The sequence below is a fragment of the Acipenser ruthenus genome, chromosome 28 (genome assembly GCF_902713425.1).
Source record: "Acipenser ruthenus chromosome 28, fAciRut3.2 maternal haplotype, whole genome shotgun sequence".
NCBI classification, from domain to species: Eukaryota; Metazoa; Chordata; class Actinopteri; order Acipenseriformes; family Acipenseridae; genus Acipenser; species Acipenser ruthenus.
In genome coordinates this window covers 10,390,910-10,462,998 of record NC_081216.1, presented here as the reverse complement: position 1 = coordinate 10,462,998, position 72,089 = coordinate 10,390,910, and the positions used below count along the sequence as shown (strand labels likewise).

At 41.1% G+C, this 72,089-nt stretch overlaps 1 protein-coding gene across 1 annotated transcript; it reads left to right on the top strand.

Annotated features, from left to right (window-relative positions):
- Window positions 1-29,470: 29,470 nt before the first annotated feature.
- Window positions 29,471-53,464, top strand: LOC117434439 (C-type lectin domain family 4 member F-like). Its single transcript, XM_034056984.3, has 7 exons — window positions 29,471-29,691; window positions 33,748-33,864; window positions 35,529-35,558; window positions 36,033-36,224; window positions 36,795-36,946; window positions 40,688-40,803; window positions 47,527-53,464. Exons 1-7 carry the CDS (start codon window positions 29,589-29,591, stop codon window positions 47,714-47,716), a joined length of 900 nt encoding a protein of 299 aa, XP_033912875.1. The 5' UTR covers window positions 29,471-29,588; the 3' UTR covers window positions 47,717-53,464.
- The last annotated feature ends 18,625 nt before the right edge of the window (window positions 53,465-72,089 follow it).

Sequence of the window (72,089 nt, the reverse complement as noted above, 5' to 3'; positions counted from 1 at the left end):
GCTTCCGGAGCCTAGGGAGGAGGTGACAAGCGTACATCTACCACAGCCCGACCACCACCCCTACGGTCCAGTCCGGCGTCGCTGCGTTCAGTCCCTCACCCCTTGCTCCTGGACACCCTGTCGGTTAGCCTGGACCTCCCTTCACTTGACCTGGAGCCCAGGAGTCGGCAGGATCGGGCACAGTTCTCCACCTGGTCCCCTGCTCCGCTCCTCCCGGACATTAAGACGTCGCTGTGCTGCTCCCAGATGTCGCATACGCTCCCCCTGGTCACTAATTCGCTCCCCCTTGCTGACCGGACGTCGCTGCACTGGGTCCCAGCTGCAGACCTCTGCCCGCTACTGCAGCCTCCAGTGCTCCGGTTGTCGTTCCGGTCGCCCCTGACAAACCGGTGGGGTCCCTCGTCGCCGGTGTGCGGTCCCTACCTGGCTGAGCCGGGATGTGGACCGATCCACCCTCGAGTTCGCCCGTGGAAGAGGGCGAAAATTGACTTTTGTGGACTAAAGAGGGTGGGTGGTTGTGTTTTAGGGGAGGAGGTGGCCGTCTCGTGGCCTGTGTCTTGTAAAGACAAGGGGGGGGGGGGATATTTAAGATAGCGGGTTGTGAGAGACAGCAGGGAGGGGGTTAAAACCTCCCTGCGAGAGAAATGCACCTTTTTGTTAATTGTTTCATTTCATTTTGCTTATTGTTGAGTTTAATTGTTTTATTGTTAATTATCATCCGCACCTGGGCGTTATTAAAAATTAGGTCCAGGTGCGGGAGTTTAAAAGGAGAGCAAGCAGTCTGCTCGAGGCTGCTGAGTAGAAGGAGGCAGAAGAGGTGCTCTGTCTCCGAGTAGCCAGAGAAGAAAAGTAAGTACGGTGTCAAATCTGGGGTTTAAGTTTGTGGTTTTTGAAAAGTCAGGAAAACAGCTTAGCTGTCCCGTGTTAGGAAGGGTGTTCCCGTGTGTAAGTTAGTGCTCGTACAGAGCTAGGTGTTTATTTTGTGTATTTGTTTTATTTTTGTCTTTATTAAAAAATTAGCGCAACCGCGCAGGAAAATCCATTTCTGTGTGCTGGGTCGTATTTTTAAAGGGCACGAACCCGAGTGAGTGGCAATCGTGTTACTATATATATATATTGTCACGGATGACCATGACCAAGTTATTATTACTTTGACACTGTTGATCACTCTATTCTACTATCATCTCTTGCTGACCTGGGGATCTCTGGCACTGCTCTGGCCTGGTTCTCCTCCTACCTCTCCAACCGCACTTACCAGGTAACCTGGCGTGGAGCAACCTCCACACCTCACCCTCTCTTAACTGGAGTCCCCCAAGGGTCAGTCTTGGGTCCTCTCCTGTTCTCTCTCTACACCCGCTCCCTGGGCCCCCTCATCGCATCCTATGGTTTCTCATACCATTTCTATGCTGATGATGCTCAGATTTTCCTCTCCTTCCCCACCTCTGACTCCACCATCTCCTCCCGTATCTCTACCTGTCTGTCTGCTATTTCCTCCTGGATGCACTCGCATCACCTCAAACTCAACCTCTCTAAATCTGACCTCCTTTTCTTTCCCTCCTCCTCCCCCTCCTCTGATCTCTCTATCTCTGTTCCTCTGGAATCTACCACACTCTCTCCCTCTTCCTCAGCTAAGAACCTTGGAGTCACCCTGGACCCCTGCCTCTCTTATTCCCAGCACATCTCCACTGTGGCACGCACTTGCCGATTCTTCCTGAGCAACATCCGAAGAATCCGACCCTTCCTCACCAACTATGCTACCCAGCTCCTGGTCCAGGCCCTGGTACTCTCCCGTCTAGACTACTGCAACTCCCTCCTGGCTGGCCTCCCTGCGTCCGCCACCCGTCCGCTCCAGCTCATCCAGAACTCTGCTGCTCGCCTGGTGTTCTCTCTACCTCGCTTCGCCCACGCTACTCCACTACTCCGCTCGCTCCACTGGCTCCCGATCACCGCTCGCATCCAGTTCAAGACTCTTGTACTAGCCTACAGATGCCTTGATCAGACTGCACCCAGCTACCTCCAGACCCTCATCTCTCCCTACACCCCCACTCGACCTCTCCGCTCCGCCTGCACTAGAAGACTGGCTCTACCTCCGCTACGCTCCCCTACCTCCCGAGCCCGCTCCTTCTCCACCCTTGCTCCGCAGTGGTGGAACGACCTTCCTACAGATGTCAGGACTGCCCAGTCCCTGACCACATTCCGGCGCCTCCTTAAGACTCACCTCTTCAAACAGCACCTGTAGAACTGCTCTGTTGTATCCTGGGACACTATCACCCTTCATTTAAATATGCTTTATTTTGCTCTTATCTGCCCCCTATTTTACTGCATTTAATCCTGTACCTCAGAATATTGTAATCTGCCAAGTGTTTAATCTGTAGTATTTTGTACTTAATCATATCCTGATGTAACTATCACTATTTAATCATATCCTGATGTAACTTTCATTATTATCTGCTGTATTATTGAATTGTGGTTTGTCACACTTGAGAATTATTGTATTTCTTGTTCTTATTGTATGACTTATATTGTAACACTTGAATGTATTTGTATTTGCTTGCGATTGTAAGTCGCCCTGGATAAGGGCGTCTGCTAAGAAATAAATAATAATAATAATAATAATAATAATTATGTGCTTTAAGATATTGGAACCCTTTGCATGGTGGGTCTCAGTGGCCCGGGTCCATGGTTCATCGATTGATTCAGATTCAGTCACACTGAGTTTGCCCACTGATGATGAAGAGCAGAACCGATGCTGGGGGCCTGTTGATATGAACAACAGTGAGTTTTGGCCTACTCCAGTATTCTGGATGGAGGGCATACCTCATAAAGTGACCTTATGTGAACAACATGAAATGTATGAAGGAAATATGTACAGATCTAAAACTATTGTGATGGTAAAGAACTAATCCTGACCCGTGAAAAAGAGGGTAATCCCTTTGTTATGTGTGCATGTGACAAGTGCAGAGGTAAATCACCAATGACCAGGTTCAAACCTTGTCCAGCTTGCAGTCACCTAGTCAGACTCTGTCGAATCTTGTTTGAGTATAAAGATTCTGAAGGGATATCTTTCTCTCACTTGAATGTAAATCCAAGGGATGTAAAAAGAGTTGAATGCATGGACTGTGAAGACGGTCACCTAGTAAAATGGGCACATCTGGGCAAATTGGCATGTGAGGAAGGTGTCCCTATTAAGCGTGTACAAGTGTCTTGTAGGTATGAATTCAGGACCATGGCAGCCCACACCTGTGACGCCAGACACAAAGGGCCTGTGGTAGTGTTTGCCGAACCCACTCGAGCTGAACCTGACACAGACTTTGAAACCTGCTGGGCACGTGTGGATCTGCTGGACATGGACTGGATGGTTTAAAGATGACATGTATTGATAAAATGATATGCAATGTAACCAGAAGTAGTTCTTAATAATCTTTAGTCTGTAAGAAATTTTGTGAAAATACTATGTATACTTTCCATGTAAAACTATATAGTAGAGACTAGTACTGCTTGGTACACTAGCTAGCCTCAAGCAGTCTCTTATCAAGATGGGCATGGCTCCCAGAATTGAGTGCCAAATCTCTGTTCACCTTTGCAGTCCATTTATTAAGTGCGTGTCAGGCGCGTCAGGTCCAATTTATTTTCACACGTGCAGTTAATTTTAGACGCGCTTTTTAAAAGTATTATTTTTTCCACAGTCAAACGGGTTTAAAAGGCCCTGCATATCAACAAAGCACTCACTAGGCATCTCCAGCCCTGCCCCACCCTTTTGTTCCCTATAGCTTTCACATATTCTAAGAAATAAATAATAATAATAATAATAATAATAGTGGTACATACCGATCAATCATCTCTTGATCACTCGTTTTATCACCAAACGCCTCAATAATTTGATCCAAGTCGTTATTTTATTACTATAACATCTGTAAAAAGCTCTGCATATGTCTGTGATATTCTCTGAGCGCTGATGCAGTTACAGCCAGCTTGTTTCCTTATGGCCGCCGTTATCTGATGCCAGGGGCAAGTATGACTATTCATGGGATACGCCCTTTTTTTCAGCTTTTTCCAGAGAAAAAATGACTAGAAACCCATTTTTTGTGTCTTTTTGATGATGTTGGACAGGGTTCGACATTGGACCGGATAGGAATAATTGCAATGTCGGAACAGGTCCGACATAGGACCTCAAAGGGTTAACACATTTCAGTTTGATTATAGAATGTTGCTGTACTAAATAGGTTTGTGTTAATATGTTTGCTTTAAATAGTATAAACTGTTGTGATAAAAAAGGGCTAGGGGTTTCTTAAAATAGAAAAGAGAAAAGCTATAAGGACCTGAACGAGTCAGTACACTGCCTTTTTAATGATGAAAAGAATATGGTTAGGAAGTCTTAGTTGATAAAGAATAAAGAATACTTAAACTTAATACTTAAACTAGCTGAAAATAATGCAGAAAATAAGATGTTATATTTGAAATAATAATGAAAAGTAACTTTGAAAGCAAAATATTTTAAAAAGGTGAACTCTATGTAACCTGTATCCCTGAACTTTTTATAAACCTGTCTTTGGAAAGATCATTGCTTGGTACAAAGAGGTATTCTTGGCACGAAAAGCGGGGATCCTCTTATCAATAAACTTATGGCGCCGAGGCCAGAATTAATGAGGAGAAATTCCTTCTCGTCTTAGAAGAAGGGAGGTTAGGATAGAAATGGACCTATTCCAATACATATTAAAAATGATTAGTTGCCTGGCAGAAAGAAGCACGCAAGGTACAGGTGTAGAGATAGGAAATGTTACTAAAAACATTTATCAACACTGAAATTGGCAAAAGAAGAGATGTCTCAAACGAGCTGGTTTCAGCTGGATTGTGTACAACTAAAAAATAAGAGGACAAGTTCAGTTTAAATTGAAGCAAGACCGTTAAAGAAATACTATAGCCTTTTAACAAATGAAAAGTCAGACTCCACTGGTAGTAACCCTATACAAACCATAGGATGGGAACTCTGTATAATACCTGTTAAACTCACACACCTGTAAAAGGAAAAAGGAAACTAATTTGAAAAGATGATATGAGGAAATATATTTTTAGAAACCAGGTTCATATAATCAGTTATAACTATTATAACTATAACTGTTATATTATAATATAACTGTTGGTGTTATATATATTCAAACAACACTCTTTTCTTTGTTATGCACATATAAAAAGTAGTGAGACAAGGTGGCAAGGATCTTGTGAACTCTGCTTCACCTAACTTTTCAGATGAAGGAGGGGGGCAGAAATGAGTGGATGAGATCATGGCCCAGTGTTTTGAACAGGTGTTATACCTTTAAATTGTTGGCATATGACTCCAATTAAATCTGAAAAGTTAGCCAGATTTTTTAGAGATTACTATTTGCCAAAGAGATAAGAGCTGTCTACATAGATTGATGATTGGATTTAATTGGGGCTTCTCATGTATTTCAATGAGGAGAAAATCATATAAAAACCCAAGGCAGATCATACTAACACCACCACTTCTCAGCCTGGCAAGGTTACGTGGTCCTTCCTCTGCAGACCTCCATATAGAGCTAATTGCTGTTTGATCAGAACTTAGAATTATCTGCCTTTTGAAGACAGTTCTTTTCTTTTTGTTCAAACTACACTTCCTTGTGCTGGAAGGTAAGAGTATATTCGATTATTATATCTCACATGTATTGAATGTATTGCTATAAGGTATGGAAACTATGTTTTAGTATTAAGAGGGTGATGTATTGAATGTGCTAAAATATAGCAGTGGGTGCTGTCAGCTTTTCGCTCAGCCAGCCTGAGGGCTGCACATAATACATATAACTGTATTATTGTATTGAAGTATTAATGCTAAGCTTGTAATACCTCTAGACTAGTTGTTATTACCTGATGGGATTCTGGTGATATGCGCAATCTACCAATCCAATATTAAAAGCATTTTAATAAACCTAAGGAGCACTGAAGTCGCTCTGATTCATAAAAACTTCAAAATAAATGAGTGTGTGATTTTCTTGATTAAACAAAGGTTTTATGGACACGCAGCTCGTCCAGTGCATGAACATAAACCACTAGGAGTTTTAAACATCTCTGCCCTCCTCAACGTCTCCCCTGAGTTTAAGAGTGTGTGCAGAGCAGATATATGAATAAAAAGAGTACGTGAAAAGCGGAACCGTGACTCTATATATATATATATATATATATATATATATATATATATATATATATATATATATATATATATACAGCTTTGGAAAAAATTAAGAAACCAGTTTCTCTGGTTTTACTATTTATAGGTATGTGTTTGGGTAAAATGAACATTTTTGTTTTATTCTATAAACTACTGACAACATTTCTCCCAAATTCCAAATAAAAATATTGTCATTTAGAGCATTTATTTGCAGAAAATGACAACTGGTCAAAAACGATGCAGTGTTGTCAGACCTCGAATAATGCAAAGAAAATAAGTTCATATTCATTTTTAAACAACACAATACTAATGTTTTAACTTAGGAAGAGTTCAAGCCAAGTACAAGGTTGTCCTGGAAGAAAACTTGCTTCCTTCTGCTCTGACAGTGTTCCCCAACTCTGAGGATTGGTTTTTCCAGCAGGACAATGCTCCATGCCACATAGCCAGGTCAATCAAGGTGTGGATGGAGGACCACCAGATCAAGACCCTGTCATGGCCAGCCCAATCTCCAGACCTGAACCCCATTGAAAACCTCTGGAATGTGATCAAGAGGAAGATGGATGGTCACAAGCCATCAAACAAAGCCGAGCTGCTTGAATTTTTGCGCCAGGAGTGGCATAAAGTCACCCAACATCAATGTGAAAGACTGGTGGAGAGCATGCCAAGACGCATGAAAGCTGTGCTTGAAAATCAGGGTTATTCCACCAAATATTGATTTCTGAACTCTTCCTAAGTTAAAACATTAGTATTGTGTTGTTTAAAAATGAATATGAACTTATTTTCTTTGCATTATTCGAGGTCTGACAACACTGCATCTTTTTTTGTTATTTTGACCAGTTGTCATTTTCTGCAAATAAATGCTCTAAATGACAATATTTTTATTTGGAATTTGGGAGAAATGTTGTCAGTAGTTTATAGAATAAAACAAAAATGTTCATTTTACCCAAACACATACCTATAAATAGTAAAACCAGAGAAACTGATAATTTTGCAGTGGTCTCTTAATTTTTTCCAGAGCTGTATATATATATATATATATATATATATATATATATATATATATATATATATATATATATATATATATATATAATGCATGTTCTATAATATGTTACATGTAACTAAAAGTGTTCTCTTGTTTTCTCATGTGTTCCAGATATTGGCGACAGGGTATTCCCTCTACTATCGACGTCAGGCAGTGTGCAGGTATGAGACCCCAGTCGAGTTACCTGAACTGGGACACGTCAGCCTGCACTGCCTACAGCAGAAGAATCTGTGAATCCGCAGTTATGAATCTGATTAACAAAGCAAACAACGATGACAACGTTGCACGTGTTTAGAGTAGTGCTGGTGAAAGAATTCAAATATCTGAGCAAAACGCAACATGAAATAGATTCAGAGGCAAATATGACCCTGTTAGCATCATGCAAAATAATCTAGTAGCTTTAGATTCGGTCTTTATTAAATTGAATACAATTCAGAACTTCAAACACTTAAATCTTGACTTTACCCTATCCCCATTAAAAAATAAAACCTACTACAAAAATAATAATAAATACATTTCCCAGTGCTGCTATCATTGATTCATTCTCACTACTTTAAACCCGCTCCAACTACTGAATGACAGCACATTCCTGCATTTCTATTGGAGATTCCGCTTGCGAGATTTAAAACAAGAGTACAATCAGAATGGAGGCTTGTTAGCGAGATTTCAAGCTGTATTACAGTTAAGATTCAGAGGATTTAAAACAGAATTGTGTCAAAATGTACAAAAACCCCAGAAGAATGTGACCGTGACCATAAGGATTTTGTTGTGGAAGACAGCAATGGAAAGAAGGTACAACTATAAGGTTACTACTATACATATTTTGACAGAAAAAAAATGCTCAATTATTTTGGAAAGTAAACGAAAACACTAATTTCATACAGTATATCAAAATCAAAAGCCCCCCAAAAAACATTTACATAAAACTCGAAAATAACTAAAAATAAGCACTGACAAATACAATTAATAGAACCTGAAAAACAGAAGCCCTACTTATAGGTTTTATATTAAATTAATTAAACACTAAATACAAAACAAATATCACTTTCAGTACTTTCAAAAAGTGTTGTTGTTTGTTTGTTAATTTTGTGTTTTGTTGGGAGTCTGATCAACTCCAAATATGTTAGAAGATAATATTGAGGGTCATCAAATGGATGACTGGAGAATATAGAACATAGACTATGTTTTAAAATATGGCAAAAAGGGAATATATATATATATATATATATATATATATATATATATATACATATATATATAGAACAGTAATGTATACGTTCATGTAACAGGTCAGGAGTGTGTATCTTGTAAGTAGGAAAAAGAGCAAGGCACTTTAAGAGTTATTAAGAAGTTGTTTAATAAGGATTGTTTGAGTAATTCTGATTTTGCTCAAGCATGGAGATAAAGTAACATCTTAGAAAAAACTATGTACTAAGAACCAGCATAAATGTATATTATCTTGCCTTGATCATAAGAGGGTTTGATAAGGGAAGAGACCCAGGTTAATTAATGAGTTATTTGTGTTGTGTTGGTGTTTGGATGCAAAGGAATGGCCAACCTTTGGACTAAAACAATAACACAAATATATAAAGTAACGATTAACAGTTTGTTCAGGATTATGTTGGTAAACAAGAGGAACATTTTGTCTTTTTGATAGAGGGTTCACGTGAAAAGAAAGTGGTAGTATTGTTTCGGTACACAGGATTTGTTTGTCTCCCTGGTCACAGATTAGGGGAGAGATAAAACTTGTGTGACCCTATTTGGGCAGACTGAAGAGAGTAAGAATAGATTAAAAAAAAATAGGAAGAGAACAAATGTTTTTGGAAATCAATAAATCTGAAACAAATTAAATTATTGACCTGGAGATATTTTATTAGAAATATTTCCATGAATGAAGGTTAGAATGTTTGTTTGTGTGTGAATTTTATGTTTCAAACACGGGTGAATTTTAGGAATCACCTAGGAACGCGTATTTGAAACCAAGATCACATGAATGGTAGAGTTTGTATTATTGATTTAGTAAAAGGACAGAAGAAAACAAATAAAAGGGTTCTATAAGCATTTTTGACTGTCACACTGTTTTTGCTAATAGTTACGTTGTTATCAGTGGCATAAATACGGCTTTTCTTCAAAGGAGGAGAGTGCACCTTACACTACGAAATTTAAAAGGTGTTCTCGAAGTATAATGAGTTTGCTTTGTCAGTCGATTAAACGTGGTATTGGCATACACAGAAGAGGTGATGATTACTAGGTTAATGCAATATTGAGAATAAAATAGGAGTGCGGGAGCAAGAGATTGACGGTACAGTGTAGGATTGCAGGCTTGATGGATTGTGGTACTAGTATGATAGACAGCCTGTTGGTTAATGTGAATATAGGGTATAAATGATGAAAATGCAATTGAAGGAAATTAAAGTAGTGGCAACATACTGAGAGGATGGAAGGACCGGCTAGTTTTAGCGGTCCAAACATTAAAAAGTAAAAAAAAAATTTAAAAAAAAAAAAATGTCACAGAAGTTAATAAACCCTTGATTAGCACAACTAGAGGAACAGGAGGGTTTGGGTCCACAGATGTTAATGGAGCTAAAGTGTGGGTACAACAGGCGGAAGGACCGCCACAACCGGCGGATGTGATTGCAGTAGGGAAAGATAATACGGTGGCTATAATAAAACCTGGCAAGGAAGGATGGGAACATGTGCCAGCTAAGGGAAAACTAACGAGTTGTGAGTGTGTGTGTTTGTTTGCAGATTCACCATGAAGCACTGGGTATGGCGAACGATGGCAATATTGGCAGTGGTGGGGATGCTGCAGGCCTGGTCTCCAGGACATCAATTAACAAAGCTGGATCGGGTCACGCTGAGCTGGAATAACTACATCAAAACCCGAACCCAAGATAACTTCACCTGCAATGGTAATACAAAGTGTTCATTCGCCAACGTCACTGGGACACTGTGGTGCTGTAAAAATTGCAAAATGTGGGCTATAATACTCGGATGGCCCTGAATAAAGTTGTACAGTGGATGCCCGACAGTGCGCTCATGCATGTGTATCAAGCGTACTGGGACCGAGTAGCATCCGAGATGGTCATGGACATAACTAACATAACTCTACAACAGTGGCAGAACATTACCAAGTGGATGAACTAGACAGAATGTACATTACAAATGTTCTATGTATATCATCAACGCACCAAAGTACAATCATTGATTTTACGACAAAATAATCATGAATATAAAAAATTTTGGAACATTTCAGAGTTATGGGTGAACGTGATAAAAGAATCTACTATGTGTAACAATACTATGTGTATGGGGAGATATGTTATGCATAATGTAACGAGAGTGACACCTATATGTAAATACTATGTGCATCCCATAATTGCTGGGGGAGCCCACTGGTATCTCCAGGTTACAGGCACATGGTTGGATATACGTACTAATCAGACATATGCTTTACTAGATTGTGACAAGACAGACCAAGGCATGGTTTGCTTATTAAGGACAGGACGTACTAACCCATGTTTCACAGACGGACAGGGGTTGTGTGAATGGAGACATGAGCCGTTGAGGGAAATTTTGCACGAAGTTGGCCCTCATAAATTATGTATAAGTACGGTGCATGCCCATCCACAACTTACTTATGTGCCTTATTCTGGGTGTTTATCAGACATATATCTTTGGCATTGGGGAAATGATACTTACTTGTTAACCAATCATTCTCAGCAAGAGCTTCTCACCAGGATCCAGTGGGAGGTTCTCCATTCAGGAATTCACATTTCCCTGCAAAAACATCAAGAATTGCTGAATCAACCGTCTGAATTAGTTGACTTAGCAAAACAACATCAACACAATGCTACTGTATTAAAAATTAAAACGATAATGGCACAAAATACAATCTTAGGGTTAGGGAAAGTTATTGAACGTAATGCACAAGACGCGTGGTGGTCTATATTTGAGGGATGGTCACCAAAGGCTAAAGGAATATTAGATATAGTAATCCACCCCATCTTAATATTATTGGGGATTGTATTTCTTTTATGTGTATGGCAAATATGTTTATGTATCTATCTTCGCAGAATTACACAGCGAACAATGTATTTGGCAGTGCACAGATGAATCTCGACCGAAGGACCGAATTAAATAAAAAAAAATGTTCTAGAAAGTTCTAGAAATGCGTTCGAGTCCATCTGTGCCCTTGCCCTGTAATAACCTGTACTGCTTATACAACTTGTTTTTGTACTGCCTATCTAACTTGTTTTTGTACTGCATATCTAACTTGTTTTTGTACTGCTTATCTAACTTGTTTTTCTCAGAATGTTATGGGAAAGGGATGGCTCACAGAAATGATAAATAGGGCGAGTCTCGAGAGAGTGATCTGGCCAATTACTCTCTCGCACGCGGAAGCCTAACTTGGTAAGCTATAAAAGGATGGGTTCCTCCCCTACTCTGATGAGAGTCAGCCGTGAGGATTTGCGCAGTCCTGCTCGGTATTTTTGGAGACAGCTGCTTTCTCTTACCAGGGTCGAGGGGCTCTCCCGATCTGCTTGGAAGGGTAAGAATTAGTTCAGTTGCGTCTCATGGGTTGTATTGATCTGTGATTAATATAACCTTTGTATGTAACACTGTAGGTTTGTGCGGATGGCTGTCTCTTCAATGAGACACAACTAAGGAGCAGTTTTGGGTTGTGTCCTGTTGGGGATATTGTTATTTGCATCATAACATCGGTGTATGTAATTGTGTGTGTGTGAAATAATAAAGGACCTTTTGAAATTACTCTGTGAAGTAATTGTCTTATTTACCTCCACATCAACTTCCTTCTAAATTTAAAGTAATTAAATTTCACACAACAGTTAGTCCAAGACTAGTGCTCATCGGGGTCTGTGAAACCAGCCATGAGTGAGAGTCAATGCAATGTGTCTGCATAATGAAAGTTGTGTGTTTTGTCTGATCTTGTATCATATTCCTTCAAATTTAAGACACACTTTTTTAACCATTTTTTTGCTTCTCAAAAATAGCCTGCGTCTTAAAATTGAGTACAGTGTAGTGATGCGTGTATTAAAATTGCCAACAAAAGACTTGACTACCCCAGTACACAAACAGCAATGTGACTGACTGCCGAGAAAAGACGAACAAAGACATCAGTGCCCGAAAATACACAAGCAGCAACGTGACTTACTGCCGAGAAAAGACGAACCCAAACATTTCTGCCCAATCTCAAATCATCCATGACATACAGGCAGCCATTTTCAAAGAAGCATAATTAGCTTCCTGAGGAATTAAAAGAGAAGCAATTTCATCATTTATAAAAAACAGTACCAGCTTGGACAGATTGGAAATACTGATCAGACCCCCATATTTTTCGACATGCCAAGAAATACCACAGTTCACAAATTGGGAGAAAACATTGCAGCTACACGCCGCTGTATCACTCCAACATTATTATTTACAGGTGTTTGCCATAAGGCTCTGGACATTGTTAATTAAATCAATAAACACCCTTGCACCTGGAAATCATTGTCTGTCTGTTTTATATTCGCTCTGCAATGCACTCACCTGTATTCACTCACCACTTTGCCACACGTGGTTGTCAGAAGAGGGATGGACTACGCAGCACTGTCGGCGCTGCTGGAGCAGCTGGACAGCAGACGCGCTGCTGAGGAGAGACAGAGAGAGGAGAGGTACGCGGCGCTAATGGAGAGGGTCGGACTGGGGGCACAGACAGCAATGGTACCCGTCATGACGGCCCCAAAGGCGAGGACTCACAAAATGACAGTGGAGGATGACCCAGAAGCCTACTTGGTGGCATTTGAGCAGTTGGCTAACACCGCGTCATGGCCCCGAGAGTTCTGGGCAAGCCAATTGGGACCCTGCCTGATTCGGGAAGCACAGGCAGCTTACCAGGCTATGTCGGATGATGACGCCACTCAATATGACCTGGTGAAGCTAGCCATCCTCCGCTGTCTGAATATCACGGAGGAAACCCACCGAGTGAGGCTCAGGGAGTGCGCAGATGGGTGAGGCCATTGTCGAGCAGTTTTGCCATGTGGTCGGCACCGAGACCCAGCCGTGGATACGGTGCCACAACCCCAACACCCTGGACCAGGCAGTAAAACTTGCAGACGACTTCGAGGACTCCCTGGTGTCAGCCCAGTCCGGGCTACTCACACCGCGGAGCATCCAAGCATCACCCCCTCTCTCTGCAACTCCACCCCCACCACCGGGACCGGCTCAACGACCTTCTAGACCGCCGGCCCCAATGGGCAACCTTGCCTCCCCTCCATGGAGACCAAGGTTGGCCTCCAGCTGGGGAAGAGGTGCTGCCCCTGCCCCGTTGCCATACCAGCAGCGGGACAGATATCTAACCTCTGTGCCCTCCTTTCCCCCTACCTGTCTTAGGTGCCACCAGCCGGGTCATCAGGCCAAGTCATGTCCATCTGCGATGGAGTGTGACGTGGCCGCATGCAGTCTGGCATCAGAAGCGGGTAAGCGAGGGAAAAATGGTCGGGAGGAGCTTTGTATTGTTAATGCAATTTTGGGAAATGTGAAAACCCATGCATTAGTGGACACAGGGTGTGGTCAGACCTTAATTAGAACGTCTCTCTTGGGCAGTGTGTTGTGGCAGCCACAAGGTCAGGTGGCAATCTCCTGTATCCATGGAGACACGGCAACATACCCCACAGTCAAAGTATATTTATCGGTCGGTCCGATAAAACGTCACCTGATAGTGGGGGTGGCGGAAAGGTTATTATTCTGGGTCGAGACTGACCAAATTATAGAAAATTGGTGAAATTAATGGCAGTCCCGACCGCACACGTAAACGTGGCAGAGAAAGACGAAAGGGAAATGATTGGTAATGTGTTTCCCTTTCAAACTGAAATGTTTTCTCCCCTGTTCCGCCCAAGAAAAACAAATAAAGAGAGAAGGATGCGGAAATGGGAGGGAGCATTAATGAGACAAGGCTGGGGGCTGGTGGGAGCCTGCTACAATGGTAACAAATGCCAGTCAAAGGGGGTCGGAACGTAGTGTGACCGCGAGGGCGAGGTTACTGGGCCATCAAGGGCAGAGGTTACTCCCGCCCCTCTCAATATACCAGACATGTGGCACTCAAGTGCGGATATAGTGTGGGGCCAAAAGAAAGACCCCTCACTAGTGCACACTTGGGGACAGGTCCGTTCTATTAAAGGTAAGGATGTTGAAGGCGCTGGGGCACTAGTATTTCCACATTTCATTATCAAGGGACAATTACTGTATAGGGTAAACCTTGCCACGGGCACAGGACAGCCTGTAACACAATTATTGGTTCCCCCGTCTTGTCAACTGAAGGTCATGAGGCTGGCGCATGATATCCCTTTTGCGGGGCACCTCGGAGCTGACAAGACAAGGGAGCGAATATTGGCTCGATTTTATTGGGTAGGACTTCATAAAGATGTGTTGAAATATGTAGCCACATGCCCAGACTGCCAGCGAGTAACGCCAGGTCGAGTGCGCCCCGCCCCTTTGGTTCAACTGCCGATTATTTCCACCCCCTTTGAACGCATTACAATGGACATAGTCGGCCCTTTGCTAGTGCAGATTATGGCTATCCCCAAGGAGATCTTGACTGATCATGGGACTAACTTCCTGTCTAATACGTTACAGCAAGTATACAAAATATAAAAAATAAGTTCCATCAGGACGTCTGTTTATCATCCACAGACGGACGGTTTGGTGGAACGGTTTAATCAGACCTTGAAGGCGATGCTGAGACGATTCTAACCTTTCGACCTGGAGACAAGAATCAAAACTATGTGCTAAATGGCAGGGGCCATATGAAGTGATTCGGGCTATAGGAAAGGTGAATTATGAAATTAGACAGCCCGATCACCGTAATGAAAAATAAATTTATCATATAAATGTATTAAAGCCCTGGCAGGCAAGGGAGGCCTTATTTGCCCCAGGCAATATAGAGGATGATTTGAGGCCCGAGCTAGAGACCTCTAGCACAAAGGACATTTCGATGGGGGAACAGTTACTTCCTGATCAGCAACAGGAGCTGCGTATGTTAATTGAGGAATTCAACAATATTTTTTCTGACGTGCCCGGCAGAACTAACCTTGTTGAATATGCCATTTTCTCTCCCCCAGGTGTCACAGTGCAAGAGAGACCTTATCGGATTCCAAAAAGTCGACGAGGTGGCGTTCGCAAAGAGGTATGGGACATGCTCGAACTTGGGGTGATTGAGCCTTCCAGGAGTGAGTGGTGCAGTCCAATTGTGATAGTGGCCAAAAAGGATGGCACCAACCACCTCTGCGTTGATTTCTGCAAGGTAAACGCTATTGCCAAGTTTGATGCATATCCCATGCCTCGGGTCGACGAGCTTCTAGATAGACTGGGAACGGCAAGGTTTATTTCCACTCGGTATCTGACTAAGGGATATTGGCAGATCCCTTTAACTCGTAGTTCTAGAGAGAAAACCACATTTTCAACACCAGAAGGGCTGTTTCATTTCATAACCATGCCGTTTTGGCTACATGGTGCGCCCGCTGCCTTCCAGAGACTGATGGACCAGGTTTTACATCCACATCGTGAATATGTGGCAGCGTATATTGATGATGTGGTGATTTACAGCTCCACCTGGCGAGAGCATTTGGCTAGGATCACAGCCGTCCTTCAGTCTCTAAGGGAAGTCGGGCTGACAGCTAACTTGCGAAAATGTGCGTTTGCTAAAAAAGAGACACAATACTTGGGATTTATAATGGGGAATGGCAGGGTGAAACCCGTTGTCACCAAGGTCCAGGCCTTGGTGGACACGGCAATCCCCAAAACCAAGGCTCAGGTGAGGTCTCTACTGGGGTTAGCCGGTTATTTCCGCCACTTTATCCCCGAGTATGCCACAGTTGTTAATCCCTTAGTTGACCTCACCAGGAAGAGCGCACCAAATTCAATTAAGTGGTCAGAAGAATGTCAGGGGGCATTTGATATTGTTAAGCAGAGACTTTGCCAGGCCCCCGATCTCATCACTCCAGACTTCACCAAGAGATTCATCCTCCACACCGATGCGTCGGATGTCGGTTTGGGTGCAGTCCTGTCCCAAATGGTAGATGGAGTTGAACATCCCATTCTGTATATAAGTAAAAAGATGCTCCCTCGGGAGCGCAACTACTCCGTTGTCGAAAAAGAGTGTTTGGCCATCAAATGGGCTACTCACTCTTTGAGATACTACCTGCTGGGGCACTCATTTAATCTCATCACTGACCACGCCCCACTCAAGTGGTTAAGCACAATGAAGGACAGCAATGCCCGGAAAACTCGGTGGTATCTGGCATTGCAGCCCTTCATGTACCACATGGTACAATGTGCGGGGAAAGACCAGCAAAATGCGGATTATTTTTCCCGGGAGGGGAGAGTAATGGGAAAGGTAAATTTAGCCAACTGTTCCTTCGGTTCCACTCTGAGCGGTGGGATATGTGACAGAGATCGAATGGTGCTTGGTGTTAGATCTCCCTCTCGACCTGTGAGGGGACTGTGTAACGGGAACAGAGTACCCTTAACTAAATGGCACGACAATTTATTCCGTAGGGTAGGTGGAAGTTGGTCATTTCGGAAAGGGGCGCAGCTACGGTATCCAAACTCAATGACCCAGACGGTAAATGGTGTGGCATCTGAGGATTGGAGGAGCAGATGCGCTCGTTAACCTAGGGGTCATGAGCGAGGATATAAATAGGGGACTTAGCATACGTGATCTGTTCCTTGGTAAATGGTTAGTGCTAAAAACCTACAAGGAATCTGTGTGCTGTTTTGTGAACCGTGAGTTTTTTGTCTTGTGTGTGTTAGTGTTTGTTAACTGTGACAACTGCATGATGTGGGAAATCCGAGAAAACCCAACAGAGCTCAACCAAGTGTGTGTAAAGTGCTGCAAAATCCAGGACTTGCTTAAACTAGTAAGTGTACTAGAAATGGAGCTGGAGGAAATGAGACAGCAACAGGAGCTTGAGGAGCTGGCACACCCACAATTCATGGAAGTCTGCACCCCTAGCAGACTGAAAGCCACCAGGGAGATGAAAGAGGGTCGAAACAGCTGGGTTCAGATAGGCAGAAGCAGGGTGTAAGGCGCGTGAGTAATAATGGAATGTCCAGACAGTAATTTACGTGCAATCAAATAAAATTAGTTTTATTAATATTATTAGTTACACGATAAAATAAAAGAAAATGAAAAAAGAATGGCGTGAGAGAGGGGGTGCTGGAATAATAATAGAAAGAAGGGTTCGGATACTCCTTAGTCCTCTTCACAATATCCCAGGACATAAAAGGGATAAAAAAGAAAAGAAAACGTTAATGTGTATTTCACCCCCGTGCTAACAAAATAAAAACAAAACAAGCCAACGCTTAGTGTCTCCCTCAGGCCTATTCACCCCGCCTATGCTTTCCAGGACCAACCCCGAACACAGTAGCACGTTCCCTTTAGTATGCAAAGCCCTGCCCCTGTAGTCAGTGGAACACCAATCCCAAACTGACAAGTGTCCTTACAACTCACTTGACTCCAGTGGCCGGAATTTACATACTCACACTTCTGCCCCTCACCAAGGTGACGCCCCTCATAAAGATGATTTTCGTCATGGTCACGAAACCTTGGTAAGGGAAGTCCCGAGTTGGTTTGATGACTTCTACTGTCGGGAGGCTGAATTACAGACCGAAACCCCATTGACTCATCACATATCCCACCCCTCAGAGTGGAGCCGAAGGAACACTCGGAAACCTCTAACCCGAGGTTCCCTCCCGGGAAAAAAAAATCAGCATTTTGGGGTAACTTACCCGCATGATGCCTTATTTGAAAGGCGAAGGGTTGGAGTGCCAGGTACCACCGCATAATCCTAGTGTTTGAATCCATCATGTCTAACCACTTTAAAGAGGCGTGATCTGTGATGAGTACAAAGGGTCATCCCAGAAGATAGTATTTTAAGGACTCTACAGCCCACTTTACTGCCAGGCATTCTTTCTCAACTACCGAATATCTTCGTTCTCTGGGCAGTAATTTGGTGTTCTATACCATCTCTTTCCTGGGACAGAACTGCCCCCAGACCAGTCTGCGATGCATCTGTTTGAAGGATGAACTCTTGGCTGAAATCCGGGCTTACTAATGCTGGGGCACTAGTTTTAATAGATTCAAAAGCCGTCTGACACTCTGCACTCCACTTAATTTTATTTGGAGCGTTCTTTTTAGTGAGATCAGTAAGAGGGGCGGCTATAGTGGAAAAGTGTGGAATGAAACGGCGGTAATAACCAGCCAACCCCAACAATGATCTCACCTGGGTTTTCGTGGTAGGTACCAGTGAATCCAACAAAGCCTGGACTTTTGAAACCAACAGTTTCACTCTACCCTTACCCATTATGAAACCTAAATATTTAGTTTGTTCTTTTCCAATAGCGCACTTTGCCATGTTCGCTGTGAGCCCCGCCTTCCTCAGAAACTGTAAGACGGCTTCTAATCTATTCAAATGTTCTCTCCAGGAAGAACTATAAATGACTACTCATCGATATATGCAGCTGCATACTCTCGATGAGGTTGTAATACCCTGTCCAATAGCCTCTGGAAAGTAGCAGGAGCTCCATAAAGTCCGAAAGGCATAGTACAAAATTGAAAAAGACCATCTGGGGTTGAAAATGCTGTTTTCTTATGAGAGGCTTTCATTAATGGAATCTGCCAGTATCCTTTCGTCAGATCCAAAGTTGAAATAAACCAAGCTCGCCCCAGCTTGTCTAAGAGTTCATCTACCCGAGGCATGGGATATGCATCAAACTTAGAGATAGCATTCACCCTCCTAAAGTCGATACATAACCGTAGTGACCCATCTGGCTTGTCTATTGGTACAATTGGGCTACACAACTCGCTTCGGGAAGGTTCAATTACCCCAAGTTTCAACATACACTCCACCTCCCTCCAAACAGAATCTCTCCGACTCTCTGGAATGCAATACGGTCTCTGTCTAACTCTCAGACCTGGCGGAGTGATAACAGCATGTTCAATGAAATGCATTCTTCCAGGCACGTCAGAAAACATATCACTGAACATATTGATAAGATTGCTTACCTCTTTGCGCTGATCAGGAGTTAATTGTTCCCCCATCGGGACCTCAATTGCTGACACTGGCTCAATTGAGGGTCCAAAGTCCTCTCCCTCCTGTGCGGGAGATATAAAATGGACCTCCCGCTCTTTCCACGGTTTGAGGAGATTAACATGATGAATTTGATTTTCTTTCCGACGCCCAGGCTGTCTGGTCTCATAATTAACTTTTCCAACCACTCGAATAACCTCAAAGGGACCCTGCCATTTAGCAAACAACTTAGATTCAGATGAGGGAAGCAACAACAACACTTTGTCTCCAGGTCGAAAGTTCCTAATTCTTGCATTTTTATTGTAGCTTTGCTGCTGCTTCTGCTGTGCTGCTTTGAGATTGTCATGTGCCAATCGACCGACTAATTCTAAGCGATTGCGTAACTGTAACACATCTTCTCCACCAGCTGTCCAAAGAACTGGGCGAGCTGTTCCTGGCGCCGTGTTTCTCTCTCCTCTTGCTTCTCCTCCTGCTCCCTAAATATTGCCAAGACTGTAGCTGGATCCATTTCCCACAATGACACCACGTGTGAGGCGTGTGAGTAATAATGGAATGTCCAGACAGTAATTTACGTGCAATCAAATAAAATTAGTTTAATTAATATTATTAGTTACACGATAAAATAAAAGAAAACGAAAAAAGAATGGCGTGAGGGAGGGGGTGCTGGAATAATAATAAAAAGAAGGGTTTGGATACTCCTTAGTCCTCTTCACGATATTCCCGGACATAAAAGGGATAAAACAGAAAAGAAAACATTAATGTGTATTCCACCCCCGTGCTAACAAAATAAAAACAAAACAAGCCAACGCTTAGTGTCTCCCTCAGGCCTGTTCACCCCGCCTATGCTTTCCAGGACCAACCCCGAACACAGTAGCACGTTCCCTTTAGTATGCAAAGCCCTGCCCCTGTAGTCAGTGGAACACCAATCCCAAACTGACAAGTGTCCTTACAACTAACTTGACTCCAGTGGCCGGAATTTACATACTCGCACTTCCGCCCTTCACCAAGGTGCCGCCCCTCACAAAGATGACTTTCGTAATGGTCACGAGACCTTGGTAAGGGATGTCCCGAGTTGGTTTGATGCCTTCTACTGTCGGGAGGCTGAATTACAGACCGAAACCCCATTGACTCATCACACAGGGAAAAAAAGAACCTTCGTCAAACACAGCCACCAGAAATCCAAACATCTAACAAATTTGAGCCACTTCAAAATTTCGATGACCAAAACCAACATCAAGAGAACGAAAGGAACATCCAGGATCCTATAACAGTGCTGGCCAGGCAGCGAAAAGAAGGGAGGTCATGATTGTTGGGGAATCCATATTGAGAAACACAGCAAGTTCAGTTTGCAGTTTCGACCCTCTCACTACAACAGTGTGCTGCCTTCCAGGAGCCTCTGTCAAGCACGTCAATGAGAACGTGAACAGGCTCCTAGAATGAACAGGAGACAACTCGGTAGTAGTCGTCCACATCAGTACAAACAATATTGGAAGAGACAGGCCAAGATACCTGTAAAACAAATTCAGAGAGCTAGGAAGGAAATTAAAAAACAAGACCAAAACTGTGGTATTTTCTGGGATACTGCCGGCACCTTGCAAAGGACCATATGGACAGCTAGAAATACAAAATCAAAATGCATGGCTGAAATCGTGGTGCACACAGGAAGGCTTCACCTCTCTTGAACATTGGAGCACATTCTACAACAATGCCTATCAATATAGGTGGGACGGACTGCACTTAAACAAAAAGGGAACCAATCTACTCGGAGAAAGAATCCTTGAGGAGGTCAAGAAGCATTTAAACTAGAAAGGAAGGGAGAAAACAAAAAAAACAGAAGAGAAACCACATCAAAACAAAGGCAACAACTCAGGTAAGACAACTATTAAATGTATTTCTCTTAATGCTAGAAGTCTCAGAAACAAAATGTTAGAACTTGAAGCTACTGCACTAACACGTAACTACGATGTGATAGGTGTTACAGAAACTTGGTTGTCTGAGAGTGATGGAGATGAATATAATATAAGTGGGTACACACAGTATAGGAAAGACAGGCAGGACAGAAGCGGCGGAGGGGTAGCGCTATACATACGAAATAGTCTTGAAGCCCAGGTGTTAAATCAGGACAAAGAAAACAATGCAGAATCAATATGGGTCAGAATAATGGACAAAAATTCAATTGCATAATAATAGGAGCATGCTATAGACCGCCAAATTCAGACGCTAAGCAAAATAATCTGTTATACAATGACATTAGAAATGCATGTAGAAAAGGAAAAGCCATACTAATGGTGGATTTCAACTTCCCCCGTATAAAATGGGAGAACCCGGTGGGGAGCATGACGGACGAAATTGAAATGGTGGAAATGACAAATGACTGCTTCCTAACGCAATTTGTCAAGGCACCGACTAGAGGGGAGACATGCCTTGATTTAGTCTTTTCAAATAATGAAGACAGAATAACTAAAACAGAGGTCAGAGAGCCATTGGCAAACTCAGACCACAACATGGTCTCATTTGAAGTAGTTTTTAAAACCCCAAAAGTAATGACTAAAGCTAAGGTTTAATTTTAGAAAAGCAAACCATGAAGGTATGAAACAGAGACTAACACAAGTGTAGATTGGAGTAAAATAGAGAAAACATCCACAGAAAAAGGATGGCTGTTTTTAAAAAATGTAGTACTAGAGGAGCAAAACAATTACATCCCAAAAGTTGACAAATCTAAATCTAAAACAAAATGGCCAACATGGTTTAATAGATCAATTTAAAAAAAATATTCAGCGAAAAAAGTCACTCTTTAGAGCTTTTAAAAGGGACCAAAAACAAAGTACACAGAAAGAGTACTTGGAACTGCAAACACAAGTCAAAAAGGAAGTTAGAAAGGCCAAGAGAGAGATAGAAATCAATATTGCTAAGGGGGCTAAAACCAATTCCAAAATGTTTTTCCAATATTATAACAGCAAGAGAACATTCAAAGAGGAGGTTAAATGTCTAAGAGACACAAATGGCAAAATCATAGACGAAGAAAAAAAAATAGCAAATATATTAAATGATTACTTTTCACAGGTTTTTACAAAGGAGGACATGGACAACATGCCCCACATGTCGACCTGTTCCTATCCAATTTTAAATAACTTTAGCATAACAGAGGCAGAAGTGTTAAAGGGACTTGGAGCTCTTAAAATAAACAAATCCCCTGGGCTGGATGAGATCCTCCCAATAGTACTCATAGAAATGAAAGAAGTTATTTACAAACCGCTAACCAAGATCATGCAACAGTCTCTTGACACAGTGGTTGTACCGACAGACTGGAAAATTGCAAACGTAATTCCGATTCACAAAAAGGGAGACAAAACCGAAATAGGTAACTACAGACCAATAAGCCTGACTTCTATTATATGTAAACTTATGGAAACTATAATAAGATCTAAAATGGAAAATTACCTATATGGTAATATAATATCCTGGGAGACAGTCAGCATGGTTTTAGGAAAGGGAGATCGTGTCTAATTAATCTGCTTGACTTTTTTGAGGATGCAACATTGACAATGGATAATTGCAAAGCATACAACATGGTTTATTTAGATTTCCAGAAAGCTTTTGACAAAGTCCCGCATAAAAGATTAATTCTCAAACTGAACGCAGTAGGGATTCAAGGAAATGCATGCACATGGATTAGGGAGTGGTTAACATGTACAAAACAGAAAGTACTGATTAGCAGAGAAACCTCAAAATGGAGTGAGGTAACCAGTGGTGTAACACAGGGATCAGTTTTAGGTCCTCTGCTATTCCTAATCTACATTAATGATTTAGATTCTGGTATAGTAAGAAAACTCGTTAAATTTGCAGACTACACAAAAATAGGAGGAGTGGCAAACACTGTTGCAGCAGCAAAGGTCATTCAAAATGATCTAGACAGCATTCAGAACTGGGCAGACACATGGCAAATGAAATTTAATAGAGAAATGTGTAAAGTATTGCATGCAGGCAATAAAAATGTGCATTATAAATATCATATGGGAGATACTGAAATTGAAGAAGGGAACTATGAAAAAGACCTAGGAGTTTATGTTGACTCAGAAATGTCTTCATCTAGACAATGTGGGGAAGCTATAAAAAAGGCCAACAAGATGCTTGGATATATTGTTGGAAGTGTTGAATTTAAATCATTGCTCACTAAAATCTTTAGTGTTTTTGCAAAGAGGAGACGATAACCTATCTAGGGATATCTCGATATTTAGTGAGCGAGGCGTCTAAGGGGGGTAAATTGGGCATCAAAGACGTGCCCCCATGCGTTATCTATTGGTTATAATGGGCTGCATTTTGGGGTGCTGCTGATTGTGGGGTTCGGCTTGCTCACTAAAATCGTTAGTTTTTTTGCAAAGAGGAGACGATAACCTATCTAGGGATATCTCGATATTTAGTGAGCGAGGCATCTAAGGGGGGTAAATTTTGCATCAAAGATGTGCCCCCATGCGTTCTCTATTGGTTATAATGGGCTGCATTTTGGGGTGCTTCTGATTGTGGGGTACGGCTTGCTCACTAAAATCTTTAGCGTTTTTGCAAAGTGGGGATGATAACCTATCTAGGGATACCTCGATATTTAGTGAGCGAGGCGTCTAAGGGGGGTAAATGGGATGAAACAAGCGGGTAATATAGGGTACCGCTATGCTGCTGATACAGATTTGTTATTAATATTTTTGTTTTTATTTTTTTTAAAGAAGGAGCGATTATTTTTTAAATAGTAGCATATATATTAATTGAGCAAGATGTGTAAGTGAGTTAAAACACACAGAAAAAGGACATGCTGCTTTGTCAACTACATCGCAAATAAGGAACCGGGACTACGTAACCAACTTCCAGGTGGTTGCGTGGGTGGTGCCGTCAGACCAGGAAATGAATGGTTGTACGGGCAAAACGGCGCTGCTGCGCTTGTATTTAATAATTAACAAAACACGACACAAAACAAAGTAAAAGGCACTCTGGACAAAGTAAAACAAACACCAACAACAAGTATATTTTAGATATAGCAATTGTTTCTCTATTTAGACTTACGTCTCGCCTCCTGGAGCACAGAAAGCTGCAGGTTTTTATACAGGTGACCATCTCCTGATTAGCAACAAGTAATCAATGAATTAACTTGGGAGAGGGTCACCTTCTACACAGGGTTTTTAAATAAATAAACAAAACACAAACGCACGGTTTTCACAGTCATCTGAAATAATAAATAATCATGTCAGACGGCTTTCATCCGTCCGCACATAAACACAATATATTTATATAATAATAATAATAATAATAATAATAATAATAATAATAATAATAATAATAATAAATACCTACATAAATAATAAAATACACACAAGTGGTGGGCACCCGTCACAAAGTGAAACAGAACTTGATTTCAAACCACATGACATGAAGCTGTTCTCTGATTGCTCAGTTGTGTAGTCGCGCGACGAATTCGCAAAAATAGGATCAGGTTCTTTTTTTTTTTTCATTCGAAGGGTGCTATTGAAAAGCATTGGTTTTATTGATTTTCTCGCGTCGCTTTGTTGTGTCGCTCTTTGGTGTGAAGGGTGCTATTGAAAAGCATTGGTTTTATTGATTTTCTCGCGTCACTTTGTCATGTCCCTCTTCGCGTCGCGTCTGGTGTGTGCCTTTAGGGTGCTTCCCTAATAATGTGGCCACTCCATTTAATATTGTTTGTTTATTATTATTATTATTATTATTATTATTATTATTATTATTATTATTATTATTATTATTAATACTGTACGACTGTATTAACTTTATCTGTATGAAGTCATTTATTCCAAAGTTATTTTTGACAGCTCGAAAAGAACATTAAAATAAAAGCTGCATATTCTAAATAAAAATGCTTTGGAATATTATTATTATTTGTTTATTTAGCAGACGCCTTAATCCAAGGCGATTTACAGAGACTAGGGTGTGTGAACTATGCATCAGCTGCATTGTCACTTACAGCTACGTCTCACCCGAAAGACGGAGCACAAGGAGGTTAAGTGACTTGCTCAGGGTCACACAATGAGTCAGTGGCTGAGGTGGGATTTGAACCGGGGACCTCCTAGTTACAAGCCCTTTTCTTTAAACATTGGACCACACAGCCTCCTATTACTTCCTTGTGTAATATTATTTTCGGTAATTATGACTCTATAACAAAAACATTGTCAATGTAAAAAACAAGAAAAACGCCGTTTAAAGGGATGATATCAAACACAAAAGCCCAAGTTAGGAGAAGCAATTAGGCCAATCTTGTCAAGCATCAAGCAAATAGGCACAATTGGAAAGGTGCTGGGGCCCAAGATTCACACAATTCTTACTTGGTGCCTTTTTTTGATCGCTTCGCTCCACTTTAGCAATTGGCATATGTGGCATATTTACCCGCTGTTCTTCCCCAGTAAACCACGTTGGGCCGGGGTAACTACAAGTGGGGCTTGCAGAGGGTTGCCCCTTGTCAGGTACTGGCAGAGCAATCAGCGGCCCAACGTGATTTAACCCATTAAATGCAAGGCTACATATTCAGTGTAGACAAATACATTTATGCACTTAAAAGCTTGCGAATAAGAAGCCGGCGAATAAGCCAACTTCAGCCTCATCTTTTACAGTGTAAATGTATGAAAAGTAGACAGACGTAGCCATAATACAGTCAAATTTAATGTCACTTTTGTTAATGTCACACTCCGCTTATTCTCATCAAATTGAAAGGTCCCGGTCCGAATATAATGCATGCTGTGACTTTGATGTTTTGTTTTTAAAATGTATTAATGTTCAATGCATTGCTGAGTTTGTTGAAAGCTTACCTAGCTATGTTATTATTATTATTATTATTATTTATTTCTTAGCAGACGCCATTACCCAGGGCGACTTACAATCGTAAGCAAATACATTTCAAGTGTTGCAATACAAGTAATACAATAAGAGCAAGAAATACAATAACTTTTGTTCAAGCAAAGTACAAGTGTGACAAACCACAATTCAATAATACAGCAGATAATAGTGATAGTTACATCAGGATATGATTAAATAGTGATAGTTACATCAGGATATGATTAAATACAAAGTACTACAGGTTAAACACTTGGCAGATTACAGTATTCTGAAGTACAGGATTAAATGCAGTAAAATAGGGGGCAGATAAGATCAAAATAAAGCACAGTTACATGAAGGGTGATAGTGTCCCAGGATACAAACAGAGGAGTTCTATAGGTGCTGTTTGAAGAGGTGAGTCTTAAGGAGGCGCCGGAATGTGGTCAGGGACTGGGCAGTCCTGACATCTGTAGGAAGGTCATTCCACCACTGCGGAGCAAGGGTGGAGAAGGAGCGGGCTCTGGAGGCAGGGGAGCGTAGCGGAGGTAGAGCTAGTCTTCTAGTGCAGACGGAGCGGAGAGGTCGAGTGGGGGTGTAGGGAGAGATGAGGGTCTGGAGGTAGCTGGGTGCAGTCTGATCAAGGCATCTGTAGGCTAGTACAAGAGTCTTGAACTGGATGCGAGCGGTGATCGGGAGCCAGTGGAGCGAGCGGAGTAGTGGAGTAGCGTGGGCGAAGCGAGGCAGAGAGAACACCAGGCAGGCAGCAGAGTTCTGGATGAGCTGGAGCGGACGGGTGGCGGACGCAGGGAGGCCAGCCAGGAGGGAGTTGCAGTAGTCTAGGCGGGAGAGTACCAGGGCCTGGACCAGGAGCTGGGTAGCATAGTTGGTGAGGAAGGGTTGGATTCTTCTGATGTTGCTCAGGAAGAATCGGCAAGTGCGTGCCAGAGTGGAGATGTGCTGGGAATAAGAGAGGCAGGGGTCCAGGGTGGCTCCAAGGTTCTTAGCTGAGGAAGAGGGAGAGAGTGTGGTAGATTCCAGAGGAACAGAGATAGAGAGATCAGAGGAGGGGAAGGAGGAGGAGGGAAATAAAAGGAGGTCAGATTTAGAGAGGTTGAGTTTGAGGTGATGCGAGTGCATCCAGGAGGAAATAGCAGACAGACAGGTAGAGATACGGGAGGAGATGGTGGAGTCAGAGGTGGGGAAGGAGAGGAAAATCTGAGCATCATCAGCATAGAAATGGTATGAGAAACCATAGGATGAGGGGGCCCAGGGAGCAGGTGTAGAGAGAGAACAGGAGAGGACCCAAGACTGACCCTTGGGGGACTCCAGTTAAGAGAGGGTGAGGTGTGGAGGTTGCTCCACGCCAGGTTACATGGTAAGTGCGGTTGAAGAGGTAGGAGGAGAACCAGGCCAGAGCAGTGCCAGAGATCCCCAGGTCAGCAAGAGATGATAGTAGAATTGAGTGATCAACAGTGTCAAAGGCAGCAGAGAGGTCGAGGAGAATTAGGACAGAGGAGAGAGAGGCAGCTCGGGCACACTTAAGTGAGTTGGTGACAGACAGGAGGGCGGTTTCAGTGGAGTGGGCAGAGCGGAAGCCAGATTGGAGAGGGTCAAGCAGAGAGTGGTTGGACAGGAAAGCAGAGAGCTGGCGGTGTACAGTCCGCTCAAGGGTTTTGGAGAGGAAGGGTAGGAGGGAGACAGGACTGTAGCTCTGGAGGGAGGTGGGGAGGAGGGGAGTGATAGAGGCTTTTTTGAAGGCAGAGGGAAGATTTCTCCATGACGGAGATTTCTAGTGCAAAGCGGTTGCATATAAAACACACACAGACCAAACGAATCCAGGATTGAGTGTGTTTTTATTTGAATCAGCTCACGTTCACATTATATTATATCTACGAAAGGACTTTATTGTGTGTTTGTGTGCGTGAGTGCGTGTGCGCGTTTGTGTGTGTGTGAGTGTTGGTAGCAACGCTAAATGTTTCAACCTCGGTGACTCTTTGATGCGCTATTAATTTTAGGCAACTTGCAATATATATATATATATATATATATATATATATATATATATATATATATATATATATAATTTATTTTTTACATGAAACTTGTACTTTTTATATAGGTATATAAATGTCAATTGCTGTGGATTTAGACAAGGAAGCTACATGCCACTCTTGTGTGCAATTCCATTCTATGGTATCTACCAAACAAACAGGAAACTAGAAACTTTCAGACAGGAAATCGAAGCTGGTCAGGCTTGGATGTAAACTTAAAAAAAGAAAACATTTCAACAACTGTGCATTGGCGCAGCGGCCTAAGATCGTGTGCTCTTTAAGAACGTCATGTTGCAAGTTCAAACTATGGTATTTTTTTTTTTTTCCTGCGATATGTGTTGTTTTAAAACATAAATAATTTGTTTAATATAAATGGTGTGGATATCAAACTGCTTGTATACCCTGGTTTGTTTTGACGTTGACCAACATGTGGAATCACAGGATTGGTAGATGTCCAGTTATTTAGCTTTTCTGTTTGAATAGTCGCTACAACCCTTAAAAAGTAGACGGAAGAGGAAGAAGGAGGAGAATAACAATTTTACCTTAGTTTGACGACTTATATCGAAGAGGTATGTACGTTTTTTTCACATTTGAGGTAAGAAAGTTTCAGACTTTTGATACTGGTAAAGATGGTAATTCTAAGTGATTTAGTTTTGCCGCTGCAACATGGTAAAAACAGCTAACCTCTTTGAGCTGAATAGAGACTCTCGGTAGTTTGAAACAAGTTTTTCTAACTTGTACGAGGAACTGCCGTTCCTCTCAATCAATTATATATATATATATATATATATATATATATATATATATATATATATATAAAGTATCTGTATTTACAAACCATAAAGTGACTGTTTAATTCAGTGTCCAGAAAGCTTCTATGGGAAAGGGAAGCTTCTGTGCCTGCAACTACAACTACCTTAGGTAATGCAATGAAACGAGCCAGCCAGAAGCAGAAAACTATACAAGGATGCTGGAAGCAGAAATCATATGGCAAGCCAAATCAAATTATCATTTATTGATATCTCTAATTCATTTATAGATATCTCTAAATATTTGAAGATATCTCTAAATCATTTCCAGATATCTCTAAATATTTGAAGATATCTTCAAATATTTAGAGATATCTCTAAATGATAATTTGGCTTGCCATAGAAATCATACATACGAATACAGAGAACTGGAAAAACACAAAACAGCAGGTCTTTTATTATGTGTGTAGTTATTATTAAAGGCCACTGGATGTCACTAATGAGCCTGATCGAAGACTTTAAGCAACCATTTAAAAGGAGAAAAACGGAAGAAAGAAACGGTGTCCAGACATTCATAGTCACCAGAACGACTACGGCGTAACTCTGCAAAAAATACATACAAAACGGATTGCTTCTTTCAAAATGATACTGATAACAGAAATCATGAATTTGAAAGCTAAATTGCACCTGGCGATGAAGACTATTTTTTTTCAGAGCGTTGGAGAGGAGGAAGAAGATGGCGATGGTAGGTATAATACACTACCTGCATTGAAAAGGTCTACCGGTATGACGTATGATGTATGATGTTTGCTGAGCAAAACTACAATACAAACAGCTATCGTCGTGTGATTCTTTACAATATAAAACAAACCTAGCTACGTCGTCGACTTATAATGGTGATATTATATTTAATATATAGGCTAACCCGTTAAAACTTTCCCATACATTAAAAGTATGTTTAAACTGTGTAACTGCCTGATACGTCGTCTATCTTCATGCCAGTTTGTAGCCCGTGTAATGATTGTGCATGCATTTAGTTTTGGTCTGAGCTAAAACACGATGTAACTGTCGATATGATATACCTAGTCACATTACCTTTATAGCACTAACAACTCCGTGCATTGATGTCTTGTAGACTGTCTTCATTATTTAAAATGTTAATTGTATATATATGAACATTTGATTGTAACGATATTATCATGACTAGAAGCTGCACTTCGGAGTCGACTTTAATCGCAGATGTGGATAAAATAAGGATTATTAGGCTAATCACAGTTCCCAAGCCTTTTAAACCATTATTAACATGCATTTAACACCAGAGTACTGCTAAATGTACAATACAATACCTAGTCCGTATAATATTGTTATTTTAAATGAATAACCAGATACGATGTTATCTTAACTTGCTCCTAAATTTGGTGTACTGTAATGTATTGCATGTTGTATTACCGTACGACCTCATTTTAATAATAGATGGTGTTTTTTTTTTCTTTCTTGGTCAATAACAAATACAAAAGTTATATTTTTTTCTACTAAAAATCGCCAAAATTACATAAAAGGCAATATAACGTTATTTAAATCATTTTGAAAGGAAATATCGCAATATAAACCACAATAACGCAGTGGCTTTATTTCAATCATTCTGAAAGGAAATATCGCAATATAAACAACAATAACGCAGTGGCTTTATTTGCTCTCTATTACAAGTATACTTTAAACTGGCAGTAGTTTAAAATAAAATGTTGTACTGGTCTTGGGTTTAGAGAAAGTGGAAATGGTATATATCCTAACACATTGATTTGTGCAGCTACTGGCAGCAGCGAAATCAAGTTGCCAGAAATACTAGTCGTAGTGTTTTAATGGGGACATTTGGAACATCAGACTTTCTGGAGCCACATCATTGTATAATGGATAGGTTAGTCGTGCCATTTTAACCAATATTTTTTTTTCCAGAACCCTAATGTAAAATGTTTTTAAATGGGGATGGGAGATGTGTCTTTTTTTCAGTTGGAAAATGTCAAACCCACACTCAATCACACACAATCGTATGGTTTATTAGTAGCGGGTCAGCAGAATGTGTGTGCAGTAATTGACTACAAATTACAATTGGTGGTTTTATCGTAATAAACTGCAACCAGCATTAATTGACATAAGTAACAACACCCTGTATTCCAAATAATAATAAAACAACCGGGCACAGTTCTGCCATTGCTTTCTATGAAGGTCAGCTCTTCTGTTCTGAGAGAATATTAACAACAGCTGTTTTTCAAACTGCTGGAGCCCTGTTCTCAAAGTGAACTCTTTCAAATGGTGGCAATAATTATTTCAGACAAACAAAGGTAAATAAATAATTTAAAGGTGCGGTATAATAGTTTGATACTTGCTAGAAATAGAACTTCCTCCTTCAAATTTAAAATGGAAAGTAAAAAAAATCCTGTGATTGTCAGTTGATTAAATAAGGAATTGCTGAAAGAGTTGATCCTTGAGAGTTTAGTAAATACTATATTAGTTAAATAATTGATTAATGTTTGGTAGTAATTCCTGAGCAAAATGTTGTTTAGCCTATAAATAATTACAAAATACTAAATTACAAAAAACAAATGTAATGAAATCCCATGTATTTTCAATACTGTCCATCCCTGCTCCTAGGTGTTTTACTAATGAGCAACATAGGAATATGCTCCATAATAAATCAATAGGCAAATAAAACGTACTCCTTGATTTTGCAATGCAAATAATAATATAAACATATTTTGCAAATTTGTTGGGAGACAGTTTTGCCAGTCAGTAACTTTCCCTGTGCTTATAAAATCCCCTCACTTTATTTAAAATCCATCCGTTGCATTTTTTAACATGTATAAAGAGAAGAAAACGATAGTAACTTTTGAAATATTATGCACCTCTGGATGGCAAGCCAAATTATCATTTAGTGATATCTCAAATGACATTTCATCGAAAACCGTGGCGGCTGGTGGCCAGAATTTTTGGGTGTTCACACCTCAGATGCAGGCTGTCAACAAGATTAAAATATCATATAAATAATACAAATATACAGTATGGTACATTTAATAACTGATTACCCCAAACAGGCAGTAGTAGTCGGTAAATTAACAAAAAAATAATAATTGCCAAACAAAGCAAAATATTACTGAGCTTAAGTTAAAACATTGCTGAAGGCAGCAGCCTCAGAGAAAAAGGGACAGACGGTGCAAAATAAAGGCAGATTAAAACTGAAAAGAACGACGTTCAACAAATATTCGTAAACATAAACATTAAATTAAAGATAGACAAAGATAATTAGACTATTAATAATTTAAAGAGCTTAAACGTTTTCTGTCTTTCTGCAAAATAACGCACCATGCAAGACCGTGTTTGCTAACCGGCTGCACTCCATCCAGACATTTTTAAGCCAATCATAGCCAGTCCTGGCTGATGGCTGGCAGCTACTGCGTATGTGAATGGCGGATTTGAGCAAGCGTAGCCCAGCTTCAGCCCATTAAAAAGATGGGATGAACGGCATTGTTGATGGGCCAGTGTCACGTGAGGGTGGAAATTCATTAATAAGAAACTGGGGGTTTGGCGATCAAGCGAACACTGTTAACCGGCCACCCCTGTCTTAAAATGAATTGCAGCTGTCTTTAAATAATTTGCACATATAAGAACATAAGAAGAACATAAGAAAGTTTACAAACGAGAGGAGGCCATTCAGCCCATCTTGCTCGTTTGGTTGTTAGTAGCTTATTGATCCCAGAATCTCATCAAGCAGCTTCTTGAAGGATCCCACGGTGTCAGCTTCAACAACATTACTGGGGAGTTGGTTTCAGACCTTCACAATTCTCTGTGTAAAAAAGTGCCTCCTATTTTCTGTTCTGAATGCCCCTTTATCTAATCTCCATTTGTGACCCCTGGTCCTTGTTTCTTTTTTCAGGTAAAAGAAGTCCCCTGGGTCGACATTGTCTATACCTTTTAGGATTTTGAATGTTTGAATCAGATCACCGCGTAGTCTTCTTTGTTCAAGACTGAATAGATTCAATTCGTTTAGCCTGTCTGCATATGACATGCCTTTTAAACCCAGCATAATTCTGGTTGCTCTTCTTTGCACTCTTTCTTGAGCAGCAATATCAGAATAACGAGGTGACCAGAACTGAACACAATATTCTAGGTGAGGTCTTACTAATGCATTGTAAAGTTTTAACATTACTTCCCTTGATTTAAATTCAACACTCCTCACAATATATCCAAGCATCTTGTTGGCCTTTTTTATAGGATGTACTAAGGGTCATTTGAAAATATATTTGGTTCAGTTAAATATATTTAAAATTCATTTACAGATGTCTTGAAATTATTTTTGGATGTCTCAAAATGTGAAATTGCTATTAAGAGAGATTTTAGAGAGACTTAAATTCATTATCTCAGCAATGTTGAGATATTAATAATGTATTTTAAGATATTTGAAAACCGCACTCTTCACTTGGAGATATCTATAATTTTCTTGATCTTAAACTTACTAAGACATCCATTGCAAATTATACCTAACATTGAACATCCTGTTCATTTTGAGATATCTGTAATTCAGTTGATATCTGTAATGTACTTTACACCCTGTAAAATGCAGCTGTGGAAAAGCTACAAATTATTCTCTGTGCAGCACTTTCAAATTGGGGGCTAATTTGTTCTTTTTAATATCATTTTTCCCGGCTTGTAAAATGACTTGCCATGGTGGCAGCAGTTGGTGTGTGTTTGACATCCTTGATGTAGATATCTACATAGGCAGTTGATGGTATTTGATGTCTATTTTCAGGTTCAAAGTCTCTGCAGTCTGCTAGTGGGAAAGAGTCCCTCTACAAGAAGACTTCCATCCTGCTTGCTGTGATCTGCTGCCTGCTGGTTTCCATCATCATCGGCCTGAGTTTTCTCTGTAAGTATCTGTAGGATCTGTAATACATTATCATGGGCCTGAGTGTTCTCTGTAAGTATCTGTAGGATCTGTAATACATTATCATGGGCCTGAGTGTTCTCTCAGTATCTGTAGGATCTGTAATACATTGTCATGGGCCTGAGCGTTCTCTCAGTATCAGTAGGATCTATAATACATCGTCAGGGGCCTGAGTGTTCTCTCAGTATCTGTAGGATCTGTAATACATTATCATGGGCCTGAGTGTTCTCTCAGTATCTGTAGGATCTGTAATACATTGTCATGGGCCTGAGCGTTCTCTCAGTATCAGTAGGATCTATAATACATCGTCAGGGGCCTGAGTGTTCTCTCAGTATCTGTAGGATCTGTAAAACATCGTCATGGGCCTGAGTGTTCTCTGTTAGCAGGGTTAGAAACTCCTGCTTGCCCGAGGCGAATTAAATCTGATGAGGTCTACTTGATGTCTGTCTCAGTAGTACTCTGGCCGAGTACTTAAAACAACACGTACAGATGTACTCTCACGTTCACAGGCTTGCGTTATAAAATGCAGGAAAAGTCAATTTTCTAACGGGGTGTAACAGTGGTGAATAAGCATTCACAATGCTTACAAAACATCACTCAGAACGGAACTGAAACCTTCCTTCATCTCCCCTGCAATGCCATCCCCATGACGTTTTTGTTTGTGTTCTCCCTCTGCTCGGGATGTGAACTTTATCGTTTCATTTTACTGAAACACATTGCATCTTTTGAAGTGTAAAGTCATTTTACAAAAAATGTGGAGGTTCACCTCCTCCCCCCCCAAAAAAAACAAAACAAAAACTATTACCATAATTAACATTAATGTAATATGTTGCTTAAAACATTACACAATATATTCATAATAAAGTAGACGATTAAACAAAGACAAACACATGTGCCCTCCGAAATGTGTGCCATCAGCCGTCCGCTTCTATACACTCTGCAGGCCCACCATGCAGCTACCTCAGAGCTACAGCGTCGGAGGACCACGCAGCTCTAGGACGCTTGCAGGTAGGCCCGCTGGTGCCCGGCCAGTCTACAGGGGTCGCTGGTGTGTGGTGAGCCGAGGACACCCTGCCGGACCTAAGCCCTCCCCACCCGGGTGGCACTCGGCCAATTGTGTGCCGACGCCTGGGAACTCCCGTCCACAACCGGCAGTGGAATAGCCTGGACCCGAAACGGCGACCTCCAGTCTATAGGGCACATCCTGCACTCCACGCAGAGTGCCTTTACGGATGCACCACTCAGAAGCCCCAATTCCTTTATTGTTTTAATCGAATTTGTTCAAACATTTTTTTTTGGTCTACATGTTGAAGTTTCATTGTGCGCTGTCAGATTTGAGCTGGTCATGTTAAAATATTTTACAAACAATAAATAATGTTTTTCTGAAAAGCATCTCTTTCTGTGGTTTTTGTTTCTGTATTAAACAGGGTGAGTCTCAGACTATTACACTTTTTTTTTTTGTGCACATTCATTTCATGTATGCACCTGTAATCTTTTATAGTTAGTTATAGCCACAGATCTAACAACAGTAAAAAATAAATAAATAAATAAAACAGGTTAAAATAGCTCGGACCTTAAGGGTTTAGATTTAAAAAGTGTGACTAAGTACAACATACTTTCAGTAATTTTTTTTTTTTTTTTTCTAGCATTACAGCTTTGCGATTGTGGAGATGTCTGTAAGTATGTATTACAGTTGTGCATGTATTTAGAGAACTGCTTAAAGAACTGCAAAATCACATTATTATTATAATAATAAGTACTAACTTTTAAAATTAATTTCTGCCATTTATTTCCTTAAAAACTCCCAGAAGCATCCCGCTTTGGCTCTCCCTCCCAGTACTGATGTGTGTTCAATGTCACTGGTGTTCCGAAGATTTAAGTGGAGTAGTGCTGTGAATGGGAAAGCGTAGCATCGAAATATCTCCAAGCAGAAATCAGGAAACCATTACAAAAAATCTGATTCACTGTTCTAATAATGTCTACATCTTTCATATAGGAAAATGAGAGGCTTACAGAATGATGGCAACACATAGTAATGAGATTTTCTGGAATGTTTTTGTTAACTCTATGTACTTTAAAGAGATGAGTGTGCACACGTGCCTAATGAGGAAGATCACTGGGATCCTTGTAAAATGTCTGATTTCTCTCAGGTTCCAGGATGACTCAAGGAAATGGTGAGGAGTATAACAGCCCTATTCCAGTTGATTATGAGCAGGAGGAGAAAGTGGATGAAGTCAACACAGGCCTGCCCACACATTCCAGCTTCACAGGGAATTGCTCCGATATGGAGTCCCTTTTCTTTGAGGCTGTGTTGGGGAGCAATATCACAAAAAACTGCAACGGTAAGAGTCACTCCAGTGGCCAGTCTGGCAATGTCGTTTTCTTTTAATTGGTGAATGTGAAGCTGATGAAAGAAGGAGAAGAGTGTCATTGGCTAGTCAGGTCCAGTACTGAAGGGGGAACCATGAGCGATTCCCTCCACAGCTATGCAACAACGTGGAGAGGCAAAGACACAAATGTGGTGATTGTTTATTAATGTGGACTACATTATTATCCAGTAGGTGTTAAACAAAACCATTCATTTCAGTTGGGATCTGAGACCTCAGAGGTGAAAAGCAAGTCAGACTTTTACATTTGGGGGGGGGGGGGGGGGGAACAGCAATCCAATTGAGGTGCAACATTCTTTAGCACAATCTGGGGATGGGTATCTATTAGTCTGCCTTTTAAACACTGTATGTTTGCATGCTAAACATTTTAACATATGTAGAGAACTGCTCATCCAATTGTGATTCTTTCACACGCATGTAAATATGTGGATGCAGTCTGTGGTGACTTACTTATTGTTGCTCCTGTGTTTGTAGCTGAGGTTATGTGTAAGTTACTCACATGCATCCTTGTTTCTTACTCAATAGGTCAGATGTGTGAATTGTGTTTGAAGGGCTGGGTGCTGTTCAATCACAAGTGCTACATGTTTTCAAAGGATATCATGTCATGGAATGCCAGCCAGGCTCAGTGCAGATCAAAGAGAGGTGACCTGGTGAAGATACAGAGTGAGGAGGAGCAGGTAGGAGAGTGAGCCTGGCTGTCCCAGGCCAGGGAGCTGGTGGAGGTGTCTGGGCAAACGTTTGCATATGTAATGAGCCTGGCTGTCCCAGGCCAGGGAGCTGGTGGAGGTGTCTGGGCAAACGTAATGATAATGATCCTTGCTGCTTGTCCAGTCTGTCTGCACCTTACATTTCACATGTATCTAGAGAACTACTCATTCAATGGGATGAACTTGGTTTGGATGAACTTGAATTGAGTGGATCACAATCTGGGGACATAAGGAGGTACCTGTCTGTCTAAGAACACGTCACATTTTTTTTAAAGGTTTGACTATATTTTGTTTTATTGTGTAAGTCAGTGCTATAGGCTTCAGCATGAGATGTTGAAACATTAGTAAAATGTGAAGTCTTGGATTTAAAAGCACCTGCCAACCCAGCACCTATATGTCATGTCTGCTGTCTCGCCCATTGTGAATGAAACATGCAGCTTTTGTATACTAAAGAGGAACACATGTAGTTTTCTTTGCATGCATGACATTTGTTCTAGTATCAGTTTTTAGTCTATCCATGAGAGATGTTCAGCTGCTGAAGTATTTGATTCTGTGCACTAATACAGTGACCTTTTACTGTGCTTCGAACCCTGTTAGGTACATCTGCAATCTGATGCCTGGAAAGTTAATAGCAGTACTATTAACAGTACAGGCATTGTTTTTATTGTGCTGAAAAGAATTGTCAATACAATACAATACAGGTATAGACAATGTCGATCCAGGGGACTTTTTCAACCTGAAAAAAGAAACAAGGACCAGGGGTCACAAATGGAGATTAGATAAAGGGGCATTCAGAACAGAAAATCGGAGGCACTTTTTTACACAGAGAATTGTGAGGGTCTGGAACCAACTCCCCAGCAGTGTTGTTGAAGCTGACACCCTGGGATCCTTCAAGAAGCTGCTTGATGAGATTCTGGGATTTGTAAACTTTCTTATGTTCTTACATTTGTGAAAGTACTCCTCAGCAGAGCCACAGCCAGCTGAGCTGAGCAGTTGGAATGGGTTACATTGTTTGGGTAAAAACTAAAACACTGTTGAAGCCTGTAGAACAAAGTGGAGTACGAAACCAAAGCAGACCAGCTAGAAAAACACCTGGATGAATTGGTGGTGTAACTAGAGTCCATATTACAAGTCAAATGCTGTTCAGTTTTTAAATATAAACTGCACTGTAATGTGTTTTGGTATGTACATTTCAAAAAGGTATTCGATAAGGCAAGATGAAAAAGGTTGTTGAATTGGGAACAGGAATATGCTTTCACTGTTCCACTGTGATTTACTATTATCTATTACCAGTATTGCTGTGTGTTGTGTAATGCATACCTTGGAGCAGCTCGGGGTCCCCCAAAAGACAGCTTTGCTTTACTTGGAAGTAGCAGGACATGTTTTGGTTTGTTTGTCTCTTAACTGCATCAAAGTTCTTGTTTTTTCACATTACAATTTGAAGGAAGGACTGGCTTGTTGTAGATGTATGGATGGATATAAAGTAGGCTATATACTACAGGAGGAAAATGTTACTGGACAGGGCATACTGTATGAAGTTCATAGTATAGTCAGTTTATTTTCATCCTGACATTTTAATGGTGATTCATTCATGGAACTTGTGGTATAAAACTTTTTTTTTTTTTTTTCTTACAGAACCTAATATTTGTGATAAGCATTGGAAATGTATTATTGATTTTGTCATTGTTGTCATTGCTATTAGTACACAACTGTACTGTTGCTAGTATAGAGCATTTAATTTGTTTTTTAGCCAGATCAGTTATTAAAATGTAATTTCAATGTGAAAATATATAAGTCTACAATCTATTTGTGATAAATGGACCAAGTTGCATTTTTTTCTACTACATTAGCTTGCATACAAAACTAGAGGTACACCAGTTGAATTAGTTGTATGCTGTGTATCAGTAATGTGAAATCTCTCTGAGACACATTCTGGTTGTTACCATGGAAATGGCCATACTGTTTCTTGCTCCAAGTCCTGTGAATAGACCATTCAGTATTGTGTATTGTGCACTGAGAGAGTTCATATTCCAGCAGGCTTGTGTTACCATGGCAGCCACCGCAGGAATTGGAGCGGAAGGGAGAGAAAGGGAGGGACACAGATAAACAAATAACTTTTCTATTTTCAAGTCTAGAACATGTTGTACTCTTCCTGCCACAGCTGTAAACATACAGATATGTAGAGCTATGGCCATATTAGATCACTGTGACCTATAACCCACATCAGCACATGTACAAATGTTAGACAGACAAACGGATGCCTCAAAATTCTCATATACTATATATAATCATACAGTCGCCTCCACAATATCATTGTCGCCTGGGATTATAAGCAACAGTAACATATCTGCCAGATTGTCTTGTCTTTCATGCCAGCACATCCCCAGTGTTTTGTCTGGTGGCCGTTGTATAAGTTCAGTGTTTTATCTTCAAGATGTGCAATTAAACACAACATGCTGCTGCTGCATGAATTACAAGGATGTGACCTTCAGCTGAAGAGATCTCTGGTTTGAGCCGAGTTTCTACAAACGTAAAGGACAAAATTTCACCCCAAAATACGAACCAAATGTAAATAACATGACAAATCTGTTATGTCTTGTAGCTACTGGCCTGACTTTTTATTTATTTATTCATTTATTTATTTATTTATTTTTATTTATTTGTTGTTTTTTTATTAATAGTTTGTTTTCATTGAGTTGAATGTGACTTGAACTTGTTTTTTTTTCTTCATAAAAGTAACCGTTTTGAAATGACCTTGCCTATTTTGAAACCGTGTTTTTAGTATAGTGATAGTGACTGCCTTTTTTTTTTTTTTTTTTTTTTTTTTTTTTTAAAAAGGTAAAATATTGTGTGTTCCGATACTTGTAGTAACTCATGTTTGCATTGCTGATACAGTACCCTAGTCTCCAAGTGTAAATAACACAGTAGAGGCTAACTGTATTTAAGCATTTTTTTCCTCTGGTAATGGAATTGCCAATTGAGGTGTGTGTGTGTGTGTTTTTTTTGTTTGTTTGTTTTGTTTTTCTTCTATTGTTTCGCACATTGTGGATTTGTTGTTTTTACAGCAGCCGGATACTTAAGTGGTAGTTTTAGGTCTGTGCTATAAATCAATTAAAGTGGATTGTTTGTCTTTGTTTAAAATATTCTGTAATGTACTTTTTTAGTTTTTAGCAATTAGGGGGGTTCAGAAAAAAAAATACATAACGCATTCCCACGTGTTGCTACAACTGTTTAAATATCATACCTGTAATTTTTCTATTTATTTAATATTCTGACAACTTTTTACACTTAGAACTTTAAAGCTCTTTTCAAAATGTCTGCTAGTGCACTGATAGTGTAAGGATTTTTGCCCACATTGTCAAACGGGTAACACAGCAATAACGATCCATGATGTGGTAAAGAACAGAAAAGTCAGAGCACATGCAGTGTTTGAGGACATATCTCAAACCCCAGTGCACTTGAGCAGACATTTTGAAAAGAGCTTTGAAACAGTTAGTTTAAAAGTGTAAAAAGTTGTCAATGTTAACTATCAAAAGAAAAATGACAGGTACATTATTTAAACAGTTGTAGCAACACGTGGGGACGTGTAACGCTGTATTTTTTGGAAACCCGCTACTTACTCTTTAATACTGACGTTAACAAGAGCAATGTTAAATGGGCTGTACTGTAACCTAACCTGTAACCATGGCAACTTTCACTTTTTGTGTTTAGAAATTCATCTCAAAGACAGCTGAAAAGAAGGGTGGCTTTTACTTCTGGATTGGATTGGCTGATCAAGCCAAGAAAGGAGAATGGCGCTGGGTGGACAACACACCTCTGAGGAGAGGGTGAGGATTTCCAAAAATTGGAAAAGACCAGTTTGTATATCTGATCTGACAAATATTGAATCAATAAAGTATGTCTTCATTAGACAACTATAAAATAAATACGTGTTTACATTAAATAATATAGCCTATTAAATACAATACGTACCTCCCAGTCCTGTTATACATTCTGCTGCAGGAAGCCTTATAAATAATGTAGTACAGAGTAGACGTTAAATCAGGGTTTCCCCTGGGTTCTAGATTTTTGTAGTCACTAGTGACTAATCCTTTCTAAAAACATTAGTCACTCCAGATATTCAGTAGTCACTACTGGCGCACAGCTCAAGTCTTCAAGGGTGTTATGAATCCTGTTTTTATTTTATACCTTAAATAACTGTATTGACCAAAACAATTATTTAATTTAAACCGTTTTAATAATGCTCTACAGTTTAAATAAATTGGTAATGTAGAGCTGTAAAGTTTTAGAACATTAAAATTCAAGAACCAGATTTATTTGCCCTGAAAAGCTACATACAGACACAGAATGCATTATGAATTACTTATACCATGTATGTCTTTTTACAATAAAAAGAAGAAAAAAAGGCTGAAACTTTGCTGCTTGTTTTCTTTTTTGTTATCTGACACGTGTGAGCTTTGTTTGTTCTTTTTTCTGGTGTTCCGAATCCAAGTCTTCATTTTCTACAATTTGTTGTTCTGTTTGTTCTGTTTCACTCTGCTGTGGCCACGCTGAAAAAACGAGTGGATTTTCTTCTGCGACATTTTACAGTATTGGCTAACAGTTTTGTTTTTTAATTCGCGCACACAAGTTTACCGCAATCATGTATTTATATTGATGATAAAGTTATAGAAAAGAAGGTAAAGTTCACTATCTACGCATCTCTACAGCTGGCCTCAATACGAAAACATATTACTGGCATTTTTTAATTATTGGTGACTAAAACGTACAGTACTGATGCTAATTAAAAAACAACAATAAAACGCTTACCTAGTATCAGTGTCATAGATGTCCCTGCTTGTTACCACACATATCGCTGATAATGGCAGGGAAATTGGAGAGAGCTTCAGTTGCAAGACATTTTTGGCGTTTTTAATCTTTGATGGTATTTCGCCTTGATCGCCATTTGCTAGTAATGTACTAGTATTGAGCAAACAATCCACATTTTTTCACTGGATTGAAAGCTAAAACTACTCTCACACCAGACGTAACGGCTTGTCAAACTAGACTGCATGACAATACTTTGGTTTCTGATTGGCCATTCATTCTGTATTTTGAAATGTATTACTTGTTACAATAAACTTTAATCGGGTCATTGAAAAGAATAAAATATCGACTTGCAGGCATGAACGCACACAGGAAATAAAATGAGTTAAAGACTAGGCTTAGTTTTTTAAAATGTCTTTTTTTGTATCCCAGACAAACTGCAGTAACCGCCCAACTGTTTATATTACATTTAAACAAGGGCTTATTTAAAATGTACATATTTAATATGTAAATTAGCCATGTGTGCACTGAACGCTGTCACAGTGCGTCAGTCTGGTGTTAGCGATTAAACGCTGGTTACGTGACAAAAGTTTGCAATAGATTGGCAAGTGGTACTAAACAAAATGCGTTGTCTGCCATTTCAGAATTTTTCTCGAGGTACCCCAGTTTGAAAACTGCTAGAAGAAACCACATTACCAACAGATACAGTTTAATAGTAGTAGTATTTAAATGCCATTGTCCTGACTGGTAAATTCTTCCAGCTTCCCCTTTTATTTTGACAATTTCCATATAAAAAATGACATTTTTATCTTGACATTTCATTCTTAGCCACCAAGTAAATAATTTGGACAGTTTTCAAAACAATTGTTGCTTTATTTTTACACGTTGGTGTTGTTGATAATATGATAAACGAGTATATCTGCTTCAGGTTAAACGATGGCCCGTGTTACACAGAACACTACAAATACAATGTCAAATATACACTATGTATTTCATTGGTTTTGTGGATTTGCTATGTTTTTAACTTATTTTAATACTGCACATAATTATATAGTTTAGAAAATGATACTTACCAAAACCATGCTGCACGTGAACTGTATTACATAAGAATTTCCTTTATTCCGATTCCAGTGGTGTTTTCTCAATGCAAGATGTATTGTAGGCATATACAGACGTGCTCAGATTTGTTGGTACCCCTCCACAAAAAACAAAGAATGCACAATTTTCTCTGAAATAACTTGAAACTGACAAAAGTAATTGGCATCCCCCATTGTTTATTCCATATTTAATAGAAATCAGACTTTGCTTTTGATTTTTTATTCAACATAATATTGTAAATAAGAAAACAAATGAAAATGGCATGGACAAAAATGATGGGACCGCTAACCTAATATTTTGTTGCACAATCTTTAGAGGCAATCACTGCAATCAAACGTTTTCTGTAGCTCTCAATGAGACTTCTGCACCTGTTAACAGGTAGTTTGGCCCACTCTTCCTGAGCAAACTGCTCCAGCTGTCTCAGGTTTGATGGGTGCCTTCTCCAGACTGCAAGTTTCAGCTCTTACCATAGATGTTCGATAGGATTCAGATCAGGACTCATAGAAGGTCACTTCAGAATAGTCCAATGTTTTGTTCTTATCCATTCTTGGGTGCTTTTAGCTGTGTGTTTTGGGTCATTATCCTGTTGGAGGACCCATGACCTGCGACTGAGACAGAGTTTTCTGACACTGGGCAGTACGTTTCGCTCCAGAATGCCTTGATAGTCTTGAGATTTCATTGTGCCCTGCACAGATTCAAGGCACCCTGTGCCAGGCGCAGCAAAGCAGCCCCAAAACATAACCGAGCCTCCTCCATGTTTCACTGTAGGTATGGGGTTCTTTTCTTTGAAAGCTTCATTTTATCGTCTGTGAACATAGAGCTGATGTGACTTGCCAAAAAGCTCCAGTTTTGACTCATCTGTCCAAAGGACATTCTCCCAGAAGGATTGTGGCTTGTCAATATGCATTTTAGCAAATTCCAGTCTGGCTTTTTTATGTTTTTCTGTCAAAAGTGGAGTCCTGCTGGGTCTTCTTCCATGGAGCCCACTTTCGCTCAAAAAGCGACGGATGGTGCGATCAGAAACTGACGTACCTTCACCTTGGAGTTCAGCTTGTATCTCTTTGGCAGTTATCCTTGGTTCTTTTTCTACCATTCGCACTATCCTTCTGTTCAATCTGGGGTCGATTTTCCTCTTGCGGCCGCGCCCAGGGAGGTTGGCTACAGTTCCATGGACCTTAAACTTCTTAATAATATTTGCAACTGTTGTCACAGGAACATCAAGCTGCTTGGAGATGGTCTTGTAGCCTTTACCTTTACCATGCTTGTCTATTATTTTCTTTCTGATCTCCTCAGACAACGCTCTCCTTTGCTTTCTCTGGTCCATGTTCAGTGTGGTGCACACAATGATACCAAACAGCACAGTGACTTCTTTTCTCCATTTAAATAGGCTGAATGACTGATTACAAGATTGGAGACATGTGTGATACTAATTAAAGAAACTAATTAGTTTGAAATATCACTATAATCCAATTATTTATTATCTTTTCTAAGGGGTACCAACAAATGTGTCCAGGCCATTTTAGAATATCTTTGTAGAATAAGCAATAATTCATCTCTTTTCACAGCTTCTTTGCTTTATTCTATGACATACCAAAGGCATGCAAGTATACATGATAAAATAGCTTTTAATTTAATCACTTTTCCGGAGGAATGAAGCATTATTTCAATGAGCTGTAAGGGTACCAACAAATTTGAGCACGTCTGTATACAGTGCCGTATAAAACCACATACACTGTATATAATTTTATCATGCTCGTTATAGGCCTACTGGCGAAATGGTCAAGAGACAGTTGGTGCTTAACTCATATGGAATAAATTTGGCCCTGAATTTTAGCATTTTTGGTCATAGAAAAGACACATTTAACATATTTTATAACGTTACCGTAGGCTACTTTTTTTAGGTAATGATGCATTTCTGTTTCACAAATCTTCTGCAGACAGTATTTTTAAGCACAACTATAATAAACTATATTTCAACAGTCACTGCCGAAGCTTATTACTTACTCTTCCAGAAGTAATGGTTGGGTGTAACAGGGATACGAGGTTATATTTGCGCCGGGCCATGTTGTTAGCAAGCCTGATGTTGTTGTCCATGCTTTACTGTGAAACTGCCTGTGTAACCAGGGCGGGTGTGAGCGCATTCTACTGGACTGGAGAATAAAAGCACGGGAGTTTAATTATGAAAACGCAAGTGTAAAGAAACAAGTAAAAAAGATTAGCCTGTCGTCAGACATGTCATGTTAATACAACATACATTCATTTACTGCGTATTGGTATTGATTGCGTCTGGTCAGGGAAGGAGGACACACGAGCGCGTTAAGAGAATTTCAGCGGGACACTGGCGCAATGGCGCTAACACTGCGGATGCAAAGGTTTGAACAGAACTCTTTGTAATCGTGAAAGCGCAGCAGCAGAAGCTGTCAGGTTGCAAAGAATAATGTGAGGCTGAAAGCTACAGCAGCACCGAGTACAGCCTCATAAAGCGGTCTGGGTTACCGTGGTAACTGACACGCAACATGAAACTGAGGCGCTGAATGGCTGACTGCATTTACGTCGCTTACAACGGGATGAGAACGTTGCAGAGTCAATGAATCGATGAGGCCGAGGCGCTGATCTGATCAGCAGCAGTGACTATGGTTTAGCGATCCCTTCTTTCAAAGAACGAGACGCTGTGTGTGACTAACAAAAGGGATTTTTTTTTATAGTACAAACAGAAACGATCGTCACCAGTGATGATTCCACTTTTTTTTTTGTCGTCACTTTCAAAAAACATTCGCAAATTACGAGAGTGACGAGCGACAGCGAAACCCCTGCGTGCAATCACTGAATGCTATTAACTAAAAGTCAAGTTAAAACAGCTGCTAGTCAATGTATCTTTAGCGATCATTTCATTCTTTTTGAGGAGTGCATTTGGTGGAGCAAGCTGTAAGGGTTTGTTGTGATTTACCGGTTCGTCTTGTACTCTGTCTCAGTCAGTAAAGCCCGAGGCTTGTGGCTGGGCTGCTCTCTGCAGGTAGGTGGATGCTTGTATTGTAGGTGGTTATTATTGTACCTGTGCTGTTCTGTAGCTCTGTCTATTAAAATGTCCTCAAACAAAACTTTATTTTATTTTTTCAAATCCGACTGGAATTTTTTGGAAGTTATTGGCTGCAATCTCATTCGTGTTCCATTTGGTATCGGCCCGCTTATTAATATTAAGTGCAGTGGTTTAGTAAAATAATTCTACCATACTACAAGATGGATTATACCATCAGTCATTTGTAATCAGTTATTGGAATAAGTGGTTACACATGTAATTCCTAGTTTCCATTGCTCGCCCAAGCGGCTGAGGTTTTGTGTATCATACACGATGTAGCCAAACTGCGTCATCACAGAGCCAAGAGGTGCGTGTAGAGAAGAAACTGACAGGGAAATCTTCATGTTTAAAAGAGAACACACAAACTGAAGCTAAAAGAAAACATTTGTAAACTTAACACACACGCGTTATGGCATGGAATGAAATCATCATCATCATCGCTATGTGTTGATGAAGAACAATCAATTGGGTCTTGAAGGTTGTGTAAAATCGTATATATTGTCATAATGAACATTCTTTTAAATGTCGGCGTCCATTGCTCAGACTGCCTTGTTCTAAACGCAGTGTTACTGTCTGTTTGTTTAAAACAAAACACAATACGGTCTCCCAGTGACCTTTTACGCTCGGCAAGAATTTCTTGGCCAGGTTTGTTGAAAAGCACTGAATCGTTATTTTGATTTTGACTGTGAGCCGTTGGCAGCCAAGCCTGTAGTGCCAGGCAGTGGAAACGATATTCCACAAATCCATCTGCAAAATGAAATGAGAACTTTGCGGGGCTGGTGGCGGGCCTGATTCTAGGTTTAGTTTTTTTGCTGACGTCAGAAAGTATTTTAAAATCCCAGTCACTTTGAAGCCAACATGTTGATTTAAATAATATACATTTCGAACATCATTAGCTGCAGTTGGGACAGATCATGTTTTTCGCACACAGATGCTTATGGTAGCTTTGAAGAATGTAATGTTTCCTGTGTAGGGTGTACATAAGAAGCTGTAAACATTACCATACCTGGCTTGGCTAATAGATCTGTCCTTGCCATCTTCGTTGATGATGATGATGATGATGATCCAGAATTAATATGCTGTCAATTTCATGAGATTTGTTGTTTTCCTTGTACTTGATTCTAGCCGCACAGTTTAGACACAACATGATTCTTGGCAATAAATGCAATTGATGCAATAAAAATCCAGTAAGGCCACACAGTTGAATTTAAACATGCCGGCACACAGGTTGAATTCCATCATAAAAACTCTGATCAGCAATAACCTGCTCTGCTTAGCTCTCCGGTTTGAAAAGTACTTAATAATAAATATTATTCTCAGATTTTGAATATAGACACTAAAACTAACACCGCCACTGCAGTTTAGAAAAAAAAAAAAAAAGATTGCAGTGTACCGGTACAGGGGGTCACTGTATCGATAATCTTATCAAGAGAAATATCACTGTTCACCGTGCAAATCGATGAATCTGCACACCACTAATATTGAGAAGGTGGGACCTTCATTTCAGCATATTAAAGTATCCATTCAGATGTTTCTGTAATATGTGAACCTTCCTTCTCCTGTGTTCCAGATATTGGCGGCAGGGTATACCCTCTACTGGCGATGTCAGGCAGTGTGCAGGCATGAACCCCCCGTCGGATTCCTTGAACAACTGGGACCGGTCAGCCTGCAGAGCCAACAGCAGAAGAATCTGTGAATCCGCAGCTGTGCGTCTGATTCACAAAGCAAACGACGACAACGATAACCTTGCACGTGTTTAGAGTAGTGTTGGTGCAAGAATTCAAGTATCTGAGCAAAACACAACATGGAATAAATTCAGAGGCAAATATGACCCTGTTAGCATCATGCAAAATAATCTAGTAGCTTTAGATTGATTTCTGTCTTTTATTAATTAAAATGTAATCCGTAACTTCAAACAGTGAAATCTGATTCTAACACTTAACAGACTTAAGTCTCTTTTTATATTTTTGTTTTCAAAGTTTTACATTAAATAAATAAAATTTAACAATTAATACAAAAAACAAATCAATTCCTAATCACATTGGACACAGTAAATGTGATTTAATTGATTATTGTAATCCTTACTCATAAATCCATTGAAAGAAGACAATACCGGTATATAAATCCCTGGAATCTACAAAACCAATTCTGCTGTACATAACCCCATTCTACTGGGTTACACTTCTGAGATTACTTTTGCTATGTTATAAAATACTTTTATCTGATTGGACTAGAGCTGAAAATGAAGAGTTCAAAACACTAGCTTTCAAGGTCACAGACTGGTGCGTTTGGATATTGCTGTTTACATGCTAAAAAGGAATTTTGAAATATGCAGAAGAGCATTCTGGTCTATATTGATTACAAAAACTAAATTTGAAATATTTATGGTTTAAGCTTGAAGCCACAGAAGCTTAAACCAGGTTATGCTTTCAGCACAGATACTGAGATGTGAAAGGCAGGGGAGCAGTGAACAGTGACAGTTCGTTTAAAAACCTAAGCAAGACCACCTTTAAGAAGTTCCACTACACGATGAAACGGGGAGTTGAACATGGAAACTAATCTGAAACTATAACTATTGTGCAACTGTGGAAGGGTGGTGGGCAATTCACTGACACAAGGAGACAGTACTTTATTTGTAGCGCCGCTCAGGCGTACTGATTTATTTGAGGCAGTAGATGGCGCTGTTGTCCGTGTTCTGGATACTGACAACAGTAACCAGAATCACGGCGTTTACCAATACAGGTATAGGCACAACAAGTGCTCGCAAATAATAATGAAAACCAAAGGCGAAAGAAAAAGGGAAAATAAAACACAGTAATGAAACTACAAACAAAAAGTGCTGCTTACGCAGTGACCCCACTGCCGCTAAGCCGGTCAGAACGGGCCTCCGTCCTACGCTCAATTACCCTCTATACACTGGGATGGCCGGAGTTCCCCGTACAACTAAGCACGTCCCCTCGGGTACGTGGTGATTTCTGTTATTTCTTTTCCCGTTAAATTATTTTAAGGCCGGCTGTTTTTCTCAGCCAGTTTTGCCTCGTTTTATTTTAAAACTGACGTCTTTCGTCAGTGTCACTGGGTATTCCCCAAACACGGCCACCCGAGCGTCCAACCAAACCAGATCTTATGGGCCGAGCAGTCTCCCAAGGCCCGCCCCTCAGCCACTCAGAGAGAGGGAAAGCACACACACACTCTTCCCCACCTCTCCGTGTCATCGCCATGACCGACAGGCGGACCCCACAAGACTGCTGACCTCTACCTGCAGTAATACGGATGTGCCAGACAGTCAGTCCAGATCTCCCCTGTTTCAGCAACTATAATGTATAGTAAAATTGATGACTTAAAATACCATAAATGATACATCTGCTACCGACACTGGCCTGTGTTGAGTTGAAAAGATTCTAAGGGGGTGGTGTAAGGATATGCGCAAAGTGATTTGTGGGTGCAAAACCCCAATAATGCTGCCGTAAATCATGTTTAGCAGCCGTAAAGTCTGATTTTACCGGTTGCTAAAAATGTGGCGTATGTAAAGAATGGTGTTCACCTGCCGTTCTGCACCCGCTATCAAATTTGCAGTTTGCCATCATTGATCCATTACAATTATATTGAAATACATTCAAATGAAGAAAAGAGCATGGAATTGGGTGGGATCTGGATACTAAGCGCGTGCAAACATTATAATGTGATGTAAGGATTTTGCCTTGCACTTAGGCAATTGCTAACCCTCCAAAAACTTTACACCTCTTCTACAAGGTGCAAACTATTGTAGAAGCGAGTAACTAAGAGCTGTATAAAAGCACACACCTGCAGAGACCTGTCATTGGCTTCACGATGGCTACTGTGGTGCATTTCCTGATACGACGACACTTTGCTCTTGTTGAGGAGAGACAGGAACACGGATGGAGGAGAAGGGCAAGACAAGACCTTGCATGTTCAATCCCAGGGTCACTTTGTTTGGGATGCCAGAGGATGCGGTGTTAAATTATTTGTTTATTTAGCAGACTCCTTTATCCAAGGCAACTTACAGAAACTAAGGTGTGTGAACTATGCATCAGCTGCAGAGTCACTTACAACTACATCTCACCCGAAAGACGGAGCACAAGGAGATTAAGTGACTTGCTCAGGGTCACACAATGAGTTAGTAGTGGCTGAGGTGGGATTTGAATCGGGGACCTCCTGGTTACAAGCCCTTTTCTTTAACCACTGGACCACACAGCCTCCTATGAGCCTCCTATGTTAAAGCTTTATCATCTCTCCACAGGTCATCCTTGAACTCCTAGCTGAACTGAGGGATGAGCTAGACCACAGCGTCAAACAAGGCCCGCCGTCCCTGCACATGTGAAAGTGCTGTGTTCTCTGCACTAAGCCTCTGGTTCATTTCAGACCACTGTTGAAATGCCTGGAGGGATAGTACAGTCCACCTTTTCCAGAGTGCTAAGCATATTTCTGAATGTCATGCTAAAATGGGCAGGCCAAAACATATCATTTCCTAAGGATACTAGCGTAACTGATGTTTGCTGAGGCTTTTCCAGCTCCTCAGCAAACTTTTATTTTCTTTTCTGTGCGCCAAGAGGACTTTGCTGCCCTTCCTCTGACATAATATTTTTTTTGCTTTGTATTTTCGTGCACCACAAATGTCATAGAGCGACTACTCTACTCTGTACTCCAAACTCTGCAAGTGTGGCTGCTAAATAGACCAATGCGCTCATTGAGACCCTCATTATCATAATTGCGGATCATTATTGGTGCATGTTGAGTAATTCTCATTGCTCTTAAGCTTACATAGGGTGCAGTGCAAAATAATTTCCTAGGCCGCAATGCAATTTGAATTTTGCATCTGCGCATCGCCCCCTCACCCTCTCTTATTTTGCACAACACAAAGTTACGGATGATAGACCTTTATAAATAAATAGTACATATAATGCATTTTATGAAAACTGGATTACAACCGTGCAGTAGTACTTGGTTGTTACTGTCAGGAATCCTGTGTTTTATCGCTTTTATGTGGGGTTGCCACCCATTCTGGTTTTGCCTGGATTGTTCTCTTTTTGAGGCAGCTGTACTGGGAAATCTGTAAGACTTCCTGAGACATTAAATGTCATTAAAGTATAAGATTTTTTATCTTTTTTTGGACGAAATGACTCTGGTGTCCCGGTTTTTTGTAAATCAGAGGTGGGAACCCTAGTTTTATGCCTCATTCCTAGAAGGAATACAAATAAATAAACCCAAACCTAACAGAACAAACTGTACACATAACAACAGTTTAAATCAACATAATAAAAAGATAATATAACCATTTAAAAACAAATCTCAGGTGAGGAGGAGAAAGGTATAGAATGGAATGTTGAACCATTATTTTTCTTTTTTAGCATATACTGTAAAATGCACTACTAACTGTGGAACATTAATACCAATGGAAAGAATATTGAAAGAGCACTTGCTTGGCCCTTTGGGTGTAAAGATAAAACTGATTGATTTCAGAATGAAGTACTGTAGGAATAACAGAGGGAAATAACAGAGATTATTGACTGGGTTAGTAAAATAATGAGAACAACCCGCTCTGTGATCTCTGGGGATGTCCCATGTAGCAGAGTATTACTGCCAATGTGTCCCTGATTCACAAAGAAGGTCAAATGACCTGTCTAATTTGTATATTTATATATTTCTTCTTTTTCTTTTTTTTGGATGGGGGGGGGCTGATCTAGTGAGCATTGAGTGTATTTAGCAACCAATGCCCTTTATCTGGGAGCTAGTGTGCTAGTGTTAAGTGCCTTCTGAAAAAATATGAAGAACTAATATTTCAGGAAGGAGAATCCGTGATATGATTGAATGCAATTGAATAGTGATTGATGCAATGTAACATATGATTTAATGACGATAATAAATTTTGCCCGAGGCCCTGTCCAGGGTAGCCCTTCCTCTAGGATCTAAAATGGTCATCTTCCTGTTTTGGCAAAAAGAAACGACATGAATGCAGCCAGACAGAGTTTTTATGCCGGCGCTTGGAACTGATGTGTTAATTAGTGGGCGGATGCTCCTTCCGGAAATATAACCAGGTTTACAATTACAAAATGGATACAATATATTTAAGGACCTGTGGCAGGCTAGCTGCAGTGATGACGTCAGACCAGAAAGAATCATACACAGAGGCAGTAGTGATGAGTGAATCTGAGACGCAGCAGTGCTCAGTGTTTTAATAAACAAACAAAAGGTTTTAAACAGAAAACAGGACACGGCACTTCAGGCCAAAATAAATAGACAAACAAAACGCATTAACACTTAAACAAACGGTGCACGGACAGACAAACAAACACGGTGAGTAAAAGAAACAAATTTACTTTCTCCTTAGTTTTTAGTTTTTGAAATTCTCTCCTCTCCACACCTGTTCTCCACTCCCCGAACACACAACCCCGAGTGAGTGCTTTGTGCATCTATATATACTGTTGTGCCGGGATTCAATTACTAATTAATTATTCACTTGAATCCCAGCACGTGAACTAATTCTGTGCAACCCCGTGCTTACATATTATTAAATACTTTAAATGCACGTGCAGTGAAGTGCAATCCCCGTGCCTAAATACAATTATACATTTTAAAACTTGTGATCATTACCCACATTATATCCTGTGTACCAACTACAATACACCAACATTAACACACACAACATACAACATAAAACACAAATGCACACGGGCGGGGTACATTGCCACAGGACCCTTAAACATTTACAGTGATTTTTAGAGCAATGGCTTCGCTGCTTTTAGTATGCATTTTTCAAAGGTAATATTAATTCAAATGTGTGTTTAAAGATCAACACCCTTAGATACCCAAGTGGCTCATTTGGTAAAGGCGCAACTGTGTGTGTGCAGGCTGAGCTCTGTAGTCAGTCAGGGTAGCACAGGTTCACATCCTGGCTGCGTCAAGTTGAGGATCTTGCCCATGGATCTCACAAGGTCTGTTTCTTTGGCACTTGTTCTGCAGGTTGGGAAGGTGCTACAGTACCCTCTACTTGCCATGGGCCTGGTGAACTTGAGTCTGAACCTGTTGTGCTGGCCTTTGTCCTCTAGGGGACAGCCACTTGTAAAGAGCCAATTGGCTTAGTGTTGGGATCACAGGATTGCCACTGACATTCAATTGTCCTGAGCTGTGTGTGATTTCTAAACCGTGAATAGTTTGTTTGTTTGGTGGGATCTAAAAGTGTGCAGTGATGTGTAGCCCTGCAAAGAGATAGCGGAATCGTCTTCTAGAGCCATCCCAAACAAATAAACTTCATTCACAGTGGAGCAATTCCAAAAGAGATTCACCTCATAACTCATTAGGAAACTATAAATAACATTAATACAAATGTGTAGCTGAAAATCATTTTAAAGTGAGTTGATGGATAAAAGCAGTTTTATTCACAATTTCTGTATTTTATATCTGAAATGTAAAGGTCAACATAACTATAAAACTATTTTATGTGTGTCACAATAAAAATATTACACTTGTGTGTTTTTACAGATTTTAAAGCATTTTCTTTTTTACTTTTGTGTTTGCCTAATAAGGGGTTTAATTTGGTAGGCGGTCACTTGGGCCATACTGAAGTACTTTTTAAATCAAGGGAAGTAATGTTAAAACTTTACAAAGCATTAGTATGACCTCATCTAGAATAGTGTGTTCAGTTCTGGTCACCTCTAGAAAGAGTGCAAAGAAGAGCAACCAGAATTATCCCGGGTTTAAAAGGCATGTCGTATGCAGACAGGCTAAAAGAATTTAATCTATTCAGTCTTGAACAAAGAAGACTATGCGGCGATCTGATTCAAGCATTCAAAATTCTAAAAGGTACTGACAATGCCAACCCAAGGGACTTTTTCGATCTGAAAAAAGAGGAGGAGGATAGGCATTTAAATTCCCTCTACCCAGTGTGTGCATTGAGATGTTACGTTGAAAAGACAAGGGCTTTGCGTCATTCTGACCAGCTCTTCATCTGTCACAGTATACGGACCCTGGGACAGGCCCTCTCCAAGCAGCGACTGTTGCACTGGATTGCGGACACAGTCTCGACTGCGTATGATAATGCCAGCTTACCTCCACCTGGGCAGGTAGCTGTGTACTTTACAAGAGGGGTGGCCACATCTTGGGCCCTCTTTAGAGGCAAAAAGAGATTCTGCGATTCTGCGTAGTGACTATTTGATCCCTTGGGAGGTAGGACCCAGGACGTCACTCCGCAGAAGGGCCTATCGGCAGCTTTGACATAAAATGCTCAGAAATACCTACCAAGGCAAGCAATATCCGAAAAGTATCCATTGGTGGTCATCTTCAAATTGAAAGGGAACCTAATAATACAGACATACTCAATGTGCACCTGCAATGTGTAAAATGTGATTCTGTTGTGTGAGTAAAAACAAAGTCTAGTATTAATATAATAAGCGGAAAACTAATACTAGCTGTTTCAATGGGTAAAAATTATACAAACGCCATCTTAAAGGAAAAATGTACTCCAAATAGTCTCTGTAGGAGCATTCTGACCCACTGACTGTGAGGACACACAGTGCAGCAAATAGAAATTCACTATTTAATGATTTAATGGCACCGAAATGTTGGTTGCCTAGATCAGCCACCGGGGCTAGTAGCCAGGTATATAAATGTGTTACTGTAACAGGGTGAGGAGCCCTGTAAAATGTATTATTTATTTATTTTGTGTTTGTGATTATTTTTGTTTAATCTTTTTTTAGCTCTGTGAGCAAGTCTTTTTGTTAAAACCTTTTATTTTATTTTTGTATTTAAATAAACGGCAGCGCCTCCGGGACTCAGGTCAGAGTAGGGTACTGCAGTTTTTTTAGTTTTTTTTTTCATTTTTTCTAATACGTGTGGAGTGAGAAGCAGAGTGAGGAAGAAGGAGGATGGGAGCAAAAAGGAGGAAGAGCTACAACAGCAGGCACAGGAGGAGATCAGCTGGGAAGTCCTCCTCCACAGCATAAGTAAGACTTACTGTTGCTGCATCTGTGGGGAGTGGGGGCATTTCCCAGTTAATTCCCCCCTCCTCGAAGATTGGAATTACAGCTGCTGGAGGGGAGACAAGGGGGAGGAGTCGGTGCGTCCACAGCCCAAGAGGGGGGAGGCCGAACGTCCACAGCCCAAGAGGGAGAAGCCGGTGCGTCCACAACCCAAAAGGGGGGAGGCCGAACGTCTACAGCCCACGTCTCCACCAGCAGAGGGAAAGTACCTGCTGGTTCCACCTCCACCGCCGTGGGACAACTGTGTGTCACTCCCACCTCCACCAGCAGAGGAAGAATACCTGCTGGTCCCGCCTCCACCGCCGTGGGAGGACTGCGTGCCACTCCCAACTCCGCCACCAGAGGGAGAATACCTGCTGGTTCCGTCTCCATCACCACCACCAGCAGAGGGAGCATGCCTGCTGGTTCCCCCGCTGCAGCCAGAAGGGGAGGGGCTCCTCCCGCCTTTGCAGCCAGAAGGGGAGAAGTCCCTGCTGCCTTTGCCAGGAGCAGAGCAGCAGGAGCTGCCTCTGCTTCCACCACCACCTGAGGGAGAGGGGCAGGAGCTGCCTCTCTCTTCACAACAGGACAGACTAGAACAGGAGGCTGGCGGTCCGCAGCCGCCCTTGCACAGGCTGCTGAGCAGAGCAAGGGGGAAAACCGCCGGGTTGCAGCGGCTGAGAAGAGGGCCAACCCCAGCACCACGGCTGGTCCTGGCTTTGCTGCCACCGTCGCCTCCCAATGGTCTGCTGCCGTCGTCGCCACCCGAGGATCCTACCAGTTCTGCCATGCAGCAGGAAACACCAGAGCCCCACGGAGGTGAGCTGCCGGCCACGAAGAAGGCGGGGAGGTCAGGAGACCAGCTCCCCCCGCAGCAGTTTCGCTGCCGGAAATTGGGTGGCCGGACCCCCGTGGAGGGGAAATGCCGGCCATGAAGAAGGGGGTGGAGGTCAGGAGAGCAGCTCCCCCAGCCGCACTTTCGCGGCAGGAGATAGTGTGGCTGAAGCCCCGGAAGAAGGAGCTGTTAGCCATGAAGAAGTTGGGGGTGGAGGACATTCCACCATGGCCACCACTGGAAACACCTTGCTTCCCCCTCTTCCGGGACTTTGAGACTGAGGGGGGAGGTGGCCGTTGGAGCCAAGTGTGCGTTGCACAAGGGAGGGGATGTGTAACAGGGCGAGGAGCCCTGTAAAATGTATTATTTATTTATTTTTAGAATGGGGTCTCCCCCTCCGCCCCTGTGTTATTTTGTATTTGTTTGTTTTATGATTTATGTATTTATTATATACGATGAGCAAGGTGCCGTCCTTCAGTGTTTTGTATTTGTTTTGTTGTATTGTTATGATTTATTTTATGTATAAATGTGACGCGTAACCGAATGTTTGTTTTTGTTTAATAGCATGGATGGGTAGTCCCATCCACAGTAATATAAAAACCTCGTACAGAAGGTGGCCATCTCCCGAATTAATTAAATGGTTAATTTGTTGCTAATCGGGAGATGGTCACCTGCATAAAAACCTGCAGCTCTCTGCACACAGGGTGTGGGTGTTCGGAGGAGGAACTGGAGAGCGAGAGGAGAGAAAATGAAACTTAAAAGAAAAACGTATAGGATTAGTGAAGGTTACTGCCCAACCTGAACTGTATTATTTATTATCTTGTGTTTGTGATTATTTTTGTTTAACCTTTTTATTTCGCTCTGCGAGCAAGTTAAAACCTTTTATTTTATTTTTGTATTTGAATAAACGGCGCGCCGCGTCTTTGAACTGCAGTACTGCCTGGTGTCAGTGTTTTTCGGTTCTTGCTTCTGGCCTGACATCACAACTCGTCCACCCTGTCACAGTTACCAAAACGTATTGTGAAGGAAAATGAGAGCTGAAAGGATCACATGTATTGCCATGTTTCTACCTGCACCTTGCAACCAATCTGTCAATATCATCTCTTTCCAATGATTGAAATGTAGCAAGGAAGCAGATTTGCAGCAATTATAATTCAGCAATTCCTTATCGGTGATACAAATGATTTAAAAAAAAACGTCTTAGGCTTTGAGCTGGACCATTATGCTGCCTGGGTCCTAATCAATGGGCTCCCTGCAGAATCAGTTTCTCCACTACAAGATCAGGAACCCGACTGGTATTTGCAAGCCATTTGGATCCAGTTGTCATTGTCTGTTTTCACATTTTAACAGCTTTGTTTTGCATAACAAATCATGTATGTTCTACATTACCTTAGTGGTTCTTTCTATAAACAAGAAAGCACAACAGCATCACATGGATATTTTAGTAATCTAAAACACTGGCCACCCAAAAATGAAGATCTAATATTCACTAATTATGTATGCAAATTGCTGATTGCCATGGGTGTGGCCACATCAGCTCCTCGGTATTCATAAGAACATAAGAAAAGTTACAAACAAGAGGAGGCCATTTGGCCCATCTTGCTCATTTGGTTGTTAGTAGCTTAAAGTATTCATTTCACAAAACAAAAAGCTGTCTATCCCTTACCGATACAAATAAGTGACAACCAATGGTGGTGTTGAGAAAGAAGCTTCAGCTGGTTCGAGGCAAACAGTGTCACGAAGTTCAGTTGAACCATCACATGTAAGCTGTTAGTGTTACTTTTAGGAATCTTGACCTTTCAGACATTGACAGTTATGCAATGTAATGATTTTACCAACTGTCCAATTTCTAGCACAGTGCTCACAGTGCGCTGTTTCATGCAAGCCAAAAATAACAGTTTTTGCAATACACAAAATTGTAAACTAAGCTTGAAGTGATCTCCCCTCACAATCAACATTAACCTGATGTGTACTCCTAGTAGGAAGCATTGCTTATCTGCCCAGTTAGTGCAGGGGTGAATTGTAATCTTTTTGAGAGATAACACCACTGTTAAGGGTTAATTTAAGGGTTAATTTCCCTGCTGGTAGGGAGAAATATTGTGTAAGTTTGCATAGCCTGGAAAAATCTTGATTGTAATATTTAACTCCAAATAAATACAATAAACTACAGTGACATTGTTCACTTTTGAAAGTGTGTACAATGTTATCGGAATTGTTTGATGTGCAAATGCATGAAGGAAAAAAACATATATGATGCAGCAGGACTGCTTTAATGGATGAGCAGTAGTGCGCCGCATGTTAGGGCAAAGCTTGGTCCGCATCATGCTAGTTAAGTAAGTGTGTGTGTGTATATACACTGAGTGTACAAAACATTAGGAACACCTTCCTAATATTGAGTTGCATCCCCTTTTGCCCTCAGAACTGCTTCAATTTGTCGGGGCATGGACTCTACAAGGTGTCAAAAGCGTTCTACAGGGATGCTGGCCCATGTTGACTCCAATGCTTCCCACAGTTGTGTCAAGTTGGCTGGTAGTGGATCTCTACTCCGAATAGCTCATTCCATCTCATCCCACAAATGCTCAATTAGATTGAGATCTGGTGACTGGGCAGGCCACTGCAGTAAGCTGAATTCACTGTCATGTTCGTGGAACCATTCCTGGACAATCCTAGCCTTGTGGCATGGGGCATTATCGTGCTGAAAAAATCCATTAGCAGATGGATACACTGCTGTTATGAAGGGATGCACCTGATTGGCAATGATGTTCAGATATTCTGTGGCATTCAAACGTTGCTCCACTTTTATCAAGGGGCCCAATGTGTGACATGAAAACACACCCCACATCATCACACTGCCACCACCAGCCTGCAATGTTGACACGCGGCATGATGGATGCATGTACTCATGTAGTTTTCTCCATACACTAGTCCTCCCAACAACGTGAAACAGCAGGAACCGGGATTCATCAGACCAGGCAATGTTTTTCCAATCCTCCAGTGTCCAGTGTTTTCATTCCTTAGCCCACTGCAACTGCAGTTTCTTGTGTTTTGCTGTTAGGTCGTCGGCTGCCATACCCCATTCAAGTCAAGGTACGACGAGTTGTGCATTCTTTTATGGGTCTTTCGGCAAAAATGTTGTACTGGACTGTCAGTTGACTAACTGTAACCCGTCTGTTGCTCTGCACAATTCGTGTCCGCCTCCTTTGGCCTCTTTCATCAATGAGCCATTTTCGACCACTGGCCTGCCGTTGGCTGGATGTCCTTTGGGTGGTGGACCATCCTTGATACATACAGGAAACTGTTGAGCGTGAAAAACCCAGCAGCGTTGCAGTTCTTGACACACTCAAACCGGCGCGCCTGGCACCTACTACCATAACCCATTCAAGACACTTAAATCTTTTGTCTTGCCCATTTACCCTCTGAATGACACACATACACAATCCATGTCTCAATTGTGTCAAGGCTTAAAAATCCTTCTTTAACCTGTCTCCCCTTCATCTACACTGATTGAAGTGGATTTAACAGGTTACATCAATAAGGGATCATAGCTTTCACCTGGATTCACCTCGTCAGTCTATTTCATGGAAAGAGCAGGTGTTCCTAATATTTTGTACACTCAGTGTATATACTGTGTATATATATATATATATATATATATATATATATATATATATATATATATATATATATATATATATATATATATATACAGTGCCTTGCGAAAGTATTCGGCCCCCTTGAACTTTGCGACCTTTTGCCACATTTCAGGCTTCAAACATAAAGATATGAAACTGTAATTTTTTGTGAAGAATCAACAACAAGTGGGACACAATCATGAAGTGGAACGAAATTTATTGGATATTTCAAACTTTTTTAACAAATAAAAAACTGAAAAATTGGGCGTGCAAAATTATTCAGCCCCCTTAAGTTAATACTTTGTAGCGCCACCTTTTGCTGCGATTACAGCTGTAAGTCGCTTGGGGTATGTCTCTATCAGTTTTGCACATCGAGAGACTGAAATTTTTGCCCATTCCTCCTTGCAAAACAGCTCGAGCTCAGTGAGGTTGGATGGAGAGCATTTGTGAACAGCAGTTTTCAGTTCTTTCCACAGATTCTCGATTGGATTCAGGTCTGGACTTTGACTTGGCCATTCTAACACCTGGATATGTTTATTTGTGAACCATTCCATTGTAGATTTTGCTTTATGTTTTGGATCATTGTCTTGTTGGAAGACAAATCTCCGTCCCAGTCTCAGGTCTTTTGCAGACTCCATCAGGTTTTCTTCCAGAATGGTCCTGTATTTGGCTCCATCCATCTTCCCATCAATTTTAACCATCTTCCCTGTCCCTGCTGAAGAAAAGCAGGCCCAAACCATGATGCTGCCACCACCATGTTTGACAGTGGGGATGGTGTGTTCAGGGTGATGAGCTGTGTTGCTTTTACGCCAAACATAACGTTTTGCATTGTTGCCAAAAAGTTCGATTTTGGTTTCATCTGACCAGAGCACCTTCTTCCACATGTTTGGTGTGTCTCCCAGGTGGCTTGTGGCAAACTGTAAACGACACTTTTTATGGATATCTTTAAGAAATGGCTTTCTTCTTGCCACTCTTCCATAAAGGCCAGATTTGTGCAGTATACGACTGATTGTTGTCCTATGGACAGAGTCTCCCACCTCAGCTGTAGATCTCTGCAGTTCATCCAGAGTGATCATGGGCCTCTTGGCTGCATCTCTGATCAGTCTTCTCCTTGTATGAGCTGAAAGTTTAGAGGGACGGCCAGGTCTTGGTAGATTTGCAGTGGTCTGATACTCCTTCCATTTCAATATTATCGCTTGCACAGTGCTCCTTGGGATGTTTAAAGCTTGGGAAATCTTTTTGTATCCAAATCCGGCTTTAAACTTCTCCACAACAGTATCTCGGACCTGCCTGGTGTGTTCCTTGTTCTTCATGATGCTCTCTGCGCTTTAAACGGACCTCTGAGACTATCACAGTGCAGGTGCATTTATACGGAGACTTGATTACACACAGGTGGATTCTATTTATCATCATTAGTCATTTAGGTCAACATTGGATCATTCAGAGATCCTCACTGAACTTCTGGAGAGAGTTTGCTGCACTGAAAGTAAAGGGGCTGAATAATTTTGCACGGCCAATTTTTCAGTTTTTTATTTGTTAAAAAAGTTTGAAATATCCAATAAATTTTCGTTCCACTTCATGATTGTGTCCCACTTGTTGTTGATTCTTCACAAAAAATCACAGTTTCATATCTTTATGTTTGAAGCCTGAAATGTGGCAAAAGGTCGCAAAGTTCAAGGGGGCCAAATACTTTCGCAAGGCACTGTATGTATATATATATATATATATATATATATATATATATATATATATATATCTTGTGAGCGAGCTTGCCACTCACTCGGGTTCGTGCCCCTTTAAGAACTGCAACCCAGGACAGAGAAATGGAGGTTTAAAGTGCGGCTGCGCTATTTTTATTAAACAGAAACAAAATAAACACAAAACAAAACCTAACTCCGTTTTTGGAGCGCTTACTATACACACTGGAACCTGACTCACTCGCAGGACGGCTAAGCCGTTTACCTGCCCCAAACCTTCACAGGTTTAAACTGTACCTCTTTCTCCTGATTGCTCAGAAGCAGAGCACCTCTCCTGCTTCCTTCTACTCAGCAGCCCGGAGCATTCTGGCTTCACTCCTTAAATACCCTGCACCTGGTCCTAATTTAATAACAACCACCAGGTGCAGGGGATAATTAAACAATAAAACAACTAACCAATTTAAATTAACAATAAACAAATACAATTAAACTAAAACCAGTGTGCATTTTCACCTGTTTTCTGCGCAGGGAGGTTTTAACCCCCTCCCTGCTGTCTCACATACCCCTCCTCTTGTCTTTTCAAGACACAGGCCACGAGACGGCCACCTCCTCCCTTAAAACCCAACCACCCAACCTCAAGTCCATCAATGTCCTTTTCCTCCCTTTTCCACGGGCAGACGAGGGTGGATCTGTCCACATCCTCCCCTCTGGGCTTCGGAAGCGGCGGCTCCTCCCCTCTGGGCTCTGGCAGCGGCGGCTCCTCCCCTCTGGGCTTCGGAAGCGGCGGCTCCTCCCCTCTGGGCTCTGCCAGCGGCGGCTCCTCCCCTCTGGGCTCTGGCAGCGGCGGCTCCTCCCCTCTGGGCTCTGGCAGCGGCGGCTCCTCCCCTCTGGGCGACGGCAGCGGACCCTCGGGAGGCGACGGCAGCGGACCCTCGGGAGGCGACGGCAGCGGACCCTCGGGAGGCGACGGCAGCGGACCCTCGGGAGGCGACGGCGCTCCGCTAGCCTGCTCCCCTTCTTGGAGCAGCAGCTCCAATTCTGTTGGCTCCCTTCTTTTCAATGGAGCCAACCCCATCTCTCTGGATGTAGGTGAACCCAGTGGCACTGGGGCTACCGGTGTTGCTGCTGACGCTTGGGCCGGCGCATAGGGACATCCGGCCCAGTTGTGCCCATATTCCTCGCAGCGACCACACCAGTCATCCGGTAGCCCCTCTGGGCATGCCCGCCAGCGATGGTCCTCGTTCCCGCACCAGGAGCACCACGGGAACAAGCTGGCTGGGTCCTCCAGCAGTTGCTGTTGCAGCTTCTGCTTGCTCTTCTTGTCCATTTTTTTTTTTTTTTTAAAAACCTGCACTTCTGCTCTGAGTCTCTTGGGGCGCTGCCCCACTTCTGGTACCACTTGTGAGCGAGCTTGCCACTCACTCGGGTTCGTGCCCCTTTAAGAACTGCGACCCAGGACAAAGAAATGGAGGTTTAAAGCGCGGCTGCGCTATTTTTATTAAACAGAAACAAAATAAACACAAAACAAAAACCTAACTCAGTTTTTGGAGCGCTTACTATACACACTGGAACCTGACTCACTCGCAGGACGGCTAAGCCGTTTACCTGCCCCAAACCTTCACAGGTTTAAACTGTACCTCTTTCTCCTGACTGCTCAGAAGCAGAGCACCTCTCCTGCTTCCTTCTACTCAGCAGCCCGGAGCATTCTGGCTTCACTCCTTAAATACCCTGCACCTGGTCCTAATTTAATAACAACCACCAGGTGCAGGGGATAATTAAACAATAAAACAATTAACCAATTTAAATTAACAATAAACAAATACAATTAAACTAAAACCAGTGTGCATTTTCACCTGTTTTCTGCGCAGGGAGGTTTTAACCCCCTCCCTGCTGTCTCACAATATATATATATATATATATATATATATATATATATATATATATATATATATATATATATATATATATATATATATATATAACAAAACATTGTCAATATAAAAAAACAAGTTAGAAAAACGCAACAGCCGTTTAAAGGGGTGATATCAAACACAAAAGCCCAAGTTAGAAGAAGCAATAAGGCCAATCTTGTCAAGCATCAAGCAAATAGGCACAATTGGAAAGGTGCTGGGGCCCAAGATTCACACAATTCTTGCTTCTAACTTGGTGTCTTTTTTTGATCGCTTCGCTCCACTTTATCACTCCACTTTATCGCTCCACTTGAAATGCTCAGTGGCGCAGCGGGCTAAGGTCGTGTGCTCTTCAAGAACGTCATGTTGCAAGTTCAAACCACTTGAAATGCACTTTGTATGACCTGAAGTGACTGAGACACACACTCACACACTGAGACACACTCACACACACTGTGTGTGTGTTGTAGTGTGTGTGTGTTTCTCAGTGTATGTGTGTCTCGGTGTGAGTGTGTGTCAGTGTGTGTGTGTATGTCTCAGTGTGTCTGTGTGTGTCTCAGAGTGTGTGTGTTTCTCAGTGTGTGTGTGTGTGTCTCAGTGTATGTGTGTCTCAGTGTGTGTGTGTATCTCCGTGTGTGTGTATCTCAGTGTGTGTGTGTGTGTCTCAGTGTGTGAGTGTGTCTCAGTGTGTTTGTGTCTCAGTCACTTCAAGTCATACAAATAGCATTTCAAGTGGAGCGATAAAGTGGAGCGAAGTGATCAAAAAAAGACACCAAGTTAGAAGCAAGAATTGTGTGAATCTTGGGCCCCAGCACCTTTCCAATTGTGCCTATTTGCTTGATGTTTGACAAGATTGGCCTAATTGCTTCTCCTAACTTGGGCTTTTGTGTTTGATATCACCCCTTTAAATGGCTGTTGCATTTTTCTAACTTGTTTTTTTACATTTTGTTATAGATATCACTTTTTTTAAATTAATCAAATAATGAATAAAGCGAGGGAAAGATATTCGAGAATGTGTATGGTGAATAGACAGACAGACATTACAAGAAAGTAATAAGTAGAGTAATATAAGAGAAATGAGAAAATATTTGAAAGTAAAATAATGGTAGAATGGACTTTTGGACAGTATTGAAAGTGTAAACATTGTATTCTTAGAGTTGCATGAGAGGTGAAAACAATATGTCTATTTTGGTAGGTATTGATATATTGATATTTACGTAGGTACAAAACTACAATGTTATAAATGGTTCAAAAGGTACATATGCATGTCCGTGCTAAAGGGTAGTATACTAACAAATTTTAATGCTGGAAAAAAACATTATTCTCCTTGATATAGTGGTCTTATGAACTTAGGCTAAGGCATTTGTAAAGCATTAGATCTCTTCATAAAAGGCCATATACATTTCGATTATGGTTTGACTTCAATAAGTGCATCATTTGCATGCACCATTTTCCAGTAGCACCCACAGCAAGAACAGACAAATAGTGTCCTGAAGTAACATCCTGTCCTTGGTGTATGGTAATGGAATCTAATTGGTAATTCCTGTTGTTCACAGTAATTGTGCTCTTCTGCACAGCAGTTGTTGTGTGAAATTTTAATTACTTTAAATTTAGAAGGAAGTTGATGTGGAGGTAAATAAGACAATTACTTCACAGAGTAATTTCAAATAAGGTCCGCTTTATTTCACACCCTTGATACAATAATAGACAAACACACATACAAGAATATATTAATCAGAGATATAATATACTCATAGAGACGCAACTGAACTAATCCTTACCCTTCCAAGCAGATCGGGAGAGCCCCTTGACCCTGGTAAGAGAAAGCAGCTGTCTCCAAAACTACCGAGCAGGACTGCGCAAATCCTCACGGCCGACTCTCCCCAAACAAAGGTTATATTAATCACAGATCAATACAACCCATGAGACGCAACTGAACTAATTCTTACCCTTGCAAGCAGATCGGGAGAGCCCCTCGACCCTAGTAAGAGAAAGCAGCTGTCTCCAAAAATACCGAGCAGGACTGCGCATATCCCCACGGCTGACTCTCACCAGAGCAGGGGGGGAACCCGTCCTTTATAGCTTACCAAGTTAGGCTTCCGCGTGCGAGAGAGTAATTGGCCAGATCACTTTCTCGAGGCTCGCCCTGTGAATCATTTCTGTAAGCTATCCCTTTTCCCATAACATTCTGAGACAAACAAGATAGATAAGCGATACAAAAACAAGTTAGTTGAGCAGTACGAAAACAAGTTAGATAAACAGTACAGAAACAAATTATACAAGCAGTACAGGTTATTACAGGGCAAGGGCACAGATGGACTCGAACGCATTTCTATAACTTTCTAGAACATTTTTTTTATTTCAGCAGTAAACTTAGCATTGTGTCACTTTGTAACGGTCCCGTCTGGTTTGGTTTCCCAAAACATAAGTTGGACTGCAATCAGTCTCCCTGCTGATTGAATAAGTTCACGTTTCATGATTGGAGAAATTTTGCATTGCCTACATTTGCTACCAGGAATCATTGCCCATTTGTCATTTCTATAAATGAGTTCTTCCAAACACGTGGAATCTGTACCAGCAGGTACATGTAGAGGATAAATATACAACACCTCTCGGTTTGATGAGCAGTAGTTACATGTAGTACATAGAATGTCATGACTTATTGTGACCATGCGAGATACTTCAGGACAAATTTCAGACAATTTGGTGAGAAACTCTGCAACATGTTGCTGCTCACCTCTATTGAAAGGTTCTCCTAAGAAGTGACAAATATCCACAGTAGTTAGAGACGCAGTGGATGGCAAGTGATCCTATTTGTGAACAAGCTCCTGATAGCCTCTTGTTGACTGTGTTTTAATGAATCCTTCAGAGGTTGCAAGTGAAGAAGGCACTGTAATGTTGCATTTGCATAGCATGAGGTGAAATTGGAGTTGCTCAAGCCTCTGAATGGATGTGTAAGTGCAATGTTCTCTTAGAAGATTGAGGCTTTTGCTGTTCCTGAACATTAATGATGGCTCGGTTAATGAAATGTGCATGATCTTTTACCTTGTGTCCCTTGTGCGTGTTAGTCTCCTTCAAGCTTTTCAACTTCGGACAATAAATCCCTGTGACCCGATGGTACTCTTCAACTGCAGTTTGACATGCATAGATGGAGGTGGGGTCAAAGTTGATAAGGTGGATACCGCTTAAAGAAGTAACTGTGGAAAGTGCAATGAAACTTTGTCCATAGGAGAAAATGGAGTTACCACGATCTGTTTTTAGAGTCATCCCCTGACATTTGTGAATGGTGATTGCATGAGCACCAATGACTGGGAACTGCTCTCGAACAATGTAGACTCTATCCATGATTTCAAACTTTGAGCATAAATGTTGAAAGGTATGGGTGACTCCATTGTTAAATGTGATGGTTATGGTTTTGAGCATACTTGTGTTTTCCAGATAGTAGGAAATTGATGAGACCAGTGGCAATGTCAATGTTCTTGTGAATTTGCTTAATACAAATGCAAATGTCATACATTTACTACCAAACTAAATACAAACCCAAATATGTGACAAATGCTAAATGGACTTCAAATACTTTCCCTTACAACAAATGTTAATTTATTAACATAAATTTGGCAGAGGTCTTCATCCAAGGTGACATACAAGGTAAGCAGTTCATATAATAACAACATAAACACAGTAATCACATAGTTCATAATAATTAACAGGTATGTACCATTATAGGAAGTAAGTTAATAAGAACATAAGAACATAAGAAAGTTTACAAACGAGGAGGCCATTCAGCACATCTTGCTCGTTTGGTTGTTAGTAGCTTATTGATCCCAGAATCTCATCAAGCAGCTTCTTGAAGGATACCAGGGTGTTAGCTTCAACAACATTACTGGGGAGTTGGTTCCAGACCCTCACAATTCTCTGTGTAAAAAAGTGCCTCCTATTTTCTGTTCTGAATGCCCCTTTATCTAATCTCCATTTATGACCCCTGGTCCTTGTTTCTTTTTTCAGGTCAAAGAAGTCCCCTGGGTTGACATTGTCTATACGTTTTAGGATTTTGAATGTTTGAATCAGATCGCCGCGTAGTCTTCTTTGTTCAAGACTGAATAGATTCAATTCTTTTAGCCTGTCTGCATACGACATGCCTTTTCAACCCGGGATAATTCTGGTTGCTCTTCTTTGCACTCTTTCTAGAGCAGCAATATCCTTTTTGTAACGAGGTGACCAGAACTGAACACAATATTCTAGGTGAGGTCTTACTAATGCATTGTAGAGTTTTAACATTACTTCCCTTGATTTAAATTCAACACTTCTCACAATATATCCGAGCAACTTGTTGGCCTTTTTTATAGCTTCCCCACATTGTCTAGATGAAGACATTTCTGAGTCAACATAAACTCCTAGGTCTTTTTCATAGTTCCCTTCTTCAATTTCACTATCTCTCTTATGATATTTATAATGCACATTTTTATTGCCTGCATGCAATACTTTACACTTTTCTCTATTAAATTTCATTTGCCATGTGTCTGCCCAATTCTGAATGCTGTCTAAATCATTTTGAATGACATTTGCTGCTGCAACAGTGCTTGCCATTCCTCCTATTTTTGTGTCGTCTGCAAATTTAACGAGTTTGCATACTATACCAGAATCTAAATCATTGAAGTAGATTAGGAATAGCAGAGGACCTAATACTGATCCCTGTGGTACACCACTGGTTACCTCACTCCATTTTGAGGTTTCTCCTCTAATCAGTACTTTCTGTTTTCTACATGTTAACCACTCCCTAATCCATGTGCATGCATTTACTTGAATCCCTACTACGTCCAGTTTGAGAATTAATCTTTTATGCAGGACTTTGTCAAAAGCTTTCTGGAAATCTAAATAGACCATGTCATATCCTTTGCAGTTATCCATTTTCAATGTTGCATCCTCAAAAAAGTCAAGTAGGTTAGTTAGACACAATCTCCCTTTCCTAAAACCATGCTGACTGTCTCCCAGGATATTGTTACCATATAGGTAATTTTCCATTTTGGATCTTATTATAGTTTCCATAAGTTTACATATAATAGAAGTCAGGCTTATTGGTCTGTAGTTACCTGGTTCGGTTTTGTCTCCCTTTTTGTGGATCGGTATTACGTTTGCAATTTTCCAGTTTGTCGGTACAACCCCTGTGTCAAGAGACTGTTGCATGATCTTGGTTAGCGGTTTGTAAATAACTTCTTTCATTTCTTTGAGTACTATTGGGAGGATCTCATCTGGCCCAGGGGATTTGTTTATTTTAAGAGCTCGTAGTCCCTTTAACATTTCTGCCTCTGTTATGCAGAGGTTATTTAAAATTGGATAGGAACAGGTCGACATGTCGGGCATGTTGTCCGTGTCCTCCTTTGTAAAAACCTGTGAAAAGTAATCATTTAATATATTTGCTATTTTATTTCTTCATATATGATTTTGCCATTTCTGTCTCTTAGACATTTAACCTCCTCTTTGAATGTTCTCTTGCTGTTATAATATTGGAAAAACATTTTGGAATTGGTTTAGCCCCCTTAGCAATATTGATTTCTATCTCTCTCTTGGCCTTTCTAACTTCCTTTTTGACTGTGTTTGCAGTTCCAAGTACTCTTTCTGTGTACTTTGTTTTTGGTCCCTTTAAAATGCTTTGTAAAGTGCCTTTTTTCGCTGAATATTTTTTTTTTAATTGATCTATTAAACCATTTTGGCCATTTTGTTTTAGATTTAGATTTGTCTACTTTTGGGATGTAATTGTTTTGTGCCTCTAGTACTACATTTTTAAAAAACAGCCATCCTTTTTCTGTGGATGTTTTCTCTATTTTACTCCAATCTACTTCTGTTAGTCTCTGTTTCATACCTTCATAGTTTGCTTTTCTAAAATTGTAAACCTTAGCTTTAGTCATCACTTTTGGGGTTTTAAAAAATATTTCAAATGAGACCATGTTGTGGTCTGAGTTTGCCAATGGCTCTCTGACCTCTGTTTTAGTTATTATGTCTTCATTATTTGAAAAGACTAAATCAAGGCATGCCTCCCCTCTAGTCGGTGCCTTGACAAATTGCGTTAGGAAGCAGTCATTTGTCATTTCCACCATTTCAATTTCGTCCGTCATGCCCCCCATTGGGTTTTCCCATTTTATACAGGGGAAGTTGAAATCCACCATTAGTATGGCTTCTCCTTTTCTACACGCATTTCGAATGTCATTGTATAACAGATTATTTTGCTCAGCGTCTGAATTTGGCGGTCTATAGCATGCTCCTATTATTATGCCCTTTGAATTTGTGTCCATTATTCTGACCCATATTGATTCTGCATTGTTTTCTTTGTCCTGATTTAACACCTGGGCTTCAAGGCTATTTCTTATGTATAGCGCTACCCCTCCGCCTCTTCTGTCCTGCCTGTCTTTCCTATACAGTGTGTACCCACTAATATTATATTCGTCTCCATCACTCTCAGACAACCAAGTTTCTGTAACACCTATCACATCGTAGTTACTTGTTAGTGCAGTAGCTTCAAGTTCTAACATTTTGTTTCTGAGACTTCTAGCATTAAGATAAAAACATTTAATAGTTGTCTTACCTGAGTTGTTGCCCTTGTTTTGATGTGGTCTCCCTTCTGTTTTTTTGTTTCCTCCCCCGTTCCGTTCTAGTTTAAATGCTTCTGGACCTCCTCAAGGATCCTTTCTCCGAGTAGATTGGTTCCCTTTCTGTTTAAGTGCAGTCCGTCCCACCTGTATAGATAGTCCTTGAATGTGCTCCAATGTTCAAGAAAGGTGAAGCCTTCCTGTGTGCACCACGATTTCAGCCATGCATTTTGATTTTGTATTTCCAGCTGTCCATATGGTCCTTTGTAGGGCGCCGGCAGTATCCCAGAAAATACCACAGTTTTGGTCTTGTCTTTTAATTTCCTTCCTAGCTCTCTGAATTTGTTTTGCAGGGATCTTGGCCTGTCTCTTCCAATGTTGTTTGTACCAATGTGGACGACTACTACCGGGTCATCTCCTGTTCGTTCTAGGAGCCTGTCCACATTCTCAGTGATGTGCTTGACTGAGGCTTCTGGAAGGCAGCAAACTGTTGTAGTAAGGGGGTCCAAACACAGTAAACAAAACTTAAAAATAAAAAGTGCTGCATTCAGCAGCTTCACCCCAACCGTCGCTACTCGTACGGCCCGGGTCTCCGTCCTACCCTAGCGGCTCCCTCAGCCTGCTATCCACTTTATCGGGGCTGCCAAGAGTTTTTCCCCCGCTACCGCTAAATCTTTCTTTCTTTCTTTTATTATTTATTTGTCTCGCCGGGATTTTCGTCCCGGCTGATTTTCCTCCAGCGCTTCCGCACGCCGTTTACTTCTCCGTGGGCAGACCTGAGGGAACAGCAGAATGAAACTTATAGGGTCAGCAATTCCCCCAAGACCCGCCTCCCAGCCACTCAGAGAGAAGGAAAGTCCGCACACCCACTCTCCCCCCTCTCCGTGTCACTGCCATGACTGACAGGCAGATATTGACGAGCTGCTGCCCTCTCCCTGCAGCACTATGAACACGTCAGAAGATTCAGCACAGGTCTCCCCCTGTTACAAGCCCTTATAAAAAAGATAAACACGTTTAGACTATTATTTACCACACACACACACACACATATACAGTGCCTTGCGAAAGTATTCGGCCCCCTTGAACTTTGCGACCTTTTGCCACATTTCAGGCTTCAAACATAAAGATATGAAACTGTAATTTTTTGTGAAGAATCAACAACAAGTGGGACACAATCATGAAGTGGAACAAAATTTATTGGATATTTCAAACTTTTTTAACAAATAAAAAACTGAAAAATTGGGTGTGCAAAATTATTCAGCCCCTTTACTTTCAGTGCAGCAAACTCTCTCCAGAAGTTCAGTGAGGATCTCTGAATGATCCAATGTTGACCTAAATGACTAATGATGATAAATAGAATCCACCTGTGTGTAATCAAGTCTCCGTATAAATGCACCTGCACTGTGATAGTCTCAGAGGTCCGTTTAAAGCGCAGAGAGCATCATGAAGAACAAGGAACACACCAGGCAGGTCCGAGATACTGTTGTGGAGAAGTTTAAAGCCGGATTTGGATACAAAAAGATTTCCCAAGCTTTAAACATCCCAAGGAGCACTGTGCAAGCGATAATATTGAAATGGAAGGAGTATCAGACCACTGCAAATCTACCAAGACCTGGCCGTCCCTCTAAACTTTCAGCTCATACAAGGAGAAGACTGATCAGAGATGCAGCCAAGAGGCCCATGATCACTCTGGATGAACTGCAGAGATCTACAGCTGAGGTGGGAGACTCTGTCCATAGGACAACAATCAGTCGTATACTGCACAAATCTGGCCTTTATGGAAGAGTGGCAAGAAGAAAGCCATTTCTTAAAGATATCCATAAAAAGTGTCGTTTACAGTTTGCCACAAGCCACCTGGGAGACACACCAAACATGTGGAAGAAGGTGCTCTGGTCAGATGAAACCAAAATCGAACTTTTTGGCAACAATGCAAAACGTTATGTTTGGCGTAAAAGCAACACAGCTCATCACCCTGAACACACCATCCCCACTGTCAAACATGGTGGTGGCAGCATCATGGTTTGGGCCTGCTTTTCTTCAGCAGGGACAGGGAAGATGGTTAAAATTGATGGGAAGATGGATGGAGCCAAATACGGGACCATTCTGGAAGAAAACCTGATGGAGTCTGCAAAAGACCTGAGACTGGGACGGAGATTTGTCTTCCAACAAGACAATGATCCAAAACATAAAGCAAAATCTACAATGGAATGGTTCACAAATAAACATATCCAGGTGTTAGAATGGCCAAGTCAAAGTCCAGACCTGAATCCAATCGAGAATCTGTGGAAAGAACTGAAAACTGCTGTTCACAAATGCTCTCCATCCAACCTCACTGAGCTCGAGCTGTTTTGCAAGGAGGAATGGGCAAAAATTTCAGTCTCTCGATGTGCAAAACTGATAGAGACATACCCCAAGCGACTTACAGCTGTAATCGCAGCAAAAGGTGGCGCTACAAAGTATTAACTTAAGGGGGCTGAATAATTTTGCACGCCCAATTTTT

Excerpts from the sequence above, each read along its gene's own strand:
- LOC117434439 (XM_034056984.3), top strand. The coding sequence starts at position 29,589 with ATGATACTGATAACAGAAATCATGAATTTGAAAGCTAAATTGCACCTG. Across the intron at positions 29,692-33,747 it reads GGAGGAAGAAGATGGCGATG|GTTCAAAGTCTCTGCAGTCT; the intron begins GTAGGTATAATA and ends GTCTATTTTCAG. Across the intron at positions 35,559-36,032 it reads TTGCGATTGTGGAGATGTCT|GTTCCAGGATGACTCAAGGA; the intron begins GTAAGTATGTAT and ends GATTTCTCTCAG.